General features: G+C 31.5%; 1 protein-coding gene across 2 annotated transcripts; it reads left to right on the top strand.

Moving 5' to 3' along the window:
* The first annotated feature begins 14486 nt into the window (after window positions 1–14486).
* Window positions 14487–44260, top strand: LOC143045131 (rhodopsin, GQ-coupled-like). 2 transcript variants are annotated; one of them, XM_076217448.1, is made up of 4 exons: window positions 14487–14813; window positions 15340–15387; window positions 39669–39802; window positions 40955–44260. In XM_076217448.1, the coding sequence occupies exons 1-4, from the start codon at window positions 14518–14520 to the stop codon at window positions 41764–41766; spliced, it is 1290 nt and encodes a 429-aa protein (XP_076073563.1). In that variant the 5' UTR covers window positions 14487–14517; the 3' UTR covers window positions 41767–44260. The 2 variants fall into 2 exon arrangements, with proteins under 2 accessions (XP_076073563.1, XP_076073564.1); XM_076217449.1 differs by lacking the exon at window positions 15340–15387.
* Window positions 44261–72089: the final 27829 nt, after the last annotated feature.

Raw genomic sequence — 72089 nt, 5'->3', positions numbered from 1 at the left:
ATTGTCATTTTAAGGCCTTTTATAGCCGACTATGTGGTATGGGCTTTGCTCATTGTTAGAGGCCGTACGGTGACCTAAAGTTGTAAATTTCTGTGTCATTTGATCTCTTGTGGCGATCTGTCTCTTTGGCAATCATACCACATCTTCTTTTATATATGTTCAGACTTATTATGCTCTTCACTGTAGAATGGCAATACATTTTTTTTAAATAAAGAAATTAGTGGGAATTAAACTAATCCCATCTTTACACCGGTACGTTTGTATATCTTGAAGCAAATTTCTTTTACACTTTTTAACGTTTGTTTGTTTTGAGTTTCACTGGTGAGTCTTTTAAGATCCGATCAAATATTGAATCTCAATCCTTGTTTTGTTTGACTAGTTTATTTACACATTGGCTATTTTAAAAGTCTTTCAATTTTTACTGAAATTTATAGTATCACAGACCAACGTGTTAGTATATTATATGTAATTTTATCAGATAGTAGCATTTTGATCTGAAGGAAATAAATAAAAATGTTAGATATTCTTGGTATATGATATAGACTCTGAAATATTCAATTTTAGATAGGATTTGACAGGTTTTACCTTTATAGTCTTTCAATTTATGAATACAGTGAATATTGACCCTATCTAATTAATGATATCATACACGATCTCAGTTTGTCGGATTTCGTGTTGCAAGTATGGCCTACCACCTGAGATCATTCCCTACATAGCTAGTTTTTGGTGGGTTTCGTGTTGATCGGTCTTTAGTTTTCAATGTTTTATTTTGTGAACTATTGGGTATCTTTTGGTCTATTTGAGTGTTTGTAGTTATTCTTAATCAATGTTCAAACCTAGTATAACATCATCATACGGATTAGGAGCCTCGGTGGCCGACTGGTCCAAGTAGTTACAACTGTTATCACTAGCCTGTGACATCATTGTTTTATCTGATGTATCTTCGCAGTATTGAAACATTGGAAAACTCATCATTTTTTTTTGTATTAAGCAGATCAACCAAAACAATATTTTTTAAATGAAGTTTATTATGTTCAGATAAAAATGCCATATTTCAAAAGCTTCCGTTAAAACCACACCTAACGGTAACTGTTCCTCGACAAGAAGTCTTGATATTGTCACAACGTTAATGCCGCGGATGAACACAAATGTTCTTAGTACAGAATGGTATTTAAATTTATCGATTGTGAAAAAGCAAAAAAATTTTTCAGTAAACATGATATTACTTATAAATCAGTGGTCGTTATATGTTTTTTCTTTGGGCAATGTTTTCCATCAGGACTGAAATAGCTCCTTTCACGTCTCTATGATATGGTTATTAGTTTCACCGTCAAATAAACATCTCTTCACTATATGAAATTAACAACGGTCTTTTTTTCTAATTTGAAATTACGCAGTTTTTTATAATCATTAAAGTGTATCCTATCTTACGCGGTTTTGTATAATCATTCGAGTTTATTCTATATATTTATATTCATTTTGTCTCTTTTTGTTTGCACTATTCATTATACTCATTAATCAGTATTGGTCATGTTATAAACTTGTTTTTTGACATGTCTATGATTACGTACTAATACTTCTAAAAATAATTTCCAGATTTTTAATCAAAATATTATTCGTTGATAGAAAGAACAGAACCAAATAATTATCATGGTTACATTTTTTGGGTTACAATACATGTAACTATGTATATTTGTGAAAAACATTGTTCGTAGAAATAGAATTGAAACACAAGTAACCCGCGTAAATTAATTCGGAATAGTTTTACTTTAATCTGGTAATATTTGTACAAAACAAGATGAATAAATGTCTGACAGCTGCATCCTATTTGACTGACCACAATAAAGTGGGGTATTATTTTCTGATGCTTTTAGCTTGAAATACGCCTACGGCTCATTTGTTAGGTGACACGAATCTCACTCATTAATCTAGATATAAAAGTTAGCTATCATTATCATGTTACAACAGAAATTTGTAGTAAGAAATGCGCTATTGAATTGTTACGATGTATGAAATATAGAAGTCCTTTTGTAAGTTATTTGTTGGATCAACTTAGTTTAAAATATAGAGCAGCTATTTCTTTATTTTTTTTAATTTCATTTTTATCGTGGAAGACCAGATGTTTATTTCAACAACTTATGACAAACTGTTCAGAGTAAATGTTTTCTTTAATTTTTAATAGCAATGCTATTTGTTTTACTTGGGAATTGTCATCAAATGTGCAAGAATTATAATTTAGTACGTCAGACGCGCATTTCGTCTACATAAGACTCATCAGTGACGCTCATGACAAAATATTTATAAAGTCAAACAAGTACGAAATTGAAGAGCATTGAGGATACAAAATTCCAAAAAGTTGTGCCAAATTCGACTAAGGTAATATATTCCTAGGATAAGAAAATCCTTAGTTTTTCGAAAAATTCAAAGTTTTGTAAACAGGAAATTTATAAAAAGTACCACATAATTAATATTCATGTCAACACCGAAGTGCTGACTACTGGGCTAGTAATACCCTCGAGGACGAAATGTCCACCAGCAGTGGCATCGACCCATTGGTGTAGATAGCTATCAAAAGTACCAGGATTATAATTTAGTACGCCAGACGCGCGTTTCGTCTACATAAAACTCATCACGGGAATTTTCCAGGTCTACATTTTTGTACCTTGAAGCAAATTTGACTTAAATCTTGTGTCGTTCGGCTTGATTCTTCATACGAATTCCGTTTTGGAAGGAAAATTCCATTGAAGTTTATAAATATGTATTTTATATTTCTATGTAAATCTAGGCAATCTACACGGATTTTTCATATTTGTGGTAAATAAAGGCGACAGTAGTATACTGCTGTTCGAAATTAATAAATCGATTGAGAAAAAAAACAAATACGGGTTAGCATCATAATCCGGGATAACATCATCTTTAAAAACTTATGTCACCAATGCTTTTTAAGTCTTAATGCTTTACGTATCCTTTTAACTTTTTTTATTCAAGTGTTACTGATGAGTCTTTTGAAGACGAAACGTTTCACTCTGGTATCTATGATTATTTTCTTTACACGATGGCTTTTCAAAAAAGGTTTCCGGTATTTACTGAACTCACTGACCAACGTGTAGGCATTTGATTCGTATTTTAATAAGATTGTAGTATTTTGATATGAAAAAAATATGACAAAACTTTATAAGATATTCTTACGAGTATGATAGAGACTCTTCAATATTCAATTTCAAGTAGGATTTGACTGCTTTTATCTTTAAAGTCTTCCAATGAATAATACAGCAAATTTTGACCTTATCTAATTATTGGTATGATACACGTTTGTCTGAAATTCGTGTTGTGAGTCTTTCGTCGTAATACAAATTTTCTTATCTGCTTAGAACTCTCAGTTTTTGATAGGGTTCGTGATGCAAAGTCTTTTGTGTTTTTCTTGTTGTGTTTTGTATACTATTTTTTGTCTGTTTTTTTTTTTTTTTTATCGAATTGTTGGTTTATTTTTGACGACTAATGAGTTTGAATATCTCTTTGTTATATTTTTGCTTTCTTTTAAGGTAGAAACTATATATTTACCGATGTTTTTAATGAGAGATAATTACTGTTAACCAATGCTAAAACCTAGTAATAAAATATCATCGTATAGATCCTAATTTCAAAAACACAAACGTAATTGTTCTTATCATCGTTAGAAGTAGGTGTTCATAATTACTGCAACCAATCTGAACTAAGCTGTATATGTAATAATAGTGGGACTACTTTTTTACATCTTGAAATAGTTATTAATGTTAATAATAATTTGCTTAACAATTTAGTTCTTATTTTGTGAATTTTAAATAGGTTTGAACAGCAAACAGCAGATAATCTAAAGATAAGCAATAAGTGTTAGATGTTGTATAGTTAAAGTACGTAGTAATAGTTATCAATGGTACCAGGATTACAATTTAGTACGCCAGACGCGCGTTTCGTCTACATAAGACTCATCAATGACGCTTATATCAAAATATTTATAAAGCCAAACAAGTACAAAGTTGAAGAGCATTGAGGATCCAAAATTCCAAAAAACCGAGACTCCAATCTGTTTATAAACACAAAACTAAAGGTGAAAACGACAAGTGCCACATGTGGAGCAGTATCTGATTACCCTTCTGTATCACTTGAGATCATTACCAGTTTTGAAGGAGTACGTGTTGCTCAATCTTTTGTTTCCTATGTTGTAACTTTGGATGTCCTTTTCGTATCTTCCAACTCTATTACAATAAAAACTGTAGGATTACATAATGTACAAATATATATCCGGCAAAGACAAGGCTTTTTAAATGTGCAAGTAGTCGAACGACGTTACAAAATAAACATGACCCTGCAATTGAATTTGGAAGATTCTTTGACAGTTAATTAACAGCTCATGATTAAAAATGTAGAGCTAGCTATCAAAATTAGTTGAAAAATATAGTTCTTTTAAAATAATCTAAAATGCGTACATATTTGATTTTTAGCAGACCATGATATGCCATTTCAATCTTAATATAGTTTACAATTTGGAGTTTAGTATGGCGTTCATTATCACTGAACTAGTATATACATTGGTTTAGGTGCCAGCTGAAGGACGCTTCCGGATGCAGGCATTTATCGCTGCATTGAAGACCTGTTGGTGACCTTCTGCTATTGTTCTCTATGGTCGGGTTGTTGTCTCTTTGACACATTCCCAATTTCCATTCTCAATTTTATTGTATAGAACGTGTCATGTAAGTTAGAAAAATTGAGGAGTTCATGCTGTTTTAGTCGCCATTCATAATTCTTAGCAAAAAAAAGCCATGGTATCCGTAATTTTATCAATTGTGTATATTCCCGGTATGCAATATCCTTGTTAAAACGACGGCCAAAGAACGATTTGACACTTTTCAAGACCATCACTGGTTCGATCTTAAGGTCCTTATATATTAACGTCATATAAATTGAAATGTATCAACGTCCCTTATCGCGCAAGCACCAAAGAATGGTTTGAATACTAAGTTTATTCACATGATATTTTCAGTTTAACATATACACGTCAAATGAAGATAAAATCACTTGCATATACAAATAATCAAAACCAGACTACAAACTTGAAATCACATGACTTAAAAAATAACATGGAATATAATTACCCTTGTGACTACTGCGTATACTAGTAACCATCACAGTTCAAACCTTTTGGAGATATCCAATTATAGGAAACCTTATGTACTTCTACAATGAGATAAACCAAGACGGTATAGTCAGCTATAAAGGCTCTGACATGAAAAATTTGAAACAAATTAGAAAACTAACGACCTTCTTGGTCCTCATATACTCATATAATCGACGAAAAACAAACTTGACAAACAATAAACAAACGACAAACACTGAACTATAGGCTCAAGACTTAGGACAGTCATTTATAGAATGTGGCTGAGTTCAACATATTTTTTAACCCTCCCTACCTAAGACGGTGGTGTAACAGTACAGAATGTTTTTTTTTTTTTTTTTTTTTTGTAAAACGACACTAATTACAGATCTTAGAGTTACAGACATCTAGTTCAATGTCAATTACAACTGATATAAAAATCATTTATCAAAGACTAAGTCTGTATACTTTTAAATTATTGTAAAATATACCATTTTTGTAATAGTAAGTGTCATTGGTAATTAAGGCTTCTGTTGTTATAGAATACTTCAGTAATTTACTAGGAGATGACTTCCCAGCATTAGCCCATTAGTCAGTTATTATATGCGATATCTTGCATTGACTTTCCAATCAATAGTAAGGACACCTAGAAAATGCCTTCAATCTTTAAAAAAAATACGGACTTTAAAAACTCATAAATTGTTTATTTTTTTCATCAAATCATGACTTATTTTCTTTTCATTGTTTACAGTATCATGCTTCCCAATACATGCTTTGAATTTTTTAATTTAAATTAAATGAAAATCGGAGCAGGTTGTCATAACTTGTAATAACATTAACGGTACCAATTTTTCTGCACCAGATGCGCATTTCGACAAAACAAGTCTCTTCAATGATGCTCGTGTCCCAAATATTTGAAATCCAAAGTTGTAAGTGATCACCTACGGACCCGGTCAACCTGTTGTTTATCGTAACGGCATTTTCCAATAAAATTGGGCAACGTCATTTACAACACCTTATAACGGCTACAAGGTCAGTTTTTTCACCAAGCCGTTAGATGTCATGGAAGGCAGGTTCACCTCAGCAATGTTTCTAGTATTGTAAAATGCCACATAATCCACTTTAGTATTGTTTATAAAGGTTTTAGGGTGTATCACTGCAAAAACAAAATGATGTAACCAATTCAACTTTCGAATTACAAACTAACATACGACGATGATGAACGAATCAACTTTATATTTGATTAATTATATTTCATGCGTTATGTTTATTTTAAGATAAAAAAAAAAACTAATCGAGTGTTGCGCTTAGTAAGTCCGTCAGTCAATATTTATATGAAATAGACAAATAGACATAATCAAGAAAATAAATCAAACTTGCAAATTTAAGTTACATATATACTAAAATATATACATTCGGATATTAGTTGTACCAAAATGTTGAAGACAAAATTAAAATAGGTGACCGACTTTTATAAAACCAGTTTAAATGGAGTTAAAACATGGCTGTAAGAAACGGGAGTTTACGGAGAACGTAGCTTAATGTTTTAAAAGAGTCAAACGAAATATTTTTAACATTAACTTTTCAATGTTCATAAAAAAGATATTAACAAAAATATCGAGCATCTCTGGTAAATTCAGAAAATGGAAAGTCCACATGATCCGACAAAATAAATAACAGAACGAATAGAAAACAACTGTCCTATGCTTGATTTGGCCTGGCATTTGCCGAAAAAAAATATAGGTTAAATCTGGTTTTATAGCTAGTTGTATGACAGTTGTTTCTAGTTCTGTTTGCTAACTTCGAATATATTGTACTGAATAATCTAGACATCTAAATTTCATTATCATCGAATGGCTTATTTCGACGAGTGCAATGAAATACTTACAGAATAATTACCTTTAAATACCAGACATATTAGGTTCACGAAAAAGTACGTCAAATGAAGATTTAATCACATGTATGTACAGATAAACAAGAATCAATTGATAACCTGTAAGTGTACTGTTAACGAGCTGTAATGGATATTCTTGTTATTTGAATGTCAATGATAATTAATGCCTCTGTTGTTACACTATCCAAGAGTCAGACAACTTTCATTCTCTTGGAGATAAGTGCCGTACGGTAAACCATTATTCAGTTATTAGGCATGATACATATCACGTACCCACCATTTTTCTACATAAGGAAATGCCTATACAAATTCAGGACTATCACAGTTGTTTTCAATTCGTTTAATATGCTGAGCTTTTGGTTTTATCATTTGAAATTGGCATTTTAGTTTTGAATTTCAATGAAGTTTCTGATTTGTTTGTTTTTTTACTTTTTAATTTCATTTACGTGATGATGTTATAATATGGACGGATATGTGTTGCTTCTCCAGGTTTTTCTTTAAACAAATAATTGTAACAGCAGCATACATTGTACCTATGTTCAAAAGTCATCAATTGATTTAGCGATTAAAAAACAGAACCGAGGGAAACTCATCAACTATACGAGGAAAACAATAGGACAACAGACACACTGATGTGCAACAAAAAAAAAAGCCAACATACATTCAAACGGAGAAGTCAAATACAAAATTTACTAATATAAATATATGTTGAAAAATTCTCTTTCTATTGATCAAAAGTAAGATATCACGAGATTGTTTAAAATATATCACTAATGAATATCCCAGAAAAAGGTACATTTGTTTGTTCTCATATAAGTGAATAGATTGTGTATAGTATTTAATAAAAATAAAAGCAGATGTGGTATGATCGACAAAAAGATAACTATCCACAAAATTGTAAATGAATTGGCTTTAAAAGAAGTGAACCAATGACAACCACTGTAATATAGGCTTACTTCCTCTCCGAAGTTACAAAGCTTGTTGTTAAAATCAATTGTGTTTTAGATATGTATTACGTTATTTTAAAAATAAATATAAAAAAAGAAATGTGGTATGATTTTCAATAATACAACAGAAACTGAACATTTCTTTCGATAGGAAGAAGATGGAAACAAGTGGGTGTTACCGTACTGCCGTCACGAATGAGCAAAATGCATACCGTTAAGTAGGCTTTCTAGTATGTATCGTCATGACAAAATGGGAAATAATTCAAACGAAAAAACAACTACCTGTTTAAAGTCTGATACAAAAAAACTAGAAACATTATCATAGTTTGACAAAGTTATATCGAGATCAAAATGTAGTGTGCTTTGTTATTTAATGGAACAGACTTTAAACTAAATCTAACATATCAGCAAAATTTGTTATAATGCTTTTTCACACTGTAAATGATTTACAGATATAATATTTCAATTTCCAAATATCAAATAGTTTCCAAAAAAAGAAAATATCCGATCCATTTTGTGAACTTTGTGTTGTTTTCTCGTAAGAGAAACTCTTCGTGCGGTCATTATATAAAAATTGAAGTAAGAAAAAATAGTAAGGGAAATTGTTAGCATGATAGATCATTTTGGGTGAGTAGGTGACTTAGACTAACGGAGAGGGTACTTTTAATTTAAAATAATTGAATAAATTTATAAATGAATAAGTATTATTACCTGAGCTTACCTGAGTTTACCTGTCAAATAAATGCGCGCAATTGTAATCAAAAGCTGCACGCAAACGCAATGATATTGCGCGCAAATGTAGTGAAAATGCGCGCAAACGTAATGCACCGTTTTGGAAGGGGACATATGGACCAGACGATAAAAAGTATAGGTATTTAAGAGGATATAAACACTTGCAACAATTGCAATTGAAGCGAGATAGGGCGCACAGACATTTTATCTGTATTCTGCTATAAATGGATCAATTGTCAGGCAAATCCAGAGTCATCAAAATTTCGCTACAGTAATAGGAACAACATAGTAGTTTGTTTTTTTATAAAGCAACTTATATGGACATTTTAAATAAAACTAACCTTCGTTAGGAGAACACTTTGTTTATAAGTCTGTATATTTAAGGTCGTACTGTGACCTATAGTTGTTAATGTCTGTGTCATTTTGGTCTCTTGTGGACAGTTGTCTAATTGGCATTCAAACCACATCTTCTTTTTTATATCTACATGTGCGTAATGTTTCAATTAATATATACATCTTTATGGGAAGAAGGTAAGCTACAAATTACTAACACAACTTAAATTGATTGTTACTTTTTTAACACGAAAAACAAAACGGAATACTTGAAATAATCCCATTTAACAACCCAACAAGTATAAACATTTCAATCTTAAAACTAACTGCTAGAAAGATTATTTATGTCAAAATAAAATTCTGATTCACGAAAATAAGGACAACTAGTTGAAAAGATTCTATAGGTTTAAAAAAGCAAACTTGAAACCCTAAAATTCTGCTAATATAATAAGACAAACTTGTAATTCTCAAAGTCTACAAGTACAAAAGGGTAATCTGAGAAGACATCAAACTCCGATTAAGAAACACATTAAAGTATGTTTAGAATTTACGAAAAATATAATGTCAACAATGTCTGGGATTTATTTCTTAAAGAACTCATTGAAACCATAAAAAGAAAAAATATATCAAAAAGCTTTTATATGGATATAGATAACTCTTGATTAACTACAAGCTAAGATTAGAAGACTTAAAAAGGAAAATGGACTATAAAAAAGAAAAGGATAAACTCTACAACGTTTTATACACAAATATAGTCTCACGTTCAAAAAGGAAAACTTGAAACACCGAGAAAATGATATATGACATGTCAATGAACATTCCAATAACCAACCAAAAACCAAGAAGATTCTTTCAGTATATCACATTGATTTGATTCAGTAAGAACAGATAAATTCGTTATAGCCAGTCGTTTTATAAAAATCTTACTTCTGAAAAAAAAATATTCTGAAGGAGCATTTAAAAAAAACAAATGAAGGGCAAGGCAGACAATCTATATTTAGATATAAAATATATGTTCATATTCTTCAAAACGATACAGTTATTACAAACTCTTTTAATTCTTATTATTTATACAAAAACATCGCTCAACACAAAACTAGAAACATGTTTTTTTGACAGTCACCGTGAGCAGTGACCAATAGTTGCAAACATCCACGTCATTTGGACTTCCAAGGCGGTGGACTACAGACCAATGTCATCAACCTTCAAATGCAGCAAGCAAACACACCAATGATCAAATTGACAGAAAAAAATATTCTGTTAGATCCAACTGAGTTATTTAAATCCTTCCTCGTGCCTATATATCGAAGCTAAGCACATATAGCACACTATTTACAATCAAACTTATAACATTATTCTTTACAGCAAACAACTTTCTAGCGAAATGTTGTACTTCATTTGACGATCATTGTAATTAGATTTAATTTTATTAAGTGTCGTAAATAAACATCATGTACAATTAATTGACACAAAATTTCATTTTTCTTTGACATAAGCTAGAAATATTATATATATTCTATCAAATCTTAAAATACTTTGAATATATTAGAAGAAACGAATTTACATAAATGCTGATGAAAGTATGAGATTTCTTCCTACATTTTCACTCTGAATGTATATGGAAAATGAAATTACGAGATTTGACATCTGATGCCTCTTAAATTATCTCGAAATAAACTATTTTTTTCTAAATTCTATTTGAAATTTGTGTTGAATAAAACAAACTTGTTTGTTGCTTGTTTCTCATTTTTGCAATTTTCTACGTCTATATGCCTTTTTATGTTTCTTTGTTACATATATGACGTGGCTCTGTACTTATACATCCCGTCAATGTCTTATTTTACTATGGTAAATTTGTGTATTCTTGTCTTTAATTTTTGCTACTATTCTTGATCTTTCTGCCATTCTGTGCTTCTTTGTTACAAATATGTTTGTTTTTAATTGTGATTAAGATTATAACACATTATTGACTGATGTACTTTTGACATTTCTACCTATTATGTTTGTAACTTTTGATCACGCATCGTTGGTGAGTTGCAGTAGTTTAAAGATATTAAAGATGTCTCGATTACGCATTAGAAAACGTAGGCTGTAGCAGAGTGCTAACAAACGAAGAAAAGGGTTTGAGATGTTAAGGATCACCACATTTCTATTTCTGTTCTGTTTGTTTCAAATGTTATTTCTTCTCAAAGGAGTATTTGGCAAAGGGAGGGGGTAATTTGTTTTAGATTTCTAAGTGTATTTTCACGGATCTGAGATACTAGACAAACAATTCAATTTACCTAACACTTTTTTAAGTATTGCATTTATGAATGAATCGTTGTTTAGGTAAAGACCAGTGGCAAATATTTCTGTTTACGTCCAGTCAATTTGGGAAGACCTTTCCAACTGAATTATGTGTTCGGCAATGATGATGCTTTAAGTCTTTATCAGGGGTAAATAAAGCTACATAAAGTTATTTTTAATAACAAATAGATATATCAAGTTTAGACAAATATTCTGTAAAGAACTGTATAATAACTGTGAATTGATATAAATATCAATTTTATTCAAAAATCGTTTCTTCCTTAAATATACATGGTAAAATTAATGTTTTAAGTTCCTAGTTTTGTTTATACTTAATCTACACATGGCCAACATTGACTATCGACTGCATGTCTGGCCTAAGTAGAAAGATGCTGACCAGGGGTAATGCAAATAACGTCTCGTACTTTTTCTACAAAAAAAGTTCATCGGATACCAAGACGTTGTTGATAATTATTCTGTTTTAACTTCACAAATCATAAACTATGGTGTATATGTATATATTCGAAGTACTGACGTCGTTTATCATCTTTAAAACGTGTTATAATAATCTTTATTAAATTTTGTCTTTGTAAATTTAATTATTACTTTTAGTATTTAGTTTATTTTTGGTAATATCCATTTGACGTGGGCAGATACATAAACATCCTGTAATGTTATCCATAAAGCGGGAAGTTTGGCATGCCATAAAACCAGATTCCACCCACCATTTTTTCATAAAATACCCTGTACCAAGTCAGGAAAATGGCCATTGTTACATTATAGTTCGTTTCTGTGTGTGTTACATTTCGGTGTTGTGTCGTTGTTCTCTTATATTTGATACGTTTCCCTCAGTTTTAGTTTGTAACCCGGATTAGTTTTTTTCTCTATCGATTTATGAATTTTGAACAGTGGTATACTACTGTTGCCTTTATTTATCCATTGTATCTATTACTTAAATAATTTATTGTGTTGATTTCTCTTCATAATTAAAGCGCTTTCTTGGTGGTGTAAGGATTTATAAATTAAGTGTAATTCGTATCTAGTCGTCCTGGTGTATGGGTTTGAGTCGTGGGCTTATATAATTCAGTTCTTGCGTTCGAATCCCAGCATAGATGATGCTGTATTTTTTCTACATTAATTTTAAGTTTTATTGTGGATTAGACATTCCAGCCTGCGGCTCATTAAGGGTTTAAATTGAATAATGATATATAAAGTAGATAATAAAGATTGTATGGCGTTATAATCTAGATTTTATGAAGCTTTTATGATTTTAACTAATCTAGTACAGTTGTAATGTAAAATAGTTATAGCATTTGGACTTGGAATGTCAGTGTATTAATATTAATATCACCCTCTGGTCTCCGGTCATTGTGATGATCTTACACTGACACACCAAGTCCTCATGTGATTACTATTACGGAAGAAACCATTGAATATAACCCGATGACTTCATTTCAAAGTCTGATTTTGGAAGCGTTGATTCGAGAAAAAAAATCAAAGGTAAATGAATAGACTGACGTCATGACAATGTAAACCATAGAATAACTTAACATCAAGGTGTAGCTTCAAAGCTAAAAAATAAATAAATCATTATTTGATTTTGTCGTGGTACCCCTTCGCAACAGCTTATAACCTAACATCTGATTTAAGCTGTCATACACTTATAATGTTATTTCATAAATGTCATCTGAACCTGTGGAAGACAAGAAAGATTATACACTAACACCCTTCAGTTAAATATCATATGTGGTGTTAAATTGTAAAGTAAGTCAATAGTAATTAATTAATGCCCCAAACGAATGAACGGCCATCGTAGCGACTATGCATGCAAGATAATCCTTATCTCAGTCGACACTTGAGGTCCTTTGGCCACTCTCAGGCAGATCGCAATCGACTGTCAATTGCCATCATAGACCACAACACTGCTTGCTCTAGGGAGGGTGGACTCATCATGGAAAGATTATTAATATGAAAATTAAAAACTTATGCACCAAATGGAATAAATGAAAAGGTGTAGTTCTAATTTGCGCAGTGCATTTCGTTTGATAAAACATATATCGACAAAGTCTATGTTGCTATTTATTGACCGTTACCAACTCTTTAACTCTGGAAATAAACTAGCTTAAATCGCAGGGTTCTACTAATTTAATGATGTACAAGTACGAAGTCACGTTAAATTATTTCAACTTGGTCAAAATGTATTATTGTTGTTTTACTTCAACTATTATCAAACTGCTATACATTTGGGATGTTTAGATACGCAGATTTTGTTTTTATTATTTAACTGTCGTCAAATTCAAAACATTATACCAGCTTAGATCGGTCAGTGCTGTTACTTGTTTATATCGCACATTTCGTTTTTTTTCTTTGAAGCATATCTATGCTTCTCTGTTTTAAATAGCTAAATAACCAACGTTATTTCTGAAATTTATTTTAGAATTGTACAAGCGTTTTTGTGTTCGATTTCAATTGTAAATTTCAAGATTGTTAAATATAAATTACAATAGATTAGTATGATTTATGTTACATTAAAATCATACTGATGAAGTATATCGGTTATCCAAAATATTTATAAATAATAACATTTATTTGTTTCCTTTTTTAACTATTGGTTTTGTTTTGTACATTTTTTAGTCGTTTATATATTTTATAATTTTGTTCTTAAATAAAATATAACTTTTTGTTTAGAAAATATGCAATCGCATTATGAAGGTTAATTGAAAACCAATCATTTAATGAAGAATAAAATATTTAGACAGGATAGTTTACATATATTTTGACATATCTGATTGTGCTTTTAACATTACCTATCAATAAATAAACGTTTTATACCATTTTCACAGTATCTATGTAGATTCGAAAAGATATAGTTCATACTTTTTCATTCTTAGGAAGTTTGAAGCTCATAAAAATCGGTATTGCAGTAAACAAATATCATACGATTTCTTCGTTATCTTGTCTACTAATTGATTTTGATCAATAATCTATTTACAGCCAATATCTGGTGTTGTTGCAGTTATATATGTGTTAAACGTAATATGACATTGAATTTATAGACATAAAGACTATGAACTTGTAACATGTTACTTCATTGGATCATCGATTTTACCTGAAAGTTCATATTCTAAGAAAAGCTGTAGATAATTTTATGTTTGGTATGAGAGAGCATTCCAGAGATTGTTAATAAAGTGATAATGGATACAACTTTCATTGCTCCTTTGGCAAGCTTTGATAAATTAAACTTAACATTAAGAAATAATAAATATACCCATAATATATCATTTAAGATTGGTGAAAATGACAGTGATGATACTATGAGAGCTGAACACTTTTTACATGTTCTTCAATATCAGTTTCCTCTCTTACATGATGTGTGGAAAAACGAACCAGAAATAGCATATGGAGTACACATACTAATTGGATTCGTAGCTTTGATAGTAGGAACAGGAGGTTTAATTGGAAATTTAATAGTCATTTGTCTTTTTGTGAGGTAAGCACTTTTACTTGTATATTTTTGAAAAGTCTACATGCAATTCTGCTAATCTGATTTGTAGCTAATGTTTACTTTGCAATTGCAAAATAAAGCAGGATTGCAATTCCAACTTGGAACGCTGGTGTAACATATTTATTTCTGTCCAGGCAAGACCCTTTGTTCTAATGATGAAGAAAGTTCTTTTTGTTTCTTTATTTTTTCATTAAATATATTAAAGATGTATGCAGTGACTCGATTTTCATGCTGCTTATCGTGTTCAGTTTCTATAAGCTGGTGTTTCTTCGTACGCAATTACTCTATTGGTTTATTGCTAACATTCAAAATAACCATTTCAAAAAGTAAAAATTAAACACAATCCACCCTTTTTCTTCTCAAATTTCTGTACCAATTTCTTCATAAAACTTGATTTCCATTCGTTTCGTTAATTAATATAGTCTAACGTTTGACTTTTTAATTTTTTATCGTCTACCCCTTTTTAGTGTTAACCTTAACTTTCGGTATTTTTGTTAATCACTTCTTGCAGATTTGAGAAATTTGAAAAAGAGTACAATAGATTGAACAAGCAAAAATGGTAAGTCATTACACCATTATAAAAATATCCAATACTTCATCGTTAATCAAAACGTTCCATATCCTTAATTTCCGATTTCATTTTCTTTTTGACATATTTGGTTATAACGGTATAATTTCTCAAAAGCTTTCAAATTACTTTCATATTACTTTTACATAGATGATGTATTGTATACAGCTCTTCCTTCTCATACGATTTATCGAATACTGTAATTTCTGTATTTCGCAAATCATCAGTATTTAATTGAGTGCGTATCTGTTGGTTGTATATTACATACAAATTTTTCCTTTTTATTTACAGTTTAATTATATTTGTAAATCTTTGGTTTTCTGTTATAGGCTTTCGATGCACTTCATGACTTTATGAAAATGTCTGATATAAAGTTTTGTAATAAAGGACGTAAGTGACAGTTTGCAGAATACATTTTAGCGAATCGATAGGACATTTAAGTAAAGGTGCACATGTTACAAATATCAGCGTCAAATTATAATCAATTTCAGCAAAACTGATAAATTATTGTTCATAATAGCTACATAAATTTATCCATATATACTTATATTTTACACACGATAGTAAAATGTTGTGATTATGTAAGGTCATAATGTTAAAACAGCTCAATAATGAAATGTCAAATTTCATAAAACAGCTCAATAATTTAATGTCATATTCTATAAAATAATTGCAGATCGAATTAAGGAATATTTGGAACACTACAATCATTCATCCTATTGAATACAATACTAATATATACATGTAGCTTGAAATTTTTATCGTATTGGATGCTAGCGCTATTTTTTTACCTTTCAATAATCTGATGATCCAATAACATCTTTCTGTTAGTTCGGTAACAACATTAATGTCAATTTTTAAATAAATTTTACAAGTAAGCAACACTTTAAAAGTATGCCCAAAATTAATCATTCCTCTTATCAAATGTAACTATTATTCAACTCATCTTTTGAATATAAATGGTCCAATTGACTTGGCGCTAAATGGGCTATAAATTCGGTTATGAGATGAAATTTTCATTCATATTTTGTAAAAAAAGTTATGACTGGATTCGAGTTTTTACGACAAACTATTGAATTAAAATATCATACATTATGGTGATGACTTCACTGGTTAATAAATTACAGTGATAATATATATAGAAAGACAAGTAGTTACTTAGCAATCAATAACGTAATTACGAAGAATCACACGTAAAATCGCAGCTCAATATAAATATTAACGAAGTATATTTTACGTTCCGTTCTAATCAGTTTCAAAGCGATGGTAGTCAAGATACTAGTAAGAGTAAAATAATAAAAATACGAAACTTCAAGAACAACTCTAAACAGAAAGTCTATAAGTAAATGGCAAAATCAAAAGGTCAAACACATCAAACTAATGGATAAAGATAATCCAAAATCTGGCTTCTATATTGAACGCATTCATCCAATCGATATTTAGATAAACGATAAAGCAGATAAAGTTAGGTCTGTCTCATATATTGACTTTCATCTAGAAATTGACAATAAAAGTCGGTTGACAACAAAATTTTACGACAAAAAAGATGATTTCAACTTTCTAATTGAGAACTTTCAATTTATATGTTGCAACTTTCCACAGGCGCCTGCATACAGAGTGTATATCTCGCAGTTCATACAATATTCCAGGGCTTGTATTTTCTATATATATCATGATTTCCCTGATAGAGTATTGCTGATTACAAGGAAGCTTTTAAACCAAGATTTCCAAGTGGTGAAGTTGAAATCATTCTTTTGTAAGTTTTACTGACGCCATCACGAGTTGGTTGACCGTTATGGAATATTCGCTTCACAAATTATGGCGTAGCTACAATCCCGTCCCCTTTCCCCAAATGTTAACTACCAAATTGGACTTATAATTGCGTTCGTACTAAAATTTGTAACACGACAGGTGCCTTTTATGGAACAGGATATACTTATTTTATGTGTAATACATTGGCATGCTAAGGGTAGAAGCTACATTTATGGTATAAATTCTGATAATGAAGGGTTTTTTTCAAAACACAAAATCTGAAAGCAAACGTTAGGTGCATAGCAAAGTCAGCATTATCGTCATAAATTGGAAAATATTTAAATTTTTATACATGTAATAAAGATATATAAGATAAGCATTCTGTACAGAACTATGCAAGACTACAACAATAACTAATTACAGCACATTATAACACATTTATACGTAAAGTATACAACATTCCTACGTCTAAATAAAATATGTAAACAGGCTACGAACCAGAATATATTAATTAATGAACACCTATATTTCTGTTAATCATCAAAATTATATTATCACTATCAATACAATTTGTTATCAAATAAATGTTGCATAGCACCCTCAAACGAAAGGACACTTTAATAGTCCATCAGCTAGTTTTCAAAAGCGCTCTAGTTAAGGAGTTTGTGTTACACCCCAGGGTACCGCGATTTTTTTGGATAGAATTCAACTTCAGGATCTTATTAATAAAATACAAGGTGTTAGACCCAAAAAAAAGTGTCCAAAAGAGGTTTAAAAACGTCCCTTACAATGGTCCCCTTATTTAGCTATCACGACTAAGTAATTTTTAATTAAAATTTTTAATATAAAGCGATTGAAAAAAAATAAAGTATAGGTTAAAACAACTAAAACAGATATAAAACTATCATATTTAATGTAAAACTAAAGATTTTTTGTTTTAAAAAAGTGTGTATTTACATTACAAACAATCCGATTTTTTGGGTTAAAATTAAGGCATATTTTCTAATTTCATGAAGAAATTCGTAATACCATTATCCGTTTTTGTGAATTAAACTTTAAAATTGACCAGTATGCAATGTTTAAACTATTTGCAGTATGTATATATGGTCTAAAATATGAATTATTCAATAAAACATAATGTACGTGCAAATACTCGTAAAATACCGGAAATCATCAAATTACCGTCTTCGATTCAGTCGACAATATATTCATACCTGAGTGCACACATACGCACTTTAAGTTTATCAATTTGCAACTGAAAACAAACATTTAATTGTCGAATATGTTGTTTTTGTGAGACAAATTATTTTATGAAGTAAATGTGTAACAAAATATTTATGAAAAAAATACAAATTAAAGTTAATTTTTTGCGTTTTGAAAAGGTGCACTCTATCGAACTCAATAAAGGTGTGCTTGTTTACATTTTGTGTTTTAGCTATGTGGTGATTGAGTTAAGATTGTTAAGTCATTCAATCGATAAACATTGCTTTGAACATAGGTCAAATAGTCAGTTGGGGAATTTGTTAAGACTTTTTACTTTCTTTGGCACACAATTATGTCGATTTGACATACCATCTGGTTATTATTTATTTGCTTTTCGTAATATATACATTGTTCCTCATTTGATAGTGCTTTTTATCATTTTTCTTTCCTTCTTGATTGGATATATTGCTTCACTATTGCTTTATAAATTTTGTACATATTGTCACACTACATGTGCTTATATAGCAGTCATTGGAAAACGGTTTGGCGATGCAGGGCTGGACGCTCTCCTGTTGAAGTCTGGAGTTATTGGGTCAGGTTCTTTGACTGGTGTATTTGAAGGTAAACATTATAATCTTGTTTCTGTTAAACGTTGGTTGCTAAATGCACATGAAAGAGCTTCAATATCATCAAAATCATCGACACAAACAGAACTTGACAAAACTCGAATGAAATGAGATGAAACTGACGTTTTGAAATTGGTTCAAACACTGCAAAGGTGGACAAACCCATTTGAGACATCTGAGCAGCTATCAGGCTTGTCCTCGGGCACTGTTTCTTCCTCTGAATTAATGTGTGACGCCTATAAAAAGGGAAAGTTGGCATCAGACAATTTCATCAGTGAATGGCTTGGTCAAAAGTCAATCGGCATTTTCAAACCAATTAAAAGACAATCATTGCTTACATTTTCAACAAAGGAAATAAAAGGTACGCAGTTAATAACTGATATATTAACAACAACACATTTAAAGTAGATATAGAGTAATAGCACAGACAAGACAGTTGGATATGCGAGAGGTCCTCAAGTTTGAATTAGGTCCTCTTCCATAGTCTCTTGCAAACGTTGATGGTACACTAGTAAAGACAATTAAATCTGTCCTTGCTGGTCTTTTAGAAAAGAGCGTTGAACAAATGCAAGCTATTCCTGAGGAAAGCATGTGGATATTTGATGGCATGGCAGTCAATCAATCCATCACAAGGATACCAAGTACTTTTTCTGTTTGGCAAATGTTGTTTTTAAAACCATCCTTTCAGTTTCAAATAGAGCTCCCCGCATTGATTTTGTCACTGATCAGTATCCCACAATATCCATTAGAACGGGATCGCAGGTCCTTGGGAGAGCAAATCATAACAATAATTTCGAGACCATCACAATCGTGTCCTGGGCAATGGAAGAAATTGTTGTCAGTTGGTAGAAATAAAGTTGCTCTTGTTAAATCCTTGTGTCGGAATGGAGTAAACAATCCTATAGATTTTATACAATTGAAGGAATTGATTTATTTGTATCACTGTTGAAAATGTGTGTAAAATGCACTGAGCTTCTAAGCAAACAGGAAGAAGCCGACACAAAAATGTTTCTTCATGCAAAACACGCAGCTGACAAAGGTTACGATTCAATTGTAATATAATCAATCTGATGTGGAAGTATTGGCCTGCTATTTTCAGAATTGCATCAGCTCTTCTGATAGGTACGTCTTCCAAATGCAGATTATCAAATGTGCAATCAATGTGCGCAAAATTTGGGGAGAATGTTTGTAGAGCACTGACAGGATTTCACGCCTTTAGTGGTTGTGATTCAGTTAGTGCTTTGTCTGGTAAGGGAAAAAGCAAAACATTTGGCGTTTTGAATCGTTCTTTGGAGATTTCAGAAGTTCTATCCCGTCTTGGTGAAAATTTTAAAGAGGTAGGCGAAGAACTGTCAAAAACACTCGAGAGGTTTTTGTGTGCTATATGGATACGATTATAATAACATCAATGAATTTCAGATTTTTTTTGCAATGCAAAAACATTCATTGTCATCTACTGACCCAACAAAAGATGCAATGTTAAAGCACATCAAACGATTCATCATTCAGGCAAAGATTTGGAAAACAACTCTATAACACAACACTGTTCCATCGCCAAACAACCATGATTGGATTGTTAAGAACGATTTGATCAGCATCAATTGGCTAGACCAACCGCCAGCGTTAGATGCTTTATTGATACTGATAAGCTGTTCATGTATAGCTGCGCTGGTTGTGCCACCAAAAGATGTTCATGTATTCGACAAGGTTTATCCTGTACAGATGGCTGCAAATATACAAGTGATTGTAGCAACAAGAATAATCAAATCGTTGCTATGGCTGACGATGACGACGAAGATGATAAAGATGATGGTTAGGTAGATGGCGTTGACGAAAATGAAGATGATTCTATTGATTGACCTTCTTCATGACCTTAAAAAGTGGTGATTCTGTTGTTAAATGAACTTTAATATAGATCTTGAAACCCTGACAGTTCTTTTTTTTAGTACTATGTGTGTTTTTCAATGACTGTGATGTACATTGCTTATGTTTGTGTTTGTCATTGATTCCATGTTTTTTTTTCCCTTTCTTACCTTTGAATTTTGTTCAACTGCCTTTAGTTACTTGATGCTCTATGTTTCAATGTAAAAAATATACCTTTTTTTATCAAGAAAACTAGTATGTATGCTTTGGTTCATTCAACATCATGAATTTTGGATATTACCCTCCCCCTTTTTTTCTTGGTCCTATACGATTTAAAAATTAAATAAAAATTAGCCTCCGTATTAATAAGATATGATTTGTTCAATTTACTAAGGGTAATTGTACCGAATACTTGGTTATTTTTTCTTTTTTCTGTATATATGTGTGAAACTAATTTTTTTAGATACTCTTAAATAAGACCCCTTTTAACCCCTTTTGGACACTTTTTCAAAAGTCTAACACCTCTTAAAATATTCTTCAGACATTACTCTTTAGACTTATACCAAAAAATTGCGGTACCCTTGGGTGTAACACAGAACTGAAATTTTGCCTTACCAGCTGATGGACTATAAGATTAATATTCATCTTCTAAATTATGTTTACGATAAAATAGACTTGATCTTGTAAATGTAAATTTTCGAGTTCTCCTTGTTTCAAATCTAAAGTTGTGCAACTCAACCTCAAAATACTTCATTTATATGGATTAAAGACATTTTATTAGAATGTTTCAATGTTTCAGTTGCAAAAAATTATATGTTCGAAGTTTTCAGCCACCTTTGCTCACCAGAGTTCTCTCTCCCTTGAATTGCATGCCACTAATCAACCTATTTAATGCACGTTGTAGAAATATAATAAAAGCAAATGAGGGAATACCAACAAATTATGTAATGTTACTCAAACAAATATTCTACATAGTACACAGAAAATGTTTGCCTTACGTTCATATTCTATTTTTTTAAACACTATACATGTAGTTTGAATAAGCATAACTGAAGAAACAAAATCTCATGCGAGGTCAAACATGCACAGTTTATTTTTGTCATGTTTATTGTACATTAATTGGAATATTAATATAACTTATACATATGATTATATAAGGTTTAACCCGTCATAGATTGAAGTATTTAAATTCGGTACGCCAGATACACGTTTCGTGTACAAAAAACTCATCAGTGATTCTCAAATTCAAAAGTTAAAAGGGCCAAATAAAGTACGAAGTTGAAGAGCATTGAGTATCCATATATCCCGTAAGGTTTTGTCAAATACAGAAAATGACATCATTTTCTTAAATTGCTAGCGTACTTGCCTTAAATAGATACAGAAGGGGGAACTTAGCTCAACTATGGTGTTAGATGGTACACTCGTGAAAGGAAGAGTGGATAGATTCTTCCTTCGGCTAAGTAAAAAAACCATATTGCGATATAATTTTGCGTATTCGAGTATTCCTTTTGCATAAAGTGATATCCAGAAGAATTGGGTTGAACCATTGCTGGAGGAGATCAATAATAACATAAAAACAAATCACTGTCTTGTAAAGGTACCATTTCAATTGAAAAAAGGTGTCTTCGGTTGAGTAATTCTTTCTGTATTCTGATAAATGTTCACAAAGTAAAAGAGAGGCGAAAGATACTTAAGGGACATTCAATCTCATAAGCCAAAAACTGACAACGTCATTGCAAAAATAAAGAGACCGAAGGATAAACTGTTCACCCAAAAAACAAACATAGAAAACTAAAAACTGAGTAATACGAACCCAAACGATATCCAAGGTCTCAAATTATCTCAAGGGTATGCACATCCTGTTTCGCATGTGAATCCCGTCGTGGTGCTCAAGTAAGAACTATACCGATGATAAATCTTATTTAATATTCTGCTTACCCTTCCAGAGCACCTGAGATCACTCCTAGTTTTTGGTGGGGTTCGTGTTGTTTATTCTTTAGTTTTCTATGTTGTGTTATGTGTACTATTGTTTGTCTGTTTGTACTTTTTATTTTTAGTCATGACGTTGTCAGTTTATTGTCGATTTATGAGTTTGACTGTCCTTCTGGTATATTTCGTCCCTCTTTTAATAGGTTACATTCGTGAAAATGAAAACGGAATTGTGGTTACGTCAACTGGAACATAATCATCTTCATATGTGAAACAAATATTCTAAAACGGTCAATCAACTCGTGATGATGTCTGTAAAAGTTACGAAAGGATGCTTCTACTTTACCACTTGAAACTCTTGGCTATATTGCCACCATGTGAGATAAAGCCCTCTTTCAATGAAATCTAGATTGGAATTGTAAGCCTTGGTATATTGTATCAACTACGAAATATAAGGAGTATGCACACGCTTTTGGGATGTTGCTACATATAAATGGAAAGTTTAAATTGGAAAGCCGAAATAATCTATCTTGTTATTAAATTCTGTTTTGTTACAGAGCCTGGTATTCAGTGGTTGCTGATAATTCATGTCTGCCATAATTCTGGTTTTCTGATTTTGTTCACATTTTACATCTTGACCGCCAATGACAGAGATTTCATAACTGTTATTGATCTTTAGTATGAACTGTTAATGAAGTCAGAATTGTTTGTCACATTAAGCTTATTAGTACGGTCTTACGATGCTTTATAGTATAAAAGAAATGTTTTACATAATGTTATCGTATTAATGATATAACTGCACATTGGGATATTCAGTGCTGGTTCTGTTGTTGATATTGAATATTAGTAATGTAGGCGTAAACCCACCAATGCTACATCCGATTCATTACATTTATATCTAAATATCTCAATGCGCGGGGATAAAGAATTTAAGATATGTTTATTTAAAACTTTTATAAACAAAAAACAGTACAAATAAGCTTATGTTCGTGTGTTGTATTGTTACAGCACTGACCTACGTTATGGCAGTCTTGGCCGCTCACAAACATGTTTAATTTGGCACATTTCTTTAGTGCCACCTGTAAAGTCGGGACCCTGTAATCCAGTGGTACTCGTTTGTTTATGTTTGGCACACATCTTTTCGTAAATTGTATTGATATACATAAGGTCGTTATTTTTCTCCTTCAAATTATTTCACATTCTACATGGGATTGCCTTTTATCGCAAATCATATGGATTTTTCTCATTTTTGAAGGTCGAGCAATGACCTATAGTTGTTTATATCTTAGTCATTTGAACTCTAGTGGATCGTTGTCTCAATCAAATCCATACCTCATCTTCTTATTTATATGTTAATGTGACAAAAATGTCTAATTTATTATCAATCCATGATAACAAGATCAATTCAGAATTTCTATCGTTTATAGTTCACAACGTGGTCAGTCAGCGATGCAGTATAAATCGGAAATTAATTTAGCCAACAGGAGAAAGTTTCACAAGTTTAAGCGTACAGGAGAATGTGTCGCCATATTCTGTATGTGTAATTGTCTTTGACACATCTCGCTGCTCTTTTTTTTCACTTTTTATATAAAAGAAAATGCGGTATGATTGCTAATGAGACAGCTGTCCACAAGAGACCAAAATGACACAGACATTAACAACTATAGGTCACCGTACGGCCTTCAACAATGAGCAAAGACCATACCGCATAGTCAGCTATAAAAGGCCCCGATAAGAAAATGTAAAACAATTCAAACGAGAAAACTAACGGCCTTATTTATATAAAAAATAAAATGAACGAAAAACAAATATGTAACACATAAACAAACGACAACCACTGAATAACAGGCTCCTGACTTGGGACAGGCACATACATAAAGTATTGCTTTAATCTTTTTTTCACTTGATAGATCGATCCAAACTGTGCAAGCATATTGCGGTGTAGGTGAAAGAATACGTTGCTTCCTTTACACGTTAGATGCGATCTTTTAGTTTTCGATGGATAAATTCCAATGTCTTATTTCTTTTAATTACGATGTTGTCAATTAATCTTTCACTAGATAATGTGTTGTTAATGGTTATTCGTATGTATTTACTGACTTTACCGTTGTCGAGTGAATGTCCATGGAGGGTGTATAATGTCTCAATCTTTTGTTTGCTCTTTTTTGTTTTATTTCTATATATTTATTTGTATATATTGCCATTTATCAATTTATCCCAATTTTCTAAGGATGTTGGGTCTTTGAGAAAATAACGCTGTTTGTCTGGTTGTTGATCGTTTGAAACAGGAAATCGCCTGAAAATCTTTTAATTTTGCGTGAATATTGATTAATAAACCTCCTTGAAACTGCTGTAAGATATGTGTGATTTTTTATCCCATGACCTTGAGGATTTATTATGACCTTGAGCTGAGAAACAACAGTAAAAACGCGGTTCCTTTGATATTCTGGTTTTTTTTTAATGCGAGAAGAAATTTTGTGTCCACGAGGAAGACCACAATCAACCTAACGATTATGGGTGCATTTAACATAGATAAATAAAATCGTATAATATAAGCAAAATGAGAATGTTAAATTTGATGTATGCCTTTTTGTGCTTCTTCGTTACATTTGTTATTTTTATGGTGATTAAGATGATAACACAATTTTTGACATTTTTACCGACTGTGTCTGTTTGTTTTGTTCACGCATCGGTGACAATATAATGGAATTTGATGAGACTGTCATACAAGTGAGAGGTTTAGCTAGCTATAAAACCAGGTTCAATCCACCATTTTCTACATTAGAAAATGCCTGTACCAAGTCAGGAATATGACAGTTGTTATCCATTCGCTTGATGTGTTTGAACTTTTGATTTTGCCATTTGATTGGGGACTTTCCTTTTTGAATTTTCCTTGGAGTTTAGTATTTTTGTGATTTTACTTTTTACTATAAACATTGTGAGTTGTAGAGGAAATCTTATTTGCTGTATAATACATTAAACCTGAACTCTAAATTTTGTGACAACACAAGTTCCTTGATTGACGTTTCTAGTTTATGAACTTAAAAAAACGAATCTCAAGCATTATGCTATTTATTTCTATCGACCAACATATAATAAAGTATGATTGTCATTCCTTTATCTGGACAAGTCTCTATGATTATTATATTGTCATGCTTTATCTTGAGAGATTATCTTTAAGTATAAAAACGAGATGATTAGAACTTTCGTGATCAAATATTACGATCAATATTTATAAATAGTCATATTCGTGATAACTGACAAAATAACGTCAAATATTGTGCCACGAGATTTATTAACTATTAAGTATCTTCAAAGAAATTAGAGAGAGCAGATAAAATATTGAAATCAAATATTGTGATAAAATGAATAAATTATTATTAAGGTTAAAGTAGTAAACAACAGCAATGTTGATATTGATTCTTTGCTGCATCCAATATGGACGAGATGGAGAGATGTATGCGTTTAAAACAAATTTAGACATAACATCTGTTAATAGTAGAACGTTAACTATTAACTCAAAGGTTTGCAGTTGAGTTAAGAAATTGACCTTCCTTAAGTACTGTTTTTCTTTTTTTCACTTATCAATACCATAATGAATAAATTATGAGAGTTCAATAGACAATGGAACATCAATGTCGAAGATTTGGGTTACATATAAGATAACATGAGATACAACTAGTTTTGCTTCGAAAATTGGTACTCCCTAAAATCGGTTAATTGTTCAACTTTAAGTATAAAGTTCAAAGGTTTGTAAGTTAGTTAGGATGTCGACCTTCCTACAGTAGTTTTTTTTATTATTTCGTTTTGATTATAAATACTATAATCATTAATCGAATTTTACTCTCTAGACTAGACTCAGCAAAGTTAAATATTTGCTGAAACCGAGTTTAGTCTTAGTTGCATGATTTAAATTTTACTCTCTAGACTAGACTCAGCAAAGTTAAATATTTGCTGAAACCGAGTTTAGTCTTAGTTGCATGATTTTTTTATTAGTTGTTAGTGGCTTTGAACTAGCTGTCAGATAACTGCGAGTACTCCCAGATCTGTTCATTGTGTCTTTTTGTGTCGGGATGTATAAGTACCGGGCCACGTCCACTTGTATGTTTGTCCATCTGATGAGTTAAGCCTTTTTCAACTGATTTTTATAGTTCGTTCTTATGTTGTACTGTTATACCACTGTCCCAGGTTAGGGGGAGGGTTGGGATCCCGCTAACATATTTAACCCCGCCACATTATTTATGTATGTGCCTGTCCCAAGTCAGGAGTCTGTAATTCAGTGGTTGTCGTTTATGTGTTACATATTTGTTTTTCGTTCATTTTTTTACATAAATAAGGCCGTTAGTTTTCTCGTTTGAATCGTTTTTCATTGTCTTATCGGGGCCTTTTATAGCTCACTATGCGGTATGGGCTTTGCTCATTGTTGAAGGCCGTACGGTGACCTATAGTTGTTAATGTCTGTGTCATTTTGGTCTTTTGTGGATAGTTTTCTCATTGGCAATCATACCGCATCTTCTTTTTTTATATTAACCATAGCATTTTATCTATAAATTATATTTACAAGGAAAGAAAATCAAATGACAAATACTTCTGTTTTATGTTAAGGGAAAGTCAATAGTCTTTTTGGTGTCAATTAGTTATGACAGTCGTATGGTCGATAATAACTATTATGATGTATCGTTTCATGTCAACATCTATAAGATTATAATAACAAAATCACATGTAAACGTTTAATGAGACAACTACTACACAAGTGATAACAGAACCATGATCTCGTCTAACAATCTTAAAATATATATGTACTCTCTAGGTATGGAGTAAGATACTTTATATATTAATAAGTAACATTATAATTGTGACATAAACAAAAGTAACACCAACAATAAAATAACTGAGTTGAACACACACATATCTATATATATATATATATGTATATACAAGTAAAACTAACTAAGAGTCCTTTGTCCTCAGCTCTAAAAACCTGTTTTTTCACTTGGTTTATATTAAAAAGAATTAGTAGGACTACCAGTTTTTCAGTATCGGAGTAGATTTGGAAACATACATGTAGGATTATCTATTGCCATGTCATATTAGTTTTTTTGTGTTTTTAAGACATCATGAATAGTTTTAAAAAGCGTTATTCGGTGCAATGTCTATAATAAATAATAAGGAAATTTCCACATTTCGATTGTTATGATACAATGTGTTTGTCCTGGAATGGTTGTAGAAATACGAGCAACACGTTAATCCCCTCTATCAAAACAAGTTTATGAACGTACTTTTTACAAAATATAATTTCTGCTTTCTTACAGAATAATACTCTAATGACCATCTGAAGGATCATTATGTTGGATTCATCAAAAAAAAAAATGATATTTGCGAATCCGAGGTTAAAAGCTGCTGATCATACCTCCGCTTATATATGTTTTTTGACAAGCTAGTATATTGTCAGGAATACACTAAAGTTAATCTCCAACAGTTTGAAATATTAAGTTAACCATCTGCACTCGTACAAGATATGTTATTTGTCTGAAGGGGACTACTCTTGATGTTTCCCAATAACACGAATATGTTTTTCCACATCATATGTCAGATAAAAAATTTGATTCCTTGTTAAACTATAATTAGAAATGTATATTGGATTGTATCTTGTTTTGAACATAAAGTACTGTAAAACTATGGTTTTATGACTAAGAATGGACATAAAAGCTATAAATAAATTTGTTGCTAATTTGTAGATCATATCTTGCTTTTGAAGCAAAAAATAATAACAGGGGCTTATTTACAAGGTTGAAAAACATATCGATATCTATTTATTGACAGTGCTTTTGTAAAAATTCTTATTTTTGTCAATATCTCAGACTGACCTTCATTCAGATAAATAACATTTAGTTGTTACATTTTTGTACAAGAGTAGTATGTGATCGTGTTTTTGTTCAACCAATTGTATTTTTAAACAATTTATCGGTTTTTGATATTATTTTGCTAATTATAAATTTAGTATCTTTTGAACAGGCACGCAGGTAACCATCTCCCAATCAAAATAAGTAAAACAATTAGTGTATGTCTTTCAAAATTTAAGAATGAGATGAAATTCAAAACGGAACAGAAACAATTTTGAAAGTTTGCATACATGTAATGTTCGTGATCACTTCATTTATTTTCACATGAAAATAAAACACGAGTTCCCAATAATGTATAAACTTAAACAGTTGAAGATTTAGAAATTTAAAGTATAAGAAAGAATTTAGTGTATGCACCAGTTCTTATAAACCACCACTTATGTTAAGCTTGACATAAATTTAAGGCACAGTTTTATACCGTTCTTCAAATTTCGAGAAAACTAATCCAGGTTACAAACTAAAACCTAAAGAAACAATTCAACGTTAAGAGGAAACAACAGAAACACTTAAATGTAATAAAAAAAACTAACGACAATGCAACATACATAGAAACGAACTATAATATATCAACTACCATATTCCTGACTTGGTACAGGACATTTTAAGAAAAAAATGGTGGGTTTTATGGATAGCCAAACCGCGCTCTTTGTTAAACTATTTTTTCAACTGCTTAGTTCGCCGTATCTTGAAACAAATCAGTATTTGGTACATGTATTTATTGTATTCGTAGCTTTTTTTGACATACGCTCAATTATCCTCAATTTAGAAGTTGAAAATGAAAAGTTGTGCTAATAAATCCTCTCACTGCCTTTGAATCGTTTATTTTGTTTTGTTTTTTTTTTTTATTTCAAAGAAACAAAATACCATTAGTATTTCAACTTTTCACATTCATTTCAGTATCTATAAATTATTCAGAATCTCTGTAATAAGGAATGCTGAGGGTATCAATTTAACCTTTATCGCGATACGTAACATTTTTTTGGCGTCATGACTTAATATATATACCTGCTTCAAAGAAAAAACTTATTCGTTTTTTTTTCAGAACCAAAAGTGTCGTATGAGAAATATTCCGTAAAAAATCATACAAATGTTTGTTAAATGTAGCAAAATCAAATATTGTATATCAATTAATCATCACGTCTATATGATAGGATAGATGTTATTATGCAACTAAAGTTTGCAGTGGTGTCGAGGGAATAAACAGATATAGAACTATAACCATTATTCTATATTTAATTCCTTTGATTCGCCTTTCGTGAAAATCTGTTTAATGTCTCCGTCTCCCATAACGTTCTTCAACTATTTTAATTGATTCCTTTTTCTCATTCGTTCACTTTCTACATTAACCCTATACATTCCAGAAACTGCAGATAAAAATTGTCTGATCTTCCAAACTAACACTAAGAAATTGAATGATAAGGCCAGGATTGTGGTCCCTGGAATCAGCATTCTTTTCAAATTAATATATCAGAAACATCCTTTAGATGGTTGCAATGCAAGGTTATATCAGATATTTGAGTACATATTTTAGATTGTGTCTATCATTTCTTAATTAAGAATAAAACATGCTTCCGCTTAAGAAAAACTGCAGACTTGCAAATCGGAAGATAATGTCATTGACATTTGGGATACTATCAACGTCCTGTACTTTCCATATAGCTGTGTATGTAATTAACAAAGAACTGTCAACCACGACCATTATTGTAAATGATTGATGTAATGAAAATGACTTTGAACTTGAACAAAGCACACTAATCCTTTACAAGAAATAATTTATTCAAACTACGATATTTGCTTTGGACAAAGTATCGTCCTACTCATACCAGATAATCGTCCACGCACAGTATGTCTGGGTCTAGGCTCAAAAACTACAAAGCATTTTTTTTTTTTCTTCAGCAGGAATAAGTTTGCAATTCGCCGTTTCAGAATCTAATGCATCCTGGGTAATATTTTCAAAAGCGTACACCAAAGCGTTTTGATTGGTTTAAAACGTTATAAACAATGGAAATTCAACCAATGACGTAACGTTATTTTCACTTTGGGGTACGAACAATAAAATTACCCATGGTGCTTTAGATTCTGAAACGGCCAATTGCCGATATTTCGCACCCACGCTTAAGGTAAATTGTAGAAGTTCGAAAGGCAATCTTTTCCGTACATTCTGGCAGACCTTATAATTGATTGAAATAATATAAATAATGACGTTATTGTAGAGGCAGTTTTTATATAGATAAGACAGTTGCTTTAACTGTTTAAATCGTTTTACACAAATCATTGTTTTGACGCTTTAAAGCTGGACTGTTCGGTGTGAGCCATTGATCCGTGTTGAATGGTCTACTTTGACCTGTAATTGTTTTCATGTATACTATTGTGACTTGGGTGGAGTGTTGCCTAATTCATTTGTACACATACCACATCTTCTTATTTGTATTTGCTAGTCTGTAAATAAATATATATAATTAAAAGCAAAACGATATGGCATGATGCCAATGATATAATGTACACCAGAGGTGCAGTTCTTCAGCACACTCACCGGTGACACAGGAACAAAAAAAGTTATAAAGTCCAAAAACACTACGAAGTTTAAGAACATCGAGGACCCAAAATTCCGAAAGGTTTTGGCAAATAAAGCTACGGTTATCTATTTCTGAGTAAAATAATCTCAAGTGTTAAATACAAAGTTTATTAAACAGTTAATTTACAATCATGTCAATATTGAAGTGCTGACTGCATGTACTTGGCTGGTAGTCATTAGGTTTATTTCATTGACCATTTATGGCTTAGAACATTGCAAGTATAGAATCAACACCAACCAATAAACTACAACTACTCGTAGGTTATAACACTATATTATAGTCAAATTAGTGATATTAAAAAGACATTAGACAGTAAATCAGTTCAATACCTAATTATCCAACTTATCGAGTGAAGGACATTTCACAAATGACGCATTGCTGCAATTCAAGTTAAGTAAGAATCTAAATTAGCAGATATTTTACTTTATCAATTTTCTATTTTGTTGGTCAATAGATTTTTTTTTAATTGATATACGATTCAAAAATGAAAGACGAATCCATCGGTGCAAAGAAAGTCCTTAGCAACCGTGCTAGTTTTTACGCTACTCCTTGTTGAAGTTTGTTTTTTTTGGTCGTACGTGTGTATCACCTATCTTCCTATGTATTACAAATGATCTAGCGTTGTAAATTTATAATAAAATAAACTTACTAATTTTAAAGAATATTTCTGTAGCAAAAAAATTGCAAGTTTGTAATTAAATTTACCGCAAATGTAAGAAAGTTACCGCAGATTTTCGTCTTTTCTATATAATAATATTTTCCCGCGTTTCGATCAGTATAGCGGGAAAATGTTGTATTCTCGATATGGGACTCGTCAATTTTCGGTAGGCCGAAGAAAATCTATCCAATCAGAGGACTGAGTTGTGGTCATATATAAGTTGTTTTTTTCTGTGGTAGCTTCACTTCTAGCCGTCGTATTGACCGTGTAAACTATATTTTTCTAAATGATGATATTTATCTATTGTACATTATAACAAAAATCTTGATTTTCGAAAACTTTTTTTGAAATGATGAGGTCCGTCGTCATTATCCTGAGATAGGCTCGAGCATTGATTCGGACACAGGTTTCCGTAATACGGTTTTTCCTGGTCGGCATTGGCTATCAAAGAGGGGTAATTTTATTAAACGTACAGTATACAATATTTTGCTGTGGTTGTACATAATGAAATGATTGGTAATGAGAATGAAAATTGATTACTGATTTATATGTCACGATTAAAGATGTATTATACACTTATATCTGGCGTCCATCACGTACGACGGGCTGTCGGCAAATTTTGAATTTGTGTTTGAATTTTATTTCTTTTACTGCCATGTGTACAAAGAAGGTGTTGATGGTGTGCTGTCAATGGCAGAAAAGAGTGTCATTTGTGTGTTTGTCGTCTGTAGTATAGAGAATACATGTATGAGTGGTTTCCACACATTTTTTAATATTTTTTTTATGAATCAAATATTGAGTTTGAGTTTTTCCCGGTTAACACAGTGTTGTAAGAATGATTTGATCAGTTTTAATATTAGGATCGGGTATACACCTCGTTTTCCATCTTACTTCTGCATGTTTGTATTTAAAAAAAGATAGACCTATGTTCTGCATACAAATGTATATTCATCTTCGTCATTTCTGCATGGTGTTATTCTGGGGATTTGCACACAATATATTCTACAATTATTAACCTATTTCATAAGTCATGTGTAGTCACATGCTCGTGACGCAACTCTGCAAAAACAATATTTGATTTTACAAAATTTCCCGTCGCGAATCTTTAACTAATGACAAAAAATGATGTTATGTTTGCTGAAAGGAGTTTCAGTAACATAAGAACATATTTATTTGTTCCATGCATTATTTGTTAAAAATCCACATACACGGATTTAAATAATAAACATAATGCATACTATGGCTCTTCAACTATTTCCGATCGGTTCTTATTTATCCGTGACTTTCAAATGTTCAGCCTTTAGTGTTCTATATCAAGGTTAATCCAGAAAATCGCTTTGGACGTGTTGATTTCATTTAATCTTCAGACTTTTTAAGGCCGAAATGAGGTTAAAAAGAAGGACTTCCTAATACATTTTAACGAAATAGAAAAGACCAGAGTAGTTGGTATAACTTTCCGTCTCAGATATTTCATACATATTCAAGATGAAAACATACACCTAATATGATACTTTTGAGATCGACGTATCTAGTGCAATTACGACAGGAACATACCCAGTACTGTTATACAATAACATTTTGTATAGGGAAATGCTTTAGCAATGTATATATATTGTAATGCTTTTGATTAACTGGTGTAAAATTAATGATATAGAAGAAAGTACCAAAGGCGACCTCATGAGAAAGCATCATGTTCGATTCTTTAAAAATTTACCTAATAAAATTTTATAAGAATTTACTCAGTGTAATGCACGGCGATTATTCATAATGTATTGCTACACGGGTTTACCTATAGTACGAATATTGTCTCTGCATAATGCAAATGCATACATGTAGCTGCCCTACTTCTATAATATAAAAAAAAATAAGGAGATGTGGTATGACTTCCAATGAGACAACTAACTGCCACTGGTTAAATCAAGTCGATGTAAGCAAACACTATAAACAACCATACTGTTTTCAACAATTGAAAGAAAAACATAATGTGTAGGCCACAAAAGACTCAGCTGACAAAATCAACCGCCTTATATAAAAATATTTACAGAAAACAAATACAATGTTGTGAGGTAACAGAATTAAACCTAAGTGAATTACAACCAGCTCTATGCTTTCACCTAGTTCATGATCATACAAAGACTTTAGAGTTCAAATCATTTACAGTAAACGTTTTTTTATTTTATCGAATACTTTTATTTTAATTTTTTTGGGGGGTTGGGGTTCAACATTGAGGTTAAAAAAGAAATATTCGATAAAAAAAAAAAAACATTGAATGAAAATGATATGAACTCCAATGTCTTATATTATAAGATTAGTAAACCACAGGCTTCTCAATTCTTGTATGATCATGAACTAGGTGAAAGCATAGAGCTGACCGATATATCTTCGAAATTGGAATTTGATAAAGAAGAAATGACATGTTATAGTTTATCTTACATGTGTACTTTCAATTTCAATTTGGTTCTAAATTTAGATTTAGTTTTCCCATAAATTGTGGACGGAATAGAATACACCTGCTTATTTTCTGCACATGTACTGATGTAGAAAAAGTTGAACACTGGGAATTGAATGACATAGTTTTTACTTATTCTAAAATAAATGTAAGAGTGAGACAAGTTTTAAGTTACTGAGTATTTTTTGGGGCCTAATTTGTTTATTTTTCGTTTGTTGTCTTTGTTCTTCCGACTTGTAAGTGTTGCGCTAGTGGTCAAATTATTTTCTTGGTATCGTCTGATTTCTTATATGAATATAAAGCATGTCCTAAAATTTTCAATTGCACAAAATACGAACATGTCAACGTCTTTTTAAATTTAACAATTAAATTCACACGTCTTTCATTAATTATTTGTAACCTATTATAAAAACTTTACGTTGAGTACTGTGTTTTTCGTTCAAGACTACGTCTACTCTGGGAACAGTACAGTTGATATATATGTTCCTGGTCTACGGCTTTTTAAAACGATATTGCTGGGTCAATTCAGGTTTCATTTTTAATAATTTGATATTAATAGAAGTAAAATTGTTACATGATTATTTGTTTATTTGTTTATAATTTTGTTGTGTGTGTTTTTTCGTTCTGTTGATATCATAAACACGAAATGCCTTCTCCTACGCGTCTAAAACAAAACAAAAAACAGTCAGACTGCACACGGAACAACGTACAGAATGCTTTGATTTCTAATAGGAATAATTTAATTAAATTTCTATGAGGTTTAAGACAGCACAGGCGTGCTTGTTGGATTCATGATAAACCGCTAAAAGTAGTTTCTCTTTCGTGTGTCCTTTCTTGGAGTAAGGGAAATAACTTGCGTAACTAACGACGAACGTTTAAAATGACCTGTACCAAGTCAGGAATATGGCCATTGTTATATTATAGTTCGTTTCTGTGTGTGTTGCATTTTAACGTTATGTTTCCGTTGTGTCGTTTGTTTTCTCTTGTTTTTGAGTGTGTATTCACATTACTATAAGACGTGTCACGGTACTTATCTATTCCAAATTCATGTATTTGGTTTTGATGTTATATTTTTTATTCTGTCTAATTTTGTCTAATGCTTAGACCGTTTTTGTGTGTGTGTTACATTTTAATGTTGTGTCTTTGTTCTCCTCTTATATTCAATGCGTTTCCCTCAGTTTTAGTTTGTTACCCCGATTTTGTTTTTTGTCCGTTGATTTATGAGTTTTAAAAAGCGGTATACTACTGTTGCCTTTATTTAATCTCGTATTCCGCTAGAGGCGTGCAATTACGTACACTTCGCCTTAATCAAAAGAGATAAAAAGGCTTTAATGTTAGATATGACATGCATACATGTGTAACTAGCGACAACTATATAGCAAAGAAGGAACAACAATCAATGACAGTTTTTTCCTAAGTATATATGATTTTTTAAAGGCTTTGTTGATATATAACTTTGAATCCTGTATGAGGAAAGAAGTAGGTTTTACACTTTGTAATGGCTTCTTTCCTGTAATGGATATCAAATCATTTGGCTTGAATTGTTATGTCTATCTTATGTTTCTTGTTTTTACCCTAAATTTTTTTTTTTTTCATGTTTTCTATTTTTCTTTTTTATATTTCCTATAATTATTACTATTATCAATAGTTTTACCAGAAAAAAAAAAACACTAGCTTTTTACGGTTTGTAAAGCTACCATCTTTAGAAATTGGCCATTCAAATCTGTTTTTAAGCTTAATACATATTTCGGAAAAAATTGTAGTAATAATATCGCTTATTTACAGGAATACTGAATTTGGATTTTTTTTTTTTTTTTTTTTTTTTTTATTTTTCAAAAAAATATTTTGAGATTGTACAAGATCTCACTGTCCATGCTGTTCCTGTAGAAAATCTTTTAAAAATGTATACTTATTGAAGAAAAACGACATGATGTTTATCAGAAGAGTAATTACATTGAGCTTGCTTTAGTTGATAAGAACATTCCATGATTAGACACATCTTGTTGTTTCTTCTGTGTTTGTGTGACGTGTTATACACGCGTTTTTTATATATAGTTTTGTGTTTTCTTCTGGTCGATATTCGAGAAGTTACGATCTAAAAAGGGTCAACCCCGTCACATGTGTATGAGCCCGCCCCACTTATGAGGAGTTTTCGTTGACAATGACATTATTTTTATATAATACAAAGTCGTTATTTGCATTTTAACTAATTTGAATAAAGGCAGATATTTGCTTGTTTTCTAGTGAAAACAACACAAATACCGAACTCCGAGGGAAATTCAAACTGAAAGTACCTTACAAAAAATGGCAAAATCAAAATATCAAACACATCAAACGAATGAATAACAACTGTCAAAATTCTGGACTTTTTATTTTCAAAAGGTTGTTCGTAACTTAAGTGAAGTCAGTTGGTTCTAAGATGAAGGTTGTCTCAATACCAACCCCGTCAATCCTTCCTTTTTTTTTAATTTTACCTGCAGTATTAGTTGGTTTGTGCTGTGTGGTTGCATTTCAATGTATGTCCGTGCCTGTGGTGTATATCTTTATATTCTACAGTCTATTACGTCATTTGGTCTCTGGTCGAGAGCTGTTTCGTTGACTTTCATACCACAACTTCTCATTTTTATATTGACATTATTCCTAATAAAACAAATTGAATAACCGATTCTTTCGTATTTTATAGATCATGAATACAAGGAGATGTGAGATAAACATCATTAAAAAGAGAACCTCGAAGACATCCTTATTACATCAAATCATTTCAGACGACTATACATCAATTATAATACTACAATACACACAATAACCACGAGTTTTAATCTAAAAAGACATCAAACATAAAATTGAAATCATCAATCCATCTGTAAGTAAATTCACACCTACATCCATGAACAAATGATTTTTTTAATATCTATAAATCTGCTTTTTTTATTTGTTTCAACTTTCAAGATGAGAATGCCGATCTTTTTTCTTTATATTAGATATTTTTCTCATTTGATGTAAATATCAAAAGAGGATAATCATAGATTGTTTTTTATGTTGAAAAAGCAATTACACTATAATAATCCATATACAGAACGTTGAACAACAGGATGCATTAATTTTTAAATGTTTCATTACATCTTTTGGTTATAAATTATCAATTATCCGTCTCTCTATGTTAAAAGACGATATTTTGCAAAAAAATATTTTTGAATATTTATTGTTTAACCCTACATTGTAAGAGTTATTGGTTTTTATTCAAACATCATTTTTGTTTGTGTATATATTTATCTAGATCTAAATGCAAATCTGTATTTTGTTTTTCATTGATTCGGGTTTTTTTTTTTTTGTATACTTATATGACAATACAGATGAATTATATAAAAAAAAATCTATTTTAATAGATTAACTGTTCTATCATAATACAAACAAAACATCAGTCTGTGAGAGATAAGTATCTGTCCATTATATCTCGTTAACAATAAAAACTTGTTTACTATCATAGTTTTGTTTTGATGCATTAACAAAGAAACAAAAACAAACGAAAAGTTCTGTTGCCCATCAATATGGATTGCTCTTTAAAATATAAATATTGTGTCCGCTAGGTCTGTGTTCTTTATTGAATTTGGAACACATTATATATCATTCTTTTCTTGATGGAGGTTAAATGTTTGTTGATGTCTTTTTAATAATACAGTACATGAACAGGTCTTTGACTGATTACAAGGTAATTATCCTAGTGCGATTTACATAGATACTTAGTTGCATATATATATATAGTAATTCTATGAGTCCATAGAAATCAAATCTGTCAGAAAATATGGAAGATTATTATCATTAATGAATTGTTCATCCTGTTGTGTTTTAAAAGGTAAAAAACCTCAAGGAATATTTTCTTTTGTTAAAAAGTAAATTGTGAATCTTTATTTTTTATTTATTTTATCGAAATATATAAACAAAATATATACAACTTTAATGTGCGGTGTCAATTTTTTTAGTTGTGTTTTATTGTTTTGTTGAAATCTTACAATTGATTTGATGTGATTCTTCTTCACCTTGTTCAGAAGATATGAAAAAATGAACAATAAGGAAATAGATCCATTTGACATATTCATTGGAGAAATATGCAAAGAAACTCCTCAGTAAACAAACTTTTAAAGTGACCTATATTTGTTAACCTTCTATGCCATTTGGTTTCTGGTTGAAGTTGTAACAGTGGCAATCATATCACATCTTCCTTTTCTATGTATACAGTTTTTAAATAATCTTTTTGAGTGTGTTCATACATGCAAGTGTCTTAGCAATGAACGATTTGATGAAATCCATTGCCTAATATTGCAGTTTTTTCTCTCTGCCGACTGCAGTGGATATGACAAGAATGTTAAGCTTTAACCATGGCGCTGTCAGTTTATTTTCAATCCATGTGTTTGAATGTCCCTCTGGTAATTTGTCCCTCTTTTAAGACGATGTTAACATCTTGACAAATATAGTATTAAATTTTGAAAAACAGAACTAATCATCAATCATGATGGTCGTGTTGTTATATCTGATTATATAGAAAACATGTTTTACTTATTCTGGCTGTAATTTTAATGTCGTTTGGTTCTGATAGTGAGTTGTCTCCTCGACAATCATAGTTGACAATAGAAACTTATAGCAATGAAAAATTATTATACGATATAACACAATGGAGTTTTTTTTAAATATAAGTACACGACTCAATTGAAAATGCTTAAGCAATTACTACATTTGAAATGTTAATCAAGAATCATTTTAAACAACACGACGGGTATGACTAGTGTAACACGGAGCACCTGCATGCATCACTACTTTGGTGCAAGCTCCTCCAAATTATTTTTTTTATGTGTAGAAAGAAATATTACAAAAGGACTGAACTAGAGTACGTTCACAGTTGTATCTATTTTCATTTATTTATATGGGCCACTCGATGCTTTGTGTTTTGTCTGCAGGTTTTTTGAAAGCCTATTTTGGTATTTTACCACTTTTCGTAAGTTACCATTTTATTCAAATGAAATTTACATTGTTTACAATAATGTTCTTTCGCTTTCACTCTATTAAAGGACTACAAGGCTCGTTAGTCATTTTTGTTTTTGTTTTTCGTGTTTGTCTTTTTTATTTTTATATATATTTACAATGATAAACTGGGCTATAGTAAATGTCTATTCTATAATTACGTGTTTAAATTATAATCATTATGATGGAATAAGTTGCCTTGGACTCTGATGTACTGACGATTGGATATTATTTCTTAACAACTATTTATATTATTTGTGTGTATATAGAACTGATGATCAATTTTTATAATTCCAGGTATAAAAGTTTACGACGATCTGCAAACCTTTTTGTTTTGAATTTAGCAGTAGGTGATACATTACTTATAGTTGCAAATGTTCCATTGTTGGTGATTTCAAGTTTCCGTGCTCAATGGATTGGAGGAGTAATAGGTAAGAATACAAGTAAACAAAACTAAAAAGTAGAAATTAACGTTTGCGGAAATTCATTTTCACACATACAAACGTGTAATCACAAAGGTTGACTTATGAGACTGGTGAATTGTAATAAGCATGACAATACAAAAAAAAACTAACAATAGACCCACGAGAGAGGCGAGATAAACCAGTTGGACATTCAAAAGCATAAGTGAAAAACAAATAAAAAAATCATGGCTAAAATCAGACAAACAAAAATACACAAAACATGAGGAACCTGTAATTCAGTGGTTGTCGTTTGTTTATGTGTTACATATTTATTTTTCATTCATTTTTTTAACATAAATTAGGCCGTTAGTTTTCTTGTTTGAATTGTTTTACATTGTCTTATCGGGACCTTTTATAGCTGACTTTGCGGTATTGGTTTTGCTCATTATTGAAGGCCGTACGGTGACCTATAGTTGTTAATGTCTGTTTCATTTTGGTCTTTTGTGGATAGTTGTCTCATTGGCAATCATACCACATCTTCTTTTTTATATGACATAAAAAGCAAACCAAACCCAAAGAAAACTAGGGGTAGTCTTAGATGATCCAGAAGGGAAGACATTTTTGTCGTCGTGTATCGAAGTATCGATCTAACAGTACTTGCAGTTAGCTTTTGATTCTGCCAATTGATTTGGAACTTTCAGTTTTTAATTTTCCTCAGAGTTCAGTATTTTTGTGATTTTACTCTTTACATGTAGTAACTAAAAGCTAGTAAACATGAGAGAGATACAAATGGGCTAAGGGAAAATCAAACACAAACAATCAACCTTAATGCATGCATTCCTACTATCTAATTGGTTTCTGTACTTTTTAGAATTTCTATTAGAATAGTGTCATCGTAAACTTCATAAACAATAAAGTTATTGAAGTACAGAAAAACAAATAAAACATTAAAGTATTGAAACAAAATTTTAATTCGATTTGCGTTCAAAAATAAACCAGATGCAATATCTGAACATCTACAGTATTAGTTTTACCATCATTTATAAGTTTATAAGGCAAAGACAAAAATTCCATACGTATTGAAAGTTACACCAATACTTCATAATCTTTTTTCTCATCTATAATAAAACACAAAAGTATAACAATAATACTCACACAAAGTCAATTGTTTCTTTTCAGGTTGTCACCTTTTTGCTTTCTTTGGTGGACTTTCAGGATTCGTTTCTATAAATACACTTACTGTGCTAGCCATAGAGCGTTGTGTTGTTATCACGTGTCATCTTACCTATAACAACAGACTATCTAATCCAAGAATTATTTTATTATGTGTCACTGTATGGATATATTCATTCATATGGTCAATTCTACCGTATTTGGGTTGGGGAGGACACATGATGGAGGGGTCAAGGACATCATGTACATTCGATTACTTTACAAAAACTATTAACAACAGAATGTATGTGATATGTTTAATAGTGTTTTGTTTTGTATTACAATTGATAATAATATCTTTATCATATCTGAAAATTGTGACAGTGGTATTTTCCCGTCAACACGAGATTACGCACTCGAAATCAAACTCTAAAGCGGTATGCTTGCGGGTTTCATCAAGTAAAGACAGGCTAAAGGTCGAATGGCGTGCTACAAAAGCTGCGATGATTCTTGTTATGGTATTTTGTATTTCTTGGACACCTTACGCTATCATTGCTTTGATTGGTCAGTTTAGCGATACGTCAATCATTACCCCGCTGTCGTCTGCTTTACCTGGACTATTTGCTAAAATGTCTTCATTTTTAAACCCAATTATCTATACGTTATTACATTCAAAGTATAGGAAAATGATTAGAAGCATTTTTCAAAATTCCGGTGAAGGGAATTATAGAAACAACTCTAATAATACTCAAAACTTGAAATTAAATTTTGAAAAAGACAGCACTTCCAGTCCAAACATAGGGATGATTAGCAGAAGTAAAAGTACGACTGTATTATAACTTTTTCATTCAACATACAGAAATTTTTATAACCCATTGTTTCGTGAATTCTATGAAGGTCAGCATTGGATTTATATACTGAATTAACTATCTACATGTGGGGAAATGCCAACAATGTTAAAAGCAGTTTATATATTTATTTAGTTATCGCGCCTGTTCTACACTTGTATGGTGTATTATAAAATCATTTCGACTGTAAATGTAAGAGAATTAGCAGTGAAATATTCAAATGTGAAACAAACATATATACTTCTGTTTTTTTTTTTTTTTTTTTCACTGCTATAATACACAGTTTTGCCGGCAAATAATTATAGAATAAGTATGGAACATTAATTCAATAGTTTTTAATGTAATTTTATACATCACTCTTGCATACATATAAGTCCTTTCAAAGACGCGAGTCATGTTAAATTGATAGAAAAATAAAGTAAAACTTGATTTCAAAATTAGGGGCTGTTAGAGTATTACTACATGTATTGTTTTAACTTCTCGTTGCTAATAATTGATTTACTTTCTTTTAATTTTATAACGTTGATTTATTTGTTATTTCATAGGAAATTGTAGGAGATTTTGATTTTATGTCAATTATTATCTTTTTCCAAATTATCTTATTTACTCCAATGGACATATTCAAAGTGTCGTAACTACAATCTCTCCCTCTTTTCTCAACTTATGACATCATCGAATGAGACTTTTCAAGTGATTTTGTACTTTCATAAGCAACACGAGTGGTGCCACATGCAGTGGAACAGGTACTGCTGACCCTTCTGGAGAATCTTATTATTCATATTCTAAAACTTTAGTTTTCTAGTATGTAAACGAGAGACGAAAGATACCGAAGATACATTCAAACTCATTATCCGAAAATAAACGCCACTGCTCAAAAGGAAAGAAAAACAACAAACAACACTATAGTCGCCGTCAGCTGAAATTCGTAGCGGTTATCGGTAAAAATAATCTAAACTATCAATCGCGTTCACTCGAGATATAGTTTTTCACATTCCATTCATAAATCACAAAAAGAAAAACACTACTGACCTACCTTTTAAGTGATCACACTGTAATAATCCTGACCTTCACATTTTCCAAAATGTTTTCCATTGTAATTCCGCCATCTTCATTTCTATGAGGATCATTTATTTACATATGACATTCGTCATTTACGCAGTTTCCTGAAATGTTCTTTTCATTGATGTGATAAGGTTTCTCGCGCTTTATGCAATTTTATGAAATTGAACTCCACCGAAACCCTTCCGGTAAAAACAATGGCGGATTCCACCATTCAAAATCGTCTTGGAAAATGTGAAGGTCAGGATTATGACAGTGCAATCACTTAAAAGGTAGGTCAGTAGTGGTTTTTCTTTTTGCGATTTATGAATGGAATGTGATAAACTATATCATGAGTGAACGTGGTTGACAGTTTAGATTATTTTTACCGATAACCGCTACGAATTTCAGCTGACGGCGACTATTCATACTGAGAAACATGAACCCCGCTAAAATCCGTCGATAGTGTCAACTGTCCCTAAAGGGTAAGCATGTGACACGCGTCGTAAATTTGTTTTTATAATATTTTGTATACTTGTTCGTCTTTTCTACGTTTATCGCCAGGGCGTTGTCTTATTTAACCTATGAGATTTGAATGTATCCTTGGTATCGTCTGTATATTTTGTCTACACGTATATCAAGTACCGATTCAGCTACATGTATGAACCTTAGTTGTAGTACTTGTACTAATGAGGTTTTCATTCTTGAAATGTGATCACTTTATTGTTATTTTTTGTTGTTATGTTGTTTGTTATTTGTTATATTCACAAAACTATTTTGTTTAAAAAATGAACACAACGAACTTTGGTTTACGTTGTAATATTGTTACAGTGTTTTGTGAAACTAAAATCCGTTTTCAATTTCTATTACTTTTATCTTTTTAACTTTTTGTACACAGTTAATTTCCCTTCGTTATACAAGACCCTTTACAAACAAGAGGAAGGACAGTGTTATCGTGGAATGAACATATAAAATATGTTGTCTTAAAGTCAATCTGAAAATTCATGTTTCTACGTTGAATTTGAAAAAAAAAGGAATGATATGTTAGGCATGATCTTCAAGGGGTACAAATCTTCTACACTTGTACCATCTAAACTAATTCTATCAAACTACAATAACTTAAAAGCAGCAACATTACGTGTGTAGATAAAGTGAATACCTTGTTAGCTGAACGGCGAAGTCATTATTAGGTTGGGTATACTATCCTCCTTTAAGAGTAGACTAGTAATCTACCTGTCTGTAGTACTAGACTACTCTGACGAACCACACGGTTATTAAATAAAAATAATCAGCAGGTCAAGAAAGGGGATACATCGAGTAAGAATAAGAGAAATATATTTATCAAATACGATTTGTTATTAAGAAGATTTATTGTAAAAAAAAAAGAGGATTTACAAAATCGCTTATGTTTGTAACACAATATAGAAATAACGGGTCGACATCATCAGTTGGCTGACATTTATGTACACAATAATCTGTATGTATTGCTTTTACTTTAGGTGACAAGGACGTCTAGGATATCAATGGATTAGTATATGTACTTAGACAAAGTAATATTAATCAATAGAAGCATGCTTAAATTTCAGTTTCCAGCGTAATTCTAATTGATATCGGTATTTTTGTGTTTTTACTTTTTTTTTATCATTTGCTAGATCTTTGCTCCCTGCACGGTTGGCGCTCATCTTTGATTCTGCCTCCCCCCCCCCCCCCCCCCCCCCGGCCTAAAAAAAATTGCAATGGGTCAAATAACCAAAAAACGGAACTCCGAGGAAAATTCAAAATGGAAAGTCCCTAATCAAATGGCAAAATCATAACCTCAAACTCCTCAAAACGAAAGAACAGATTTCAGAAGGATTTTACATTTTTGTTAAGGTGCGTAGCGTTGCTAACCAATGGAACATTTTTTGTAAATCATATTCTAATGATTTAAAGTTGCATAGAGAGGGACGAACTATTATTGGATTGACTTTAACGGTCGAATATAAAAAAAACATAACAAAGATGTATGATTGCCACTGAAACAGACATTCAAAAAAGTTCAAATTTATAAATGGAAATAAGTATGTATTATAGGTAACGGCCTTCAACAATGAGCTTAATATATATATCTTGAAGTCAGTTATGAATGTCCACGTCATGGTTTTCCATGAGTAATATTTGACGCATGAAGGCATTCGCTTACAATCAAACCTGTAAAACTACAACTGAAATCTTGTCAAAGAACCCAGAATTAAAGTTGTATACGCCAGACGCGTGTTTTGTCTTCAAAACACTCATCAGTGACGCTCGAATAATACCAAATTAAAATAAATAATTCTATGGTATCGGTGTTTCAATATATTTTACCTTCTTTTAAATGATTACTGAGTATTTATATTTTGAATAAATAATTTTATAAAATCAACAAAACATATAATAGTCTATTTCAATTATGTGTTTACTATCTTTTTTGTCAACGTAGTTATTAAACTTTAAAGGATCTCATAGATATTTTTTTATCACACCACAGATTTTGTGGTGAGTTCACCATTCTGTTTAAAATTTTAATAGTATCTTCATTTCAATGGCTGTGTCCATGTTTCACTATGTGCTAATGTAACTTTTAAATGCAATAGTACACTAATTCTTATATTCTTTACTCATGATGTTAGCTTATTCTGGCACGTTATTGATTATAATACAAATTGTCAAAGTATTCAATTTTCTAAATGATTGATTTCAAAGTTTTTTATGGAAACTCCGGTAATTCCCCTAATTTGATTTTTGACTTTCCCATTTATCGTCACTATAATATATGAACAATGAAGCACTGACCAGTTAACTCGATGATCAATTACTAGAATTGCATTTGTCTATTCAAACTGAAATCACAAATGCTATCCAATATGTAACCAATTTATTTAAAGATATAATGAAACTTGAATCTTGTCAACATCCCTCATGTTATTTATTCCACTTAACCAGCCGACGACCTTTTTACAAAATTATGATCATTCCATGTGTGTATAATTACTACACACGATTTACAAAATTATAATTAATAGACAAGATTTTATATATGTCCAGCAGATGTAATGTAAATTTAGCTCAGTCATGTCTTCAGTTTTTAAACATGAAATCAATATTTTACGTTTTTGACAACGTGAGCTTTGTTTATTGAACTTAAGATGAAAATGCTAATGTTAAATTCAAAACGATCTACAGAAAGATAGAGAAAATCAACTACAACTGAAGCCAACCCTAGATAAAGCCAGCATTGGGCATTTTCCAGCATGTTTCTATTTACATTTAATATCAATGATATGGTCATATTTATTAAAAAATTGTAAACAAAAAACTTGAATTGTTCTGAAGACTAAAGATTTTTCTATCCAAAGAATAAGTTAACTTAATTCTATGATCTGATTCTTCTTCAACTTCGAATTTTATCTGGTTTTTAACTTTTATCCGAGCATCACTGATAAGTTTTCGTAGCGGAATCGCGAGTCAGGCGTATACCATTATAAAAGTTGTATTTTTGAGGAGTTTTTTGCAGATTCGGATATTATTGCACCATAATGCATCTTATTTCATCAGATGAACGATTCTGTTTAGCATCATAATAGAGTTTTCATAGAATGTATGATACTTGTGTTTAAGACAAAACACTATAAATTTCGTGTTATTAATCGCATCAAGTAGTAATGACTCTTTTGTTAACAAGAAAACATATTGTATCAATGAGAAACTGAGTTCATTGGCCCGATCGACTATATCAAGTAACAGTAATCTATAAAACCTATGTTCTGCCATGACATTTTTATCGACTTGCGGTAATTTTCGTGTGTCATAGGTAAATTTTAAGTCATATCTAATCTTTAGACAACAACAGTATACCGCTGGGTCTTCTAAGTGCTCCACGGAACCTCTAACTAAATTATCAACATGAATTCTATCAAGAATCAAAGCCGGGCTTCAACTTTAATCTTCAACACCTATGTTCTGCCATTGCATTTGTGTCAATTAGAATTCATTCCCTTACATAAAAAACATCTCACTTAAACTGTGTCGAAGGAAAAGTCGAATATATATCTTATCTTTAGCTAAACCAATAGTTAAAGCCACCATATATCACATGACCGACGAACTATCAAACGAATGTAAACTGCATATAGAAAGCAGATATCTTTTCCCACGAGTTGTTGGCTTGTATAAAAAAGAAAGCTGACTGTCTGTTGATTACCACAATTAGAATAGTTTATTACAGTTTGGCTATATTCTAAACTAATACATTATCTACAAGAGAATGCACCTACAAAAATATCACGAACCTATTAAAAGTTGCTTTAAACCAGTGCTCAATGGGACCTCTTACTAAATTATCAACATGAATTTTATCAACAATCAAAGCCGGGCTTCAACTTTAATCTTCAATACCTATGTTCTGCCATTACATTTGTGTCAAATAAAAGTCATTCCCTTACATAAAAGAAACACCTCACAACTTTAATCTTCAATACCTATGTTCTGTCATTACATTTGTGTCAATTAAAAGTCATTCCCTTAGAGAAAAGAAACTCCTCACAACTTTAATCTTCAATCCCTATTTTCTGTCATTACATTTGTGTCAATTAGAAGTCATTCCCTTAGATAAAAGAAACACCTTACTACTTTAATCTTCAATACCTATGTTCTGTCATTACATTTGTGTCAATTAGAAGTCATTCCCTTAGATAAAAAATAACCTCACAACTTTAATCTCCAACACCTATGTTCTGTAATTACATTTGTGTCAAATAAAAGTCATTCCCTTACATAAAAGAAACACCTCACAACTTTAATCTTCAATACCTATGTTCTGTCATTACATTTGTGTCAATTAGAAATCATTCCCTTAGAGAAAAGAAACTCCTCACAACTTTAATCTTCAATACCTATTTTCTGTCATTTCATTTGTGTCAATTAGAAGCCATTCCCTTAGATAAAAGAAACCCCTTACTACTTTAATCTTCAATACCTATGTTCTGTCATTACATTTGTGTCAATTAGAAGTGATTGCCTTAGATAAAAAATAACCTCACAACTTTAATCTCCAACACCTATGTTCTGTAATTACATTTGTGTCAAATAAAAGTCATTTACTTCGATAAAAAAACACCTCACAACTTTAATCTTCAATACATGTGTTCTGTCATTACATTTGTGTCAAATAGAAGTCATTCCCTTAGATAAAAAAAAACACATTACACACCGATAACATAGCAGTATACTGTTGTAGTCTAAGGATTATATTTGTCTTAGAATTTACCTACGACATAAGAGAATTACATCAAGTCGATACTTATCTTATTGGTAAATAGAAACTATTTTAAAAAAGTAAAATTACATAAATACCGAACTCTGATAAAAAATTTAACGGAAAGTTCGTTTTCAAATAGAATAATCAAAAGCTCAAACAAAATTGTTATAGGCATTTTCGTATGTAGTAAATGTTGGAATGAACCTGGTTTTATAGTTAGCTAAAGCTCTCACTTCAATAACTATGGAACGCGACAGCTGCCTTATGATACCGATAATCATATCATTAAGGGTAGAGATATATCAAGAAGTAAATTTTCTACATTATAATGACATTTGAATATACTACTCCGTCAATTTGCTATACCACTTAGTTATAATTAGATACTATAAAGAAGTTTTGATATGAAATAGAACAATTTTTTTTATACTATTCTGTCATTTGACTGTGTCATGAAGATATTCTTTTATACTACGGAGACATTCTGCTATAATATTGAGATACCTTCCATACTATTGATACATGTATATATTTCTACAGAAAACTGATTATTACCTGTCTCATTATTGGCAATAGGAAGTTTGCTTATATATTGCCAATGAAGTGGTTAACCTCGCTAATACACATACATTTAACAGTATTATAAACTGTAAGTGGTTATAGCGGTTAAATATACCGTTCTGAAACAAACAATTTATGAATCAATGTAAATGAAGAAAAAATTATAATTATATATATAATATAGACTATTTAATTTAATGGGTAAATAGAAAAGTGTATATAGTTTCTTTAACATTTGACATATTAGACATTACCTATATTTTCACAGAAAGTATAGTATTGGCATAATCATTTCTGTTCTTTAAAAATGATTTTTTATGAAGAGAGGAAGTATTTGAACCATTATACAATTATTTTGAGTTTTCCTGATTTTTGCTTTTTTTCAACACCTGAAGCCCTAAAATGTCATCCAAACGAACTGATTTTTTACTGTGAAGAAACAATTTATTAAAAAAAGTCCCTTCCTCGTCTATGGCTCTCATTCAAGGTACATATGGTGCAGTGATTATATCTTTTTATTGAAAATTAAAAGGTATAACATTGCTCTCAATACGTACTACACGTTCTTCTGGACTATTTTTCATTTCTGTAGATGATAAAAAACGTCTAAAATCAGAATAATAAAATGGCTTGAGAAGTAAATCCATAACTGTTTCAGATTAACATCAGCTTAAGGAGATGGAAACCTTAGTTTAACAAAAAAAACCATTAAATTATGGACTTGAAATTTACAGACAAAACAAACATGTGCCTGAGCTTTTAATTTTGCCATTTGATTAGGAAATTTCCGTTTTGAATTTTCCTCGGATTTCAGCATTTTTGTGATTTTACTTTTGTTTATAAATAAACTTACGATGGTGTTTTACGGGTAGGCAAAAAGTATATTTACTAAACAACTCGTTTTACCCTTGATAAAATACACAATTGAATTTAAACAAGGTTAACTTATTTGTTGTTTTTTAATTACAATGATTTAAGATCCTGGAGATTTCTAAGGTTGGTAAGTCCACATGTTTCGAGATTAAAATAAAACTTTAAATTGTGTTTGTTAAAATGCATTAATGCATCGCTATCATCCGTGTTACTAATTATTTCAAACTGCTAAGCATACACGCATCCCAACAACATGCAACATGCAAACAACTGATCGAAAATTAGGAGCAAGTGCACAGAATATTATTTAATAATTTTAATTGAAAGACAAATGTAATCTTTTTCAATACAGCTATATTTTAGTATCCCATTGTTGCATCATAGGAAGAAAGGCATAATTATGGTTACTATATAAATACCAGTTGTGCTGCCATAATTTTTACGTAATTCTAAAATAAACTTCATGTGTTCGATGTGTTTGAACTTTTGATTTTTCCATTTAATTACGGTTTACCAATTTTGAATTTTCCTTGGAGTTTGGTATTTTTTGGTATTTTTGGTATTTTTGTATTTTTGGTATTTTTGTTATTTTACTTTTTTTTCAATACATACATGAAAGTTAAGTGTTATCTCGCTTAATGAAATAATTCATGTAACACTTTATCATAGAATATTTCTTTAATTGGGAATTCGTCTCGCTATATATTTCCAGTCGTAGTCTTGTGTACACTTTGTACCAAAAAGATTTTTTTTTATTTCGAATTACAAGTACCGATGGTGTTTTACGGTTAGGCAACAAGTATATTTATTAAATATAAATCTTCCTTTTTGTTTTCAACCAGATAAATTACACAATCATGGTATTTAAATTAAGTCAACTTTTTTTGTCACTTCCGACTCTACAACGGTACTTGAGTTATTTTTGTGTTTATGATGTATAGGTTTTGGTTATATCGTGTTCATATTTGAATGGAAATATAAAAAAAAATATCGGTAAATTTGAGAATGGAAATGGGGAATGTGTCAAAGCAACAACAACCCGGCCATAGACCAGACAACAGCCGAGGGCCACCAATGAGTCCTTAATGTAGCGAGAAACTCCCGCAACGGGATGCGTCCTTCAGCTGGCCCCTTAAAAATATGTATACTAGTTCAGTGATAATGGACGTCATACTAAACTCCGAATTATACACAAGAAACTTTAATTAAAAATCACAAGACTAACAAGGTCCAAAGGCTCCTGACTTGGGACCGGCGTAAAATTGCGGCGGGGTTAAACAGGTTTATTAGATCCCAACCCTCTCCCTATACCTCTAACTAATGTAGAAAAGTAAACGCATATCAATACACACATTAAATTCAGTTTAAGAGAAGTCCGAGTCCGATGTCAGAAGATGTAACAAAAGAAAATAGACAAAATGACAATATTACATAAATAACAACAGACTACTAGCAGTTAACTGACATGCCAGCTCCAGACCTCATCAATTAAATCGATTGAAAGATTATGTCTTCATCATATGAATATCAGGCACTATCCCTCGCGTTAGGGGTTTAGTATCATACTATCATAAAATATATGAGAAGAACATAACCCGTGTAATGCCAACAACTGCTTTTTTTTAATAAATGTGTTTAGTTCCGAGTACACTATGTCTTTCAAACGCCTTTTAACTTGATGTTAGTAGCATAGAATCAAAATCAAAAACAGTTCTCATCAGTATTACATTTCAAAATAGATCTTTGACATCATTATAATGAACATTACAATTTTTTTTTAATTATTCAAAATTAAGGAATGTATCTCCCTCGTTTTTTGTTTATTGCTCTTCATCCCTTTGATAAGCTTTGGAATTTCAAATGATTTGACAAAGAGCATCACTGAAGAGGCATTTGTTGTCAAAATGCGCATTTAGTACCGTTTATGTTTCATTTGTAAGTAATAGTATGCAACTCTCAAACTTGGTAAATGTAAGTAAAGTCAGCATAGATACCAGGATTCAAACTGTGTACGTCAGGTGCGCGTTTCTCAAAAAAAAAAACCACTCATCAGCTTATTTTAAATCGAAGAAAGTAAAAAGGTTACTAAAGTGCAAATTTTAATGCGAAAAGCGTTGAGATCCCGATATTCCGAAAGGTTTCGACAAATACTGTTATAAGTTAGTCTATTCCTGAGGTAGAACATCTTTAGTACTTCCTTAAAATTATACTAATTTATTCATCTTTTTATAATATTGAGCGATAAAATAACACTTTAATATCAAAATAGTTTTGTTGTGTATATGAAATATTTGCGTAAATCTCGAAAGACTTTAAGATGGCTTAGGCGTACCGAATAAATATGTTCCAGACAAATACATCGATAGAATTGACTTGTTAGGATACTGCCAATGTCGACCAGTTTGAATCATTGCAAACTTCGTAAATAGAAGAGATGTAATTTAAATTAAAAACCAATTGTTCAGAGAACAATTGAAGGTCTTTCCACCAGTAAATATCTATTTTGATATTAAAATATTAAAAATCAGTCTAAAATGTCAGTTCCTATGGCTTTATGATGTATAGATATGAATTTTAGGCAAAGATCATAATCTAGAACGTCAAATTTACCTATGACCTTGACTTCAATTTCAAGGTCACAAACTGAGGATCTTAAATCAAAAGACCCTATGTCTCTAATATGTATGGTTAATAAGTTATATCACTTTACTCATAATTTTAGATATGATAGGGGCTAAAACTCCCATTTATTGACTGCGCACCCTTTCAACTAAAATTATTAAGTTACGACATGTTGCAACTAACAATTTAGTAAAAGTATTTTGTCGATATCTTATAAGGTTAATGAAAATGAGTGAAAATAAGCCAAAATCAAAATTTAGAATATGACCTTGACCTAATTTTCATTTTTTTTTTACCATGGATCTCAAATCAAAAGACCATAGGTCTCTATCACTTATGGTTTTCCAGTTTAAAATACATTTCAAAATTTCAAATACAAAAGGGGAAATGACTCTCATATGGAATCTCGATACGGCTTCGGCCAAAATAAAACAAAACATCCTGAGGATATAACGAGCAATTTGGAAAAATAAATTTGTCGGTTTCTTATACGGTTGCTAAGCCTTAGAGAAAACAAGAAAAACAGTGTTCGGGGAGATAACTCTTATATGGGAAAGTATTCGGTTAAGCAGAGTTGGTTTCAAAAGCGTATAAACTGTTCGATATCATATTTTAAATTTCTAAGCGACATCTTGCGAAACAAAAAAACAGCGAAGGAAAAATATTAGGCGGAAGAAAAAAAAATAATAATCAGAAGAAGAAAAGCAACAGGTCTTTCCACGGAAAGGTGGAAAGACCTAACTATGTAACAAAAACACATTTATTCGGTTCGTATTAATAGTATCGTGACATCTTAATGTCCATCTTCTAGAAATGTTATGTGTTATACTTTACGGTGTGATACTATACAAATTCAAGTAAATTGAATGTTCGATAAAAGTTGTTTCCAAAACGATTCAAATTTAAAGAAGTATGTTAATGAAATAAAGACAAAAACCCGTAGAATTGCTGTAATTTCGGGTAAATCCGTTTGCAAGTAACATACCAAAAATCCGTTAACTTACTATCTATGTAAGATGAAAATGTATGGGTTTTTTTTAAATATGTAGTCAAATGTAGTGTATGAATATAATGTATGTCTATTCATTTTTGCTCAAATTCTAGCTATTCATCTTAATAATTAAATCCTTAAAAGTGACAGCAATAAATCGAAATAACAAACAACCTAGCTTTCTTGAAACTAATATAACTTAGATAGCTGTGAAGTTGTATGAGATTCCAAGTTATTTTACAAAGGTTCTAGAAATATTTAATGGTGACTATCTGAACTAAATCAAAACTGTAAAATCTAGCTATTTTTACCTATTACTTAAATCCTTTAATTTGACAGCAATGAATCAAACTAAGAAATAACTTTTAATTTTGTTAGATCAATAGGTCTAGACTTAGTTTAGACTAGTCTAGATTTAGTCAAGACTGGTCGAGAAAGGTCGAAACTGTCCGAGCATTTGTCGAAACCATTTCAGACTATACCAAGGTTATCAAGTACTAAAATAGACTAATTAAATAAAGTTGATACCAAAGTCGAGTACAGCTAAGATTACATCGAGTCTTATTAAGTAAAATTTATGCTAGACTTTACTGGGTAAGCACAAAATATGGTATTGTCAGACTTTGAGCTGTTTGTAGTGACTTCAACTTCCTAAATATCCAGCAATATCTGTCATATTGTATAGTAAACTTTATTTGATACTTACAGAAAATTGACACATGTTACTTTAACAAACCTTTTTGAAATTGTCCGTCAAAAACAAGTCGAAAATATTAGAAACTAAGGTTTCAAAGCCCTTAGGCAAAGTTACCCTTAGATGGATTTTGCTATTTTTTAAGTCCTTTTTGGTTTGTACAGCTCTTTAACTGTTTATGTTCTTATACATCCATATATATTTGGCCTTGACCGTTTATGATGAAGCTTAATAACAGAAAAGCACTTCGGACGCATGCAATTTATAACGTGTTGTTGAATAATTTCAATCAAACATAACAACTGACGAAAAGGCTGACGCAGTTCATTCCATTTTTATCTACACATTGATGTAATTGACCAAATTTTCTCAAATGTCATACCATACGAGCAAACCTTTATTTGACTAACATTTTATGTGTTGGTTATTTAATTACAATGACTGCAGATCCTACAGATTGCTAAGGTTGGTAAGTCCACATGAATCGTGAAAAGAATAAAACTTTAAATTGTATTTGTTAAAATGCATTAATGTGTCGCAATTATTCGTGTTACTAATGATTTCAAACTGCTAAGCATACAATCATCCCACGCGCACAACCGACTGAAAATGAAAAGAAACTGCGCAAAAGATTGTGTAATTTGATTGCGAGACAGGTATATTCTTTTTTATTATAACTATATTTTCAGTAAAGCATTATTGTTTCGTAGGAACAAGTATGTAATATTTTGCAGACAGTTAGTTATCAACTAACATGATAGGAAGATTTAGAGATCAGGGTGGATTCACCATTGCCCCGTGCCCTTTGTCCTGAAATTATGAAAAAATTAAGCTGAAAAGTGACAATCTAAGCCTTCCGTAGATATTAAAGATGACATTATTCTTGGATACATGTGTCCTTTTGATACAAACTTTTATATATACAGAGTCTATGATTCTTTCAAATTTTATAGACTTTGAAATACCAGGGGGGTCTCACCGTCATTTAAGCGGTCTTCGGTGTGTTTTCAATATAAATTTTGAATATCAAACTGGCACTTTAAGCCCTCCGTAAACATAGAAGTCTACCCAAATTCTGTTTAGTCAACCTTGTAGTTACATATTTACTAACTGTCTGCAAAATATTTGAAAGATTGAGGATCAGGGCGGGGTCTCACATAGCTCCGTGACCTTTGTCCTGAAATTTTGACAATTTTTAGCTGAAAAGTGACAATATACGCCATCCGTACATATTGAAGATGACATTATTCTTCGAAATCCTTTAGATAAAGCTCTATATATATAGCAGAGTCTATGATTCCGTCAAATTTCATTGACTTTGAAAGACTAGGTCTCGCCGTCATTTCATCGTTCTTCGATAAGTTTTCTCTATACATTTCTGTTTTGTTGGGCTTTCCATTAATATCTATATTTATATTTTTGAATGTATTTATAGTGATTGTTTTTTGTATTTGTTTCATATATTATAAAAGTATATTTTTGATGTCGTTTTATTCATAGAAATCTTTATTTTATTAAGATAAATATGTAATTCACATACGGGTTTATTTTGGAGGACAACGGGAATCTACGACAGTTAAAAGGGGACATTAAACGATTTCCTACATATCTTTTCACTCCTTTCAACTATGAAAATCATATTTTTAATTTTATCAAATATCACATTATTTTATAATTTTCAACTAAACTTGAATATCAAACCAACTGCTAATAGCCGGTTGGATATTGACTATCGAATAACGAATAGGCTGCTAACTTCAAGTGCATGGTAGGAACATAGGCATATTCATATTGCCAAATAAATACCAGATTTGGTGCCATATTGTTTACGTAATTCTGAAATATACTTTAAGTGTTCGACGTATTGGAGCTTTTGATTTAGATTACGGACTTTCAATTTTGAATTTTTCACGGAATTCTGTGTTGTTTTTTTTTTTTAACTTTTTCAATGTATACATGAAAGATGAGCGTTATATCGCTTTATGAAATAATTTATCCAACAGTTTTTCTATAACATTTCTTGATTTTGGAATTCGTCTCGCTATTTATTTTCAGTCGTTGTCTTGTGTACACTGTTCTAAAATGGTGTTTTCATTTCGAACTTACATATACCGATGGTGTATTAATTTGTTGATGTCTTACTGTTAGGCAAAAAAAATATTTACTAAATAAATCTTATCTTTTTTTACCCCAGATAAAATACACTAGTATTTAAATAAAGTAATCTGGTTTTTGTCACTATCGACCCTTCAACAGTACGTGATTTATTATGTCTGTTTACACGCATCATGGTAAATATAACGGAATTTGATGAGTCTGTCGCACAAAGTGAGAGGTTTAGTGCTATACAACCAGGTTTAATCCACCATTTTCTACATTTAAAAATGCCGGTACCAAGTCAGGAATATGACAGTTGTTGTCCATTCATTTCTGATGTGTTCTGTCATTTATTTTGCCATGTGATTAGGAACTTCCCGATTTGATTTTCCACTGAGTTCAGTATTTTTGTGATTTCTTTTTCTTTTTTTTTCTTTTTTTTAATATACAATGTATAGGTTTTGACTATATCGTGTTTAGATATGAATGGAAATTAGAAAAAAAGCTATCGGTACTCTATATTTCTCTAACGTCTTTTAACTTTATTTCAGTAGCATAGAATCAAATTTCAAAATAGTTCTCACCAATCTAACATTTTACAATAGATCTGTGACAGTATTTTAATGCACATCTTACATATGTAAAAGAGGGACAAAAGATACCAAAGGGACAGTCAAACTCATAAATCTAAAACAAACTGACAACGCCATGGTAAAAATGAAAAAGACAAACAAACAAACTTTCAAACTTTCAAACTTAGTACACGTATGTAAACACAACATAGATACCAGATTTTAAACTGTGTACGTCAGGCGTTTCTAATAACAAACACCCATGTTACGTTAGAATCGAAGAAGTAAAAAAGCTTAATAAGGTACAAATGCGACAAGTACAAGTGACAAATACAGTTATAGGTTGCATTTCTGTAAATATTGACAATGCATTTTCCCATAGGAACTCCCATTACGGCTAAAACTGTACCACTTTTACTATGAAGTTTTGAACAAAATCATATTCTTGAAAGGAACGTTCATATTCACTACTTTTTATCTCGATGGTCAAAATATAGGACTGTGAGGCATCTTTTTAACGTTTATATGCACCAAACTTCTAACAGTTTAAACTAAAACAAAATTTCTTTTAAAACTACCCCTCGATTTCAATATAAACAATATACACCTGTGCATTTACTGGTAACATTCCCAAGTTATGTCTCTATGAGATGCAACATAAAGATCAAAACTGGGACCCAGTTTATAACTAGAGATAATTATCTATGAATATTCTACATTCACTAAAAAAAGCGTTGTTTGCGAAACAGCTGTATTCACAAAGTGCAACCTGTAATTTCTTCATTAATATATTTATTTATTCCTCTTTTTATAAAATTGAGCGGTCGAACGGAACTTTAATATAAGAATCTTTATGTGTATATATATTTATTTGTAAATGTCAAAAGATTTTAAGTTGGCTTAGGCGTACTTAATAAACATGTTCCCGACACATAATTATCTCACATATACATCGATATGATAGACTTGCTGAGATATTGTTAACGTTAACCAGTTTGAATCATTGCAAACTGTATAAATAGAAAATAAGTAATTTAAATTATGTAACAAAAATACATTTATTCTTTTAGTATTCATAGTATCGTGACATCTTTTAAATGTCGATCTTGTAGAGATAATAGGTTTTATACTTAGCGGTGTGATGCTATACAAATTCCAGTAGATTGGATGTTCGATAAAACTTGTTTTCAGATCGATTGAAAGAAATATGTTCAAGATAAAAAAAAAAAAAAACACACGAACCCACAGAACTGCTGTAGTTTCGTGTAAATCTGTTTACAATTAGCATACCAAACATCCGTTAATTTACTGTCTATGTTAGATGAAAGTTGTATGTTTTACACATTTATATCACTGAAATATCTTTGTTGTAAATTCTTTTCATATTCTATTTTCATACTGCGTAGAACTGTAATAAAGAGTAGTGAAATTGAGTAGCCGTCATTAACTTTGTAATGTAAATTCCATTGTTTTGCACTTCTAAGATTTATTATGCAATGTTTTATGGGATTCTCCAGGGAAAGTTTCCTGACTGTTCGATAAATTTATAGACAGCCTTCTATATAGCATGATACAATCCTATTTTCAATTGTCATCTACTAGTACAATGACGAACGAAAATAAATTGAAACGAAAGAAAAAAAACAGGACCTTAACATTTTCTTACGTAAAGTATAAGACACGATAACATCGATTAACAACATAAGTCATGAAACTGAGTACATAAAACCCTTTCAACGAAGGCTACATCAATATAATAAAACAGCCGAACCTAATATACTATCAATATCATAACTTGATAATACGATTGACATGAAAAACATTCTATTAAAATTTATTTTAATACTTCAGCAAACAACTGCATTCAACAGCAAAAAAGAACATTCTACAGCTTGACTGTGAAAACAGACGGACGTTAGATTCCATTGAAATGTTTGTCTAAACTTCACATGGTCAAATATTGTTTAGCACTAAAATCATCTTTGACATAAGAAACTACTCAACAGCATATCCATAGAATCAGGTGGACTTATAAACATTCAACTGTACAACCGTAGAATCAGACACCTTTAAAACATTCCATATCACAACACAAACCCATACGAACGTAGCACACAAATCTACATCTAGCACAATAATCAGATGAACCTAAAACTGCATTACTGATACATGCTCATAAATATATACAATTTTAAAAAGGCAACAAAATAGATCAAGATGTTTGATTATTTTTTGTTTGAACTGTTTGACCTTTTGAAATTACGGGGCATTTATAGAAAAATATGAAAATCACTTAGACTTTATATATTTCATGCTCCAAATAGAGCTTTCTGAACTTACCTTCATCAAAAACGCTCAAAAGTAATCTGCAAAAGCCAAGAATGAATATATAACAAGAAGGTGTCCCCAATACACGGATGCTCCATCCGCACTATCATTTTCTAAATTCAGTGGACCGTGTTAATTGTGAAATCTCTAATTTGGCATCAAAATTAGACAGATCATGTCATAGAGAACATAAGTACTAAGTTTCAAGTTGATTGACATTAAAAAAAAAACTCGACCAAAAACTTTAACCTGAATAGTCCGGCGGCTACAAGCATATTTCAGACGAATTGTGCACATCCTGCTACAAGCATAAAATTTGGCATAGACCTTCCTCAACTATTACTCTTTTATTTCAGATAGGGAGGCATTTGAAAAAAATGTCTCACTTCCGGTAAAATCAAAAATGGTGGACGTCATACTTGAATCAGCCTAATATCGAAGGCTAGTATTTGAAAAGATGTTATAATCATGCTACTAGCATAATATTTGGTATAAACCTTTGTTATGTACTACTTTTAGTATATTTTATAGATTACATGTCTTCAAAAACCCTACTTCCGGTTAAAATCCAACATGGCGGACATTGTACTTAAATAAGCTTATTTTTTAGGGAGCGTAATTGAATGTGTTTTGACGTATTGCTACTATCATTACATTGTGCAGGAACCTTTCTTTGGTGCTTCTGATGGTTATAATGTATAAGACATATGTCTTAAAACCCCTTACTTCCAGTAATATCCAAAATGGCGGAAATAGAAATATCAATTAATTATTCAAATATTCAACTATTTTTTAAATGTAAAGAAAATGATTTTTTTTTTGTGGTGGTCATTAAACTTTTGGCTTTAAGTTATCCTCAAAACTACTAATTCTATCATGTTGTAAATGTTTAAATATAAAGTTGACACTTCCGGTAAAAATATGACGTAAATTTCAAAGATGAGTCCTCAATCCATTTATTCGATGTAGAGTTTCGGATAGATTGGTTAAAACAAAATAAAATCACTATAGTACTAAAACATATTTAAAATTACTACAATTTTCGGCCAAAAATGACGATCACCACGACATGCACACATCGCAGTGCACGGGAGACCCGATTTTCCACATTAAAAATGACCGCGGCATCCTTTCTTACATCCAAAATGTACAAGCTTCTGACAAAATGATGAGGCCTCAAAAAAACTTTTTTTTAAAGTTATCCTCTTTGTCCCCGCCTGGAGTGGGTAGCATAAGAGCAAATTCCAAGCTCGTCTCCCTAAACACCTACCTAAGTATATTGCATGATTTACATGCTTGAAAAGACTAGACCAAGTTGTTGGAATAGCCTCAAAAAGCCTTCCCTTTTGCGCAAATAGTTATTTTCTTGCTTCGTTAACCATGTTATACCCATCTGTTAAGTTTGTGCAATCTTACAGTAAAACCCCGGTGATTTAGCCTGATCAATCATCATTCTTTATGTCACATCTTCAAATGCAATCAATGTCTCCCCCATAGTTGATTTTTTTCCTTTCAAGCAAAGAGAGAACCATATCACAACAGGTAAAGGCATGGATAACAATAAGTGTGTCAGATCACTCATTGCCTAGTGCATTTGAAAGGCCATTGATAGATATTAATCCAAAGTCTTTTGCCCTCCAAAACACAATCCATAGTTCGTCTACGCCTACATGTATGTCACGGAATAGCGAAACAGTAGTCACAGCATCATTATTAACGACTGTTCGAATCATGACTCGTTTAAGTTCGTGTTTCATTGCATCAGACACATGCACCATGATTATAGTGTTTGCCTCTAAATGTGAACTTGGTGCTAAACTTGAAATACATCACGTGGTGGATAAGATAGAATGTCCTGACCATTTGTTGCTATAACTACCATACGCATCCAAGACTTCATCCACTCGTATTACAGTTTCAAGGTATTTTATTAAGGTAAGGACATAATACCCAATCATCATACTCGTTATGCCGTAATTCACAATCGGAGAGCCGATTTCCCAAATTTACAAAGACTGTGGTATTGGTCCTCACATCCATAAACTCCAAAAACACATATTCTCTTGCTTTGTTAACCCGATCTGATAAGTTTTTTCGATCTTACAACAAAACCACGTATCGTTTTCAATGACATTAAATTTATCAAATCCATATGGTGGTGTTGGCTGGTCAATCATCATTCTAAATGCTAAAGTCACATCTTCAAACGCCATTAATGTCACCAACGCAGTTCCTATTCCAGCAAACGTGTTATCTTTTCATGCCTAGTGCATTTGAAAGGTCATGGATAGATATATATCTTAAGCTTTTTCCCCTTCCAAATGCAAACCAAAGTTTGTCTGCCCTATGTCACGGAATAGCGAAACAGCAATGACATCAGTATCGACTGTTCGAGTCATGACTCAGTTAAGTCCGTGTTTCACTGCATCAGACACATCGATCTTGATTCTATTGTCAGTCTCTTCGTGTAAACATGGTGATAAACTTGAAACATCATTAAGAGGTGGATAATATTGAACATCCTGAGCATTTGTTGCTAAAACTACCTTGTACTCAAAATTGTATTGAACAAGCTTCTGTGAATGAAAACTTTAAAGTTCTTTCCTATTGTCGTCATCTCTCAGAAAACTTTGCCAATTTTGAGGATGTTTTTAACCCTGGATTCGTCTGTGTATATCCTTTGCCCTAAATGTTGCTCTTGCTTCTTTTATCAGCTTACTAACTACCAGTATTGTCTATGTTCGCATCCGACACTACATCCACTGTTGTTACAGTTTCAAGGTGTTTCCAAACGAGTATGATGATTGGGTATTATGTCCTTACCTTAATAAAATACCTTGAAACTGTAACAAGAGTGGATGAAGTCTTTGATGAGTATGGTATTTGTAGCAACAAATGCTCAGGATATTCTATCTTATCCACCACTTGATGTATTTCAAGTGTAGCACCATGTTCACATAAAGAAACAGACACTAAAATCATGGTGCATGTGTCTGATGCAGTGAAACACGAATTTAAACGAGTCATGATTAACAGTTTGATGATGCTGTCAATACTATTTCGCTATTACGTTAGATAGGGGCAAACGAACTATGGGTTTTGTTTGGGAAGGCAAAAATCTTTGGATTAATATCTATCAATGGCATTTCAAATGCACTAGGCAATGAGTAATCACACACACTTATTTCTGACCCATACCTTTACCGGTTGTGATACGGTTCTCTCTTTGCTTAAAAAGGAAAAAAGACTGCGTGGGAGACATTGATGGTATTTGAAGATTTGACTTTAACATAAAGAATGATGATTGATCAGGCTAAATCACCGGGGTTTTACTGTAATATTGCACAAACTTATCAAATGGAGCTAACATGATGAACGAAGCAAGAAAATCATTTTTTGCACAAAAGGGAAGGCTAATTATAAGTGAGGATATTCCCACAACTTGGTCTAGTCTCTTCAAGCATGTAAAACGTGCAATATACTAATGTAGGTGTTTAGTGAGACGAGCTTGGGATTGGCTCTTATGCTACCCAGTCCAGGCACAAATGGATTGCGAAGGGACAAAGAGGGTCCCTTTTAAAAAAAACTCTTTCTGAGGCCTCATCATGTTGTCAGAAGCTTGTACGTTGTGGATGTAAGAAAGGATGCCGCGGTCATTTTTAATGTGGAAAATTATGTCTCCCGTGCACTGCTATGTGTGCATGTCGTGGTGATCGTTATTTTTGGCCGAAAATTGTAGTAATTTTAAATATGTTTAAGTACTCCAGTGATTTTATTTTTTTTAACCAATCTATTCAAAACTCTACATCGATGAAATGGATTGAGGATTCATCATTGAAATTTACGTCATATTTTTTCCGGAAGTGTCAACTTTATATTTAAACATTTACAACATGATAGAATTAGTAGTGTTGGGGATAACTTACAGCCAAAAGTTTAATCACCAGCATAAAAAAATCATTTTCTTTACATTTTAAAAAAAGTTGAAAATTTGAATAATAAATTGATATTTCTATGTCCGCCATTTTGGATATTACCGGAAGTAAGGGTTTTTAAGACATATGTCTTATACATTATAACCATCAGAAGCACCAAAGAAAGGTTCCTGCACAATTTAATGATAGTAGCAATACGTTAAAACACATTTCAATTACCCTCCCTAAAAAATAAGCCTATTTAAGTACAATGTCCGCCATGTTGGATTTTAACCGGAAGTAGGGTTTCTGAAGACATCTAATCTATGTCATTTATCCAAAAGTAGTAAAAAATAAAGGTTTGTACCAAATATTATGATAGTAGCATGATAATAACACATTTTTACACACCAGCCTTCGATATTGGGCTGATTTAAGTATGACGTCCGCCATTTTTGATTTTACCGGAAGTGAGACATTTTTTTCAAATGCCTCCCTATCTGAAATAAAAGAGTAATAGTTGAGGAAGGTATATGCCAAATTTCATACTTGTAGCAGGATGTGCACAATTTTTCACAAAGCCGCCGTACTAGAAGTGGGACGAACGGTCAGACAGACGAAAGAACGAAGGAACGGACTGACGCACAGACCAGAAAACAAAATGCCCATAAATAGGGCATAAAAAGAGCTTACTTAAAAGGATCATAAAATGATAGAAAAATCAATCTTAGTTCAACATTGTCTGATGGAGTTTGAACCATATATCTTACTATATCTTATTTGGTTTGCTCATTGTTGAAGGCAGATCGATGACATGTGTTAATTAACATCGAAGTCAATTATGGTATAGGATAGTTGTATCTTTAAACAGCCTACCACTTCTTAATATATTTATATTCAAATTTCCCTATAGTATTTGGGGGTTCTATATTTTGATATTCTTATCCTGATATTAAAGTCGATGAAATATAATCTTACAGTTGTAACTCCAAGTCCTGAAAGGAACCAAGTAAGCGTATTGCTGCTCTTATTTTTATTAATTTGTGAAACTTCATACTTGTTTTTATCGATTTACGAGCGGTTATGTTCTTTTCATGTTATAATTTCTTCTTCTTCCCATGTCTATTAGTGAATACAATCTTGACAGACAAGTGTATTCCTCTGTTTTTAACCTGGAATTATTCGACTATTTCATGACATTGATGTTAGTGTGGAACGTCCCAGTTATACCTAACGTATCATGTTAATAGATGGATATTTTACCTTGTCTGAACTATCTTTTATAATTCGTAATCTGAGATGCATCGTTTAGTGACAGTTTGCTACCATTGTGTAGGATACAACTACTCTTAGAGTGTTTGTTTGTGTAAACTCATACTATTTATGATATGACCTCTTCGCCCATTTCCATTTTTTTTAAAGGAGGAACAATACAAAGGTAGAGCAGCACACATTACATCGGAGTTATAAAAAAGAAGTATTTTTTTAATATCCTTCCTGGGTTCCACAATTTAAACAGTAAAAGTATTAAAAAATTTAATGCACGTGTAACGTGAACGATGATCACATTGAACTTAAATATACAGGAAGGTCCTAATGGGGGCTCTTTAATTAGATCGGTTTCTATTGCAAGATCAGGAGCCATCCTTTTCTGTATGATTAGTAGAGAATCCTAAACTTAAAATAATAGAAAATGGGCCAGAAAATGGAAAAGCTGATGAAATTGCTACAGATGACGCAATGCAACAGCCAGATATGCAGATACTGTTCATGCTGCTCTTATTAATCTTGAAGCGTCAAGACAATACTCCCATCCAACCAAAAAAAGAAAAAAGTATCTATTGTCACTTGATTCGTGGTAACCATTAAGGATTTGAAGCATTTATTGCACAATCGGTTAAAAAATTGTTGAAGGACTAGGAGTTGGTTTTGATTATTACGGCACCCGTAAAAAAATCATTCAGAAAAATTCATGTTTTAAAAAACAAACATTGTATTCGCTTGTATGTAGAATTCTTGTCAGAATTTTATAAGAATGTTAGTCAAAAGTGTTTAAAAGAGGTATAACTCAGTCACTCTTTTGGAAATACAAGTTCTATAGAAAATTTCATTGGAAGTGCTCTCATGGAAACAACTTATGCCAGATATTTATATAAATTAGTATTGCCATTGGATAGATAATATGTACAACGTGGCGATCATTGGAACTCTAAAACAAAACTTTAAATTTTAAAAACTGGTGCACACGACTTTTAAACTCGTGTTGTACGATTTCTATGTTCGTGATAACAACTTCTTACCTCATAACCACGATTTTTAAACTCGTGCGCACGACATTTACAAACTGGAGACAACGCAAGTGGACAATTTGATAACATCGAACTTGAATATTCTGGAAGGGTCCGCAGGGGCTTTTATTTATATAACTATCACACCAAAGTGCGTTTATTATCTATCCTAGCCGATAACAATTCTCAGTGACGTCAATGTTCGTATTAAACAATGATGTAATTGTAAAAGCGTAGTTATGACAATTGGATAGCGATTTCATCTTATTTCATTCAACTTAGAATGTAAGTCATGTCTGATTATTTATTAAAGTTTTATTAGTTATCATCCTACGAAACTTTAAATTAATCGAGATTATATAAATGAGAAACGTCATTGGCTGGTAAAGGCGGACGGAGTGCAATATTCAATCGCTTTGCAGTACAATTTAAAGAATATGTTGGATATTTCTATCAACGTTGCAGTCACCTTACAAAAAAGTATTTAAATACCATTTTAATGAATAAGCCCAATAAGCTTAAACAACTGACACAAAATTACACAATCGAATCCGACTTATACTATCGGTGTCTGTACTTCCCAGGTGTCAAACAGAAACATAATAAAAATAACATTTAATAACAATCCATCGGGAAATGCAATGAAAAAAACGCCACAGATATACAGACGAACACTTCACGTATTGTATGACTCAAATCATAGACCGATACCACGATAAACAGTGTGAAAGTCAGGCCAACGATTTGTCTTTATAATAATCATCCACTATCCTTGTTACATGACATGTTTGTTTCTGTTATATTAGACATATTAGACAGAATTGCTATTCTATATTCTATGCTTGTACATGTTGTAGAGATGAAATTATTTTATTATGTAGATTGTTGGTTGGAAATAATCAGAGTTGATTTTTATTCAACAAATACCCAACGCATTGATGAACATCAATTAATAAATATAACCTTTATCAAAGAGTTTCCAAGTATCATCCTTATTACATAACATATTTCTTTCCGTTATATTACTCCGAAACCATACACTAATTATGATTGATATATTCATATTTCTATATCACTTGTAGAGAGAAAAGTATTGTATTCATTCCAGGATATGAAGTTTGATAGTAAATTAAGGAAACGTAGTTATGCTGTGTGTAGAATTACGTTATTTGTATTGTCTTGCATGTGTATTTTTCATCAATTACATTTAACGTTGTTTGGTCTTTTGAACAACTCTTGCAGTCTTTGGGATTTACTTTTTTGTTATAAATGACAGGTTTCGAGAATTTTCAAGTTCGTAGATATAAAGTCGTGTACTATACCATATTGCATAACAGTAAGAGTTCGGTATCTTTGTTTAATTTTTTCCTTTGTTGATAGAAGTAATTCATTTATTTTTATTTCTTCATTCAATTCCCTTTTATTTTCGCTATCCCATATTCCATACCAGTCAGAAGGTTTGTACCTGTTATATATGTAGGACTTTAAAGTGCGATGGTCACGCTAAAGTACGATGGTCACGCTAAAGTGCGATGGTCTACGCTAAAGTACGATGCCTACACACGCTAAAGTGCGATGGTCCGCGAAAGTAAAGACGTAATAAACATACTATGGATTATGACATGAACGGTGTGAGCCACGACTCTGTGTTGAAGGCCGTACATTAACCTATAATGGTTTACTTTCTTAAAATTGTTATTTGGATGGAGAATTGTCTCATTGGCACGCGCACCACATCTTCCTATATCTATTTTATACAAACAAAAAATGAACATGCCGAAAGATAAATGTAGAATATTTGATTAACAACTTTAAAGCAAATGTCCATGACTTACTCAATTTAAACATGATAACCGTGCTTTGTCAGCTGAAGCAAATGTGGGTTTTTTCGTTGCTAGAAGAAGGACTTTTGTCCTGCAGTCGACCATATTACTATACAGATACAAAAGTATACGCATAAGTATCCTTTATCTTGTTTCTATTTGAAGCTACCGGATACATTGAAATCATTGTTTATGTTGCAGTTTTCTTTGCCGTCCCCGTTCAAATATTGTCGATTTTAATGAAAAGTAAAGTCAGTACGTCATGTTTCCATGCGTAAACCATAAATTGTCTGCTAAAAAAATTAGAATGATTTTTTTAATTTGTAATTTACAATGACGACTTTCAGAGGACATGTTCACATTAGTTATAGACTGTGTGAACGTGAAGCTACACCAATTATCCAAATATGTAATACCGGCCTGAATTAAAAAAAAAACATATACAGGAGATATAGATTTTTGTCACACCTAAATTACAATTTTAGCAATTATAACGTTGTCGTTCTTCTTAATTTAAAACAATGATCACTTAAGCCTACCAATAATCATCAAGCCTATCAAATGTGTCATAAAAACTTGTACTAGCTTTCGCAAAACTATTTTTAAATCCGTGTTCTTTAATATTTTAACATTACCCTTAAAGTCCAACGCACTTTAGCGTGATAAACTATCGTACTTTAGCGAACAAACAGCCATCGCACTTTAGCGTGATACACCATCGTACTTTAGTGTAGACCATCGCACTTTAGCGTGACAATCGCACTTTGGAGTATTATCGCACTTTAGAGTCCTACATATATATTATCGATATATTGAAAATAAAGACTTTATAAATTACATGCGTCTAAAGAGCTTTTTGAATTAAACTTTTCAAAGAATGTTCAAAAAAACATTTCAAGATTGAAAAAAATTCTTGATCTGGTAGAATTGAATATGTCTGAAACCGATGATTCCTTCATTTTCTCCGAAAATAATGAGAAGTCTTTCGATGTGAAATGATTTAGCATGTTACTCGTACCATCAAGTATACATTGAGTTCATTTACATTGGTTTGCATTTCATAATTTTTTAGTTAACATTTCGTTTTCAGTATGACAAAGCCTTGTACGACGGAGGTTTCACATTCAAATGTAGGTCTATACAATATCAGATTTGAAATATAATGAAGTAAGTCGTAAAATTAAATCGGATTACTGATTAAAAGTTACTTTTAAAAAAACATGTTTTATGGAGTTTCTCTGTCTGCTCTATGGTCGGGTTGTTGTCGCTTTGACACATTCCCCATTTCCTTTCTTAATTTTATGTATACTTATTGTGTTTCCTTAAGATTTTGCCCCGAGTTGAGAGACAAATTGTAATTAATTTTATGGGTTTTTTTTATCAACAATAGCAATCAATATACTGGACAATTGATCTGACAAATTAATTACCACGACAACAATTTTTGAATAAAAAATAACTATTTAATGATTATATACAAATTTATATCAAAAATATTTAAATTGAAAAAAGTCCGGTTAACCGGTTAGCATTTTTGGTATTCGGTATTCGGTCGTTCAAACAGTTAACCGTTGACAACACTATTATATATCATTTTTTTCAGCAACCTTACAAGGAACGTATCCAAATGTACCTATTAACTAAAAGCAAGCACAACAAACTACAACGTGCAAGGAGAGAACTACAATCATACAATAATAACATTAACATAACCAAAGATCAAATACGAGTCAGAGTAAGACATTTCAAAAAGTAAAATCACAAAAGTATTGAACTCAGAGGAAAATCTAATAGTCGGAAAGTCCATAATCACATGGCAAAATCAAATGACAAAACACATAAAAACGAATGGACAAGAACTATCATATTCCTGAGTTGGTACAGGCATTTTCAAATGCAGACTGACGTCAGAAAATTTTATACGTCACATATATTTGTCGTTCAATGTATATACAAACAATTCCAAAATTTCACATTCGCAATGTTAGCACACAGGGTAAAAAAAAATCAAAAGTATGCAAGAATAAACTTCAGAAACAGACCGAGACACAAAATATATAGAATTTATAAGAATCCACAAATAGTTCATTCCACTACGCGATTTAATAGTTCATTCCACTACGCATGTGGCGGGGCCAATCTCAAAATAATTGAGTATCATTTGAACTTTTTTGGATAGTTGTCTGATTGTTAATCATATCACATGTCCTTACCTTATAATGACTGCTGCATAATTTAACTAATTCATGTTGCTTAATATTTATATTTTTATTTCGTGTTTTGTCGATGTGTACTATTTTTTGTCTGTTTCTCTTTTTCTTTGTTTGCCATGGCGTTGTCAGTTTATTATGATTTATGATAAATTTTATTGAAGAAATGCACATTTTTAATCCAATGGCATACGTAAATCAACAAAATTAGTTTACAATACATAAAAAAAACAGTAAAAGAACAAAACATAATATACATGTGTATCTTTCATACAGTTATTGAGTCCACCCTCCTCAGTGACCATGCCTTTTTTAACAAATGGAGTAGCATACTGTACAAATGTATAATTGATGGACACGAAAGACATAAACCAATTCATCAAAATCACCTTTATTATCTATATCGGAATAGATATTTTTAACTCTCTGTAAAAATTCAAATCTCAAATCTTGATTTTTTGTACATGTAAATAAAAAATGTTCTTCGTCATTTATTATATTTAGACAGCAATGTTGACATAAACGTTCTTCTCTTTTCATATTATGCGTTTAGTGTCCCTCTCGTATCTTTCGCCCGTCTTTTTTTTAAACTCAAATAATTACAGCGCCCCTGTATGGTCATTGTCCTCCAAAGCTTAATGTAGTGATCGATAGGGAGCGTAATATAACGACTGGATTATTCGGGTAAGTCGTTTTTAACTATGATTTTAAGGAGTGCGACGAGAAAGCCTCTAACGAGTTCTGATAACATTTCGACTCGCTAAAACATGTTCAAAGGAGACTCGGTAGTTTGACATAAGTCTGTTGAGCCTCTATTGTTTCTCTTTTTCTTGTGGTTCTACATTAAATATTTTCATAGTTACTGCTGCCTGGTGTACGTCTTGATTGACTGATAAAGTAATTGAATCGGTTTCACTTGTGAAATTAAGACTCACCCTATCTTGTATATACAGTAGAGGAAATCCGAACTTTTTTTCTTTTGATTGGATAATGGGCTAAACAACTTTCTCTAATTCTTCGTCAATTTATCCCTTTCTGCACTCATTGTATAACAAAAATTAATCAATGTGTGGTTCGTTTGATCTCAGTATTTCATTGGTTAAAATCCGATTATGACGTCGAATTTTCTTGCTTTCCTCTGAATTTCCTATTGTGAAGGCAAGAAAAAAGGCGACCATGCCTGATGACGTCACATAGAAAGAACACAACTGTTTGCACATCATTCGAAAAGAAGGAATAAGTTTGCCTGCATAATGTTAGAAAATCATTAGAGAAACAGATTCCACCACCAAATCGAGTGTAATACAATATCTATCCACTCTCGACAGTTAAATTTTAAATATCTAAAACGCTCGGGCAAGCCTCGCGTTTTAAATTTGAAAATTTAACTGTCTCGAGTGGATAAATATCGTATTACACTCGATGCAGTGGTAGAAACTATATGTAATAAACATGCAGTCTACGAAAGCCGAGTTAATGTCCACAGATAAGATGTATAAATATAACCTTTATCAAAACGTTTCCACATACCGTTAAATATCTTAAATTACCCTTATTACATGACATGTTTGTTTCCGTTATATAAGACATCAATCCGATTCTAAAGAAATAATTTTGATTGATATATTCATCACTTGTAGAAATGAGATTATTTTTTATGTACTTTGTTGGTATGAATCAATCAGAGATGATTGTTTTCAAAATATACCAGACGCAGTGATGAACAACAAAGAATAAATATAACCTTTATCAAAATGTTTCCTATAACATTTTATCTCAATTACTTATTACATGCAGTTTCTTTCCGTTATGTTACTTTGATACCATTAACAAATTCTGGTTGATATACTCATATTTCTATATCATTTGTAGAGAGAAATGTATTGTATCTATTCGGTGATATAAGGTTTGTTAGTATGGACACTTACAAATGTTGTGTGTACGAACTACGTTATTTGTTTTGTTTTGTCTTGCATGTGTTTCTCATTAATTACATTCAACGTTGAATGGTCTTTAAATGTTAATGTCTGTGTCATTTTGGTCTTTTGTGGATAGTTGTCTCATTGGCAATCATACCACATCTTCTTTTTTATATTTAAACAACTCTTGCAGTCTTTGGGATTTACTTTTTTGTTATAAATGACAGGTTTCGAGAATTTTTAAGTTCGTAGATATAAAGTCGTGTACTATACCATATCGCATAACAGTAAGAGTTCGGTATCTTTGTTTATTTTTTTTTCCTTTGTTGATAGAAGTTATTCTATTTATTTTTAATTCTTCATTCAATTCCCTTTTATTTTCGCTATCCCGTATAACATACCAGTCAGAAGGTTTGTACCTGTTATATATATTATCAATATATTGAAAATATGAAAATATGAAGTTCACCAAGACTTTACAAATTGCATGCGTCTAAAGAGCCTCCTAGACTGAACTTTATAAAGAACGATCAAAACAAATATATGAAGACCAAGAATATATATAAAGAACCAAACAATCGAAGAGACAAAAAGGGACATACAAATAATATACAGATCCATTTAAGCTCAACTTTGACTGAGGGAGTTGTAACAATATATTTTATTATACGATATTGGTTTTGCTCATTGTTGAAAAAGTAAAAGTATTATAATCTTACAGCACTTGAAACGTAGACGATAATCACATTGAACTAGAATATGGAAGAAGGTCCTATAGGGGCACTTATCTGTATAACTGTCACTTCAAAGTGTTTTCGAATTGTTTTTCTATCCCAGCTTATAACAATTCTCACTGACGTTAAGTATCGTATTAATTGAACAATGATGTTATTTTAAAGACAAAGTAACGACAATTATATGCAATTTAGGTCTGATAATTTATTTAAAGCTTCACCAATTATCATTCTACAAAAACTGATCATTAAATGTATATAGATTATAAAGATAAGAAGAGTTAATGAATATAATAGCAGGTTAATCACTATCACAAATAACCCGACCCCTTTGAAAATTTGAATTTACGTCAAATGCTAAATCGTTAAAAT

Source organism: Mytilus galloprovincialis, chromosome 9 (genome assembly GCF_965363235.1).
Source record: "Mytilus galloprovincialis chromosome 9, xbMytGall1.hap1.1, whole genome shotgun sequence".
Lineage (NCBI taxonomy): Eukaryota > Metazoa > Mollusca > Bivalvia > Mytilida > Mytilidae > Mytilus > Mytilus galloprovincialis.
This window is presented reverse-complemented; position numbering and strand designations above follow the sequence as displayed.

Coding starts and splice junctions, on each gene's coding strand:
- LOC143045131 (XM_076217448.1), top strand. CDS start 14,518: ATGGATACAACTTTCATTGCTCCTTTGGCAAGCTTTGATAAATTAAAC. Junction 14,814..15,339: donor GTCATTTGTCTTTTTGTGAG/GTAAGCACTTTT, acceptor CACTTCTTGCAG/ATTTGAGAAATTTGAAAAAG. Junction 39,803..40,954: donor ATGGATTGGAGGAGTAATAG/GTAAGAATACAA, acceptor GTTTCTTTTCAG/GTTGTCACCTTTTTGCTTTC.